The sequence below is a fragment of the Neomonachus schauinslandi genome, chromosome 3, assembly GCF_002201575.2.
Source record: "Neomonachus schauinslandi chromosome 3, ASM220157v2, whole genome shotgun sequence".
Lineage (NCBI taxonomy): Eukaryota > Metazoa > Chordata > Mammalia > Carnivora > Phocidae > Neomonachus > Neomonachus schauinslandi.
Window position 1 is genome coordinate 63,358,487 of NC_058405.1, and position 72,089 is coordinate 63,430,575.

At 38.5% G+C, this 72,089-nt stretch overlaps 2 protein-coding genes and 1 non-coding gene across 7 annotated transcripts; 2 read left to right on the forward strand and 1 right to left on the reverse strand.

The window, feature by feature from the left end:
• Positions 1-19,069: 19,069 nt before the first annotated feature.
• On the reverse strand, positions 19,070-28,720 carry NHLRC3 (NHL repeat containing 3). Of its 2 annotated transcripts, XM_021678310.1 has the most exons (7): positions 28,495-28,720; positions 27,899-28,051; positions 27,447-27,594; positions 24,840-25,040; positions 23,618-23,709; positions 20,423-20,535; positions 19,070-19,659 (listed from the first exon to the last, which is right to left on the reverse strand). In XM_021678310.1, exons 1-7 carry the CDS (start codon positions 28,576-28,578, stop codon positions 19,407-19,409), a joined length of 1,044 nt encoding a protein of 347 aa, XP_021533985.1. In that variant the 5' UTR covers positions 28,579-28,720; the 3' UTR covers positions 19,070-19,406. The 2 variants fall into 2 exon arrangements, with proteins under 2 accessions (XP_021533985.1, XP_044769126.1); XM_044913191.1 differs by lacking the exon at positions 24,840-25,040.
• Positions 28,721-29,566: 846 nt separating this feature from the next.
• PROSER1 (proline and serine rich 1) lies at positions 29,567-56,541 on the forward strand. Of its 4 annotated transcripts, none has more exons than XM_021678307.1 (13): positions 29,567-29,979; positions 32,670-32,735; positions 34,837-34,905; positions 36,877-36,971; positions 38,363-38,456; positions 40,440-40,550; positions 42,347-42,430; positions 43,587-43,665; positions 44,273-44,368; positions 48,524-48,568; positions 52,174-53,977; positions 54,433-54,583; positions 55,186-56,541. In XM_021678307.1, the coding sequence occupies exons 1-13, from the start codon at positions 29,935-29,937 to the stop codon at positions 55,306-55,308; spliced, it is 2,862 nt and encodes a 953-aa protein (XP_021533982.1). In that variant the 5' UTR covers positions 29,567-29,934; the 3' UTR covers positions 55,309-56,541. The 4 variants fall into 4 exon arrangements, with proteins under 4 accessions (XP_021533982.1, XP_021533983.1, XP_021533984.1 ...); XM_021678308.1 differs by having other exon boundaries at positions 52,177-53,977; XM_021678309.1 differs by lacking the exon at positions 32,670-32,735.
• Positions 56,542-57,808: 1,267 nt separating this feature from the next.
• On the forward strand, positions 57,809-57,929 carry LOC123324492. The gene has a single exon (XR_006539855.1). It is a non-coding gene; the product is annotated as a small nucleolar RNA SNORA1 (small nucleolar RNA).
• Positions 57,930-72,089: the final 14,160 nt, after the last annotated feature.

Here is a 72,089-nt window from a genome sequence, read left to right on the forward strand (position 1 = left end):
TGAGACAGTACTGTGTTATTGAGACCACCTGGGCTGTACACAGGACTGAACCCCATTTAAGGCCTCTATATACATTCTTTAAGATTAAGGGGCAGTTACAGAGATCTACTCATTTTGCGGCCACCCGAGACAAGCCTCATACGTCATTTCCCTTGCTTATTAAAACTGCTACGTACCAATTTGGAGTGGTCTCTTTCTTTGGTCTCTCCTTGCCTTCCATGTACAGGGACCAGTTTCAGATTATACTGGGGACTTCTAAGGTTGTGAACCAACTCCGATTGCCTTAGATTCTCTTCATATCTGACCTCTATTACTTCAACGACTTGGAGAATCCCTGCCATTGGTCAACTGTGCCCTTTATCTTCCTTCCCAAATATCCTCCCCAAGGTAACTACTGTGACCTTCCCAAAACAGTAAATTTTACCTTGATGATACTTCTGTTGCAATGTCTTCCCATGTCAATGGTCCCTACACAAGGGTTCAGAGATCACTGTTGTGCTGTATTCATTAAATTAATCTGAGGGATAGCATGAAAGAGAAGGAGAAACATGTTTTTAAAAAAGATTTTATTTATTTATTTATTTATTTATTTATTTATTTATTTATTTATTTGAGAGAGAGAGAGAGAACGTGAGCAGGGGGAGGGGCAGAGGGAGAGAGAGAATCTCAAGCAAACTCTGCACTGAGCACAGAGCCTGATGTGGGGCTTGACCTCAGGACCCTAAGATCATGACCTAAGCCGAAATCAAGAGCCAGATGCTCAACCAACTGAGCCACCCAGGTGGCCCGAGAACTATGTATTTTTTCAAAGCTACCACCAGAGTACTCTAATGCACAGCCAAGTTCGAAATTCTCAGAGGAAGAAGCCAACCCAAAATTGCATGGGCAAAAGGAGATCAATCATTTTGGATGAGCCACTCATACTAATGGGAACATGAGCCAAGTGGTACCCTGTATCTCTCAGGACTGTTGAGATAGAATCAAGTCAAAACTCACCTGGTACAGAGTGTTCCCTATAACCTGGCCCCTGAATTAATTCTCTGTGCAATCACCCACCCTCCCCAAGAATCCTTTGTTCCAATGACACCAAGCTATTTATAGCTTCCTGAGATTTTCATGCTATTTTGTATCTCTATATATTTGCAGATGCTTTCCCTGGTTCTGGAATGTCTTTCTCCTCCTCTTCTACCCAGAAAAGTCCTACTCATCTTTTAGACTATTTTTAAGCTTCATTGTTAAATATTTCTAGACTCAGAAAATTAGAGCAAATCACTTCCCATTTATGCCCATATTCTTTTTTGGACATACTTCCATCATTTCATTTACATTGCATTTAACTTTTTGCTTATATGCCCATGCTATCCATTAGCTGTGATATCCTTAAAGACAGAGACGTATCTTAGACATTTTTGAGTCATTGGTACCCAAAACAATACCTAATCTACATATATTTGTTGAATGAATGAATTCCTTCAAAGAAGGTCTTTCTAAAGTATCAAATGCCCAAATATTAGAAAATGAAGCTAACTGGCAAGAATTAGCCTTTGATCTAAATTAGTTCCAATAAGTGAAAAGCTTGACGATATCATTCACCAGGATCTTTTAGTCCCTAATCTTTACCTTTCCATCTGATGCTCTGATTCATGGGTCATTTGCTAAGGGGTATAGCAGACTCTGGAGAGCTTAGTGTTTAGAATATTTATTTATCCAAGGGTGAAACAAACAAAAAGTTTGTTTGTGATATCTATCAAGGATCAACTATTGTCTCTTGAGAACCCTATTACAAGGCAAGTATTGTACCTGCCATTGAGCATACAAAGATTAAACACAGTGGAGTTATGCCCAAAATCTAATGGGGCACAAAAAATGTATTTGATTAATTTCTGCCTGAAAGACTATGCTCAGTGTATGAATTCATAGAATATTAGTTTATGGAAGCCAAAAGGTGATTTTTTTAGATAATAAATGGTTATTGTTCAACAACAGAACTTGTACAAACAAGATGACAATAATGCATTTGTAATAGCTGTCTTTTTATGGACGAGAGGCCAAGCTGTGTTAGATGCCAAAAGTGGCTACAGCAGACGGAAATGATGAAGTAACCAATGGAGCCAGACCTATGTGTAGTTGTTTTCTAATAGGCTTAATTATTTTTTAGATCAAGGAGAGCCCTATGCTTTAATTATATTTGGCAATGGGTAAAAGTATTGACTGACCCTGGATTCCTGATGCGCAAGTAGAAATCACAATGTAGGTTCTTCATCACTGGGTCATGTCGACTTTAAGGAAGGCAGGATTTCGTATAATCTTATTTTCATGAAAAAAAAACTATTATTTTATACAAAAGGAAACTGAAACCCCAGAGAGATTTCAATAAATGATTCAAAGTAACATACTGGCAGTCGATTTCATTTCAGACTCCAAGCCCACTCTCTTTCTGCTTCACCCAAAATTGGATTACCATAAATAATGGGCTGGATTTACAACACAAGTGTAAATTGTCACTGAATTCACTTAACTGAATGTTTCTGTTCCAAATATGCTGTGGCCCAGAAAACGGTGCCCCAATATGAGAAGGGTGTGTTCCATCAACACTCTTCTGTCTGAAGCTTCTTATTAGATGTAATATATGAGTAACTCAGGAGGAACTGTAATTTTTTCAAGAGTACCAGGAGAGAAAAGTTATGGTTTAAGATTTCAGGCAGCTTCAAAAGGAGTCAAGTCAGTGAAATTTCTCATTATGATTTCTGTCTTCATGTGGTAGAGCTTGTGACCTAAAAGATGAAAAAAATGTCAAAAATTCTGCTTATTAAGCACATACTGGCCAGTAGTGGGAACAGCCAGGCTCTAGAGGCAGGTAGATCTTGAAACCTTTCTATCCTTATGACTTTGGCATTCAGCTTTGTTATATAAGTAATAATGCTAACAGCTGCCTTGAAAGGTAGCTGTCAGGAATAAAGAACGTAGGAAAAGGAACTTGGTATGGGATGTTCTTAGTGAGGCTTTGTGTCCTCTTTCTTTCATGTGTGACCCCAGGATTATTCCTCAGGCTCCAACTGGTTCCCTAGCCCCACTCTTCTTCCCAAAATCGGGATTAGGATGAGGTGAGTGAGGCACTCAGCTCAGGCATAAAATTTAAGGGGTTTCCAAAAGCACAGTAATCAACATAAAGAAATATATAAATGCAGTATTTCTAACACTCATCTTGCATGACTTGGCCTCAATTGCTTCACCTAATACCTTCTGTGTCAGATCCTGTCTTTATTTAAAAGTTTGATATTTTCTTCTTCATGGGCTTCTTTTTCTGCCTTTTTTAATTTTCAAAAATATTTTATTAAAATATTATTTATCTTAATTCCTGAGTATTTTGGTGAACCTTAAATTTTATATCCAAGCCAAGTGGCTCTCTTGCCTCGTCCTAATTCTAAACCCACCTCTTTTTTCTCTCCAGCCTCAGGTCTCAGCAGCCTTTCCAGTCCTCTCAAAAGCCAACATTCTAGCCTTAGGCTCCTTAATTCTAGACTGGCCGTGCAGTGGGAGGCAGGCTTTTCAATGCTCCCCTTTCCTTGCCTCCCAAAGGCAAGAAAAGAGACTTTTTATTTTATGACCCACTTTGAAGAAATGAGGGAGAAAACGCATGTAAAATGGAGAAGGCCATTTTATCTGTCAGGAGTCACCGCACAGAGCCTCAAACCAATTAAGCCTGACAGGTACTACAGTAGAAAGTATGAAGGGTGGTGCTAGACCACCTGCATTTTCCAGCCCTCACAGGCTATGTGACTGGGGAAGATACTTAATCCCTGTCCCTTAGTAGCTTTGCCATCTTGGGAAGTTACATGAGGTCTGCTAGCTACCAGTTTTCCATATTAGACAAGTTCCTTTAGCTCTACCCCTTCCTAAAGTTGTCCTCTTCATCAAGTAACTTGAGCTCTGTCCTTACTAGCTGTGCCATCTTGGGCAATCGCTCAAGTTCTACTCATCACTGGTCATGTCACGTTGGGATGTTACGTGAGCTCTGCTCCTTACTAGCTATGCCACCATGGGAAGCTGCTTAAGATCTCTGTGCCTTGGTTTTTCTCACCTGTAAAATGGAGGCCATAGAGGTACCTATCTTGTGGTTATTGTGACGATTAAATAAGTTAAGGCATGTAATGCTCTTAGGACAGTATCTGGTGGGTATTAAGCACTCAATACATAGCAGCAATTATTTGAAAAATGTTTCAGACCTAAAAAAAAAGTGTTCAAAATAAGAAAAGATGTCAATAGTAAGATTACACATATTTTCAAAAATGTTACAACAATTCCATTTATTTGAGAATATGACTACAATTTATTTTGCTTAAGATGATGTGTGTTGGGGTGCCTTGGTGGCTCAGTTGGTTAAGTGTCTACTTAGGCTCAGGTCATGATCTTAGGGTCCTGGGATCAAGCCCCCATTGGGCTCCCTGCTCAGCAGGGAGTCTGTTTCTCCCTCTACTTCTACCCCTCCCCCCAGCTTGTTCTCTCTCTCCCTCGCTCAAATAAATAAAATCTTTAAAAAAAAAAAAAGATGATGTGTGTTGGGGTCTTCCAAATAAGGGGCCTGTGGTTCTTTCAAGGTCCTACAACCGACTTGAATTCGAGGAAGTTACAAAGTTTGTGAGTCCTACAAAGTTCCTACTATCCTGATAGCTATATCTGTTGAATTTCTTTCAATAACAGTAATTATAGCTAGTATTTATTGGACTGTCTTTATGTGCCACACACTGTTCCAAGTTCTTCAAGTGCAGTATTTCAATGAATCCTTATGACAATCTTATGAAGCAGGCACCACTGTCATGATCACATTTTAGAGAAGGAGATGGGTCCGGAGAGCTTGAGTGACTTGCCTGAGATCACACTGCAACTAGACGCTTTTCCAAATTCTTTCCTTTTAAGGTGAAGGACTCTCTGAGACCATGTTGCTGATTCCTACCCAGAGGTAATTTGACTATTCTGTGAATGTGCATTGTTAAAATGAAAATGTTTACTTCAGTGTATCCCCAAATACGGAGGTATTCATTTCCAAAGGATTCTTCTATTTAGGAGAAGTGCCTTTGGGGCATTTCCTTTTCTTTCTTTCTTTTTTAAAAAGATTTATTTATTTATTTAAGAGATTGAGAGAGAGAGAGAGAGAGAGTCCCTGTGTGCGTGAGCAGGGGGAGAGGCAGAAGGAGAAGTGAGAGGGAATCTCCCGCAGACTCCCTGCTGAGTGTAGAGCCTGTTGCAGGGCTCAATCCCATGACCCTGAGACCATGACCTGAGCTGAAACCAAGAGTCAGACACTTAACCAACTGAACCACCCAGGTGCCCCCCTTTGGGGCATTTCTTGCTTTATATCTGTGTGTAGACTAGAAATTTATTCAACATGCATTGACATTATGAGATCCAAAGGTACAGAGGAGTGACTTGGAGGGAGGCAGATGACACACCCAGTAGGACAGTAGGTCTAGGAAGAATTTCCAATTCCGCACTTCACCACTGTATCCCATGAGTCACTGTATTAGATGGTGGCATTCCAGGTTCTGGAGGTCCACTAATGGAGGAGAGGAGAATACAGGTGAACAGCTCATGCTATTGTCAATTTTCAATTTTCTCATAATGAGAAAGGTTAAGGGTTTTTTTACCCTTGTATATTCACATAGGGGAAAAAATGTTAATCTGTTTAAGGCTTTGTTTCTGACTTGGCAACAGAGGGCTCCTTTGGGCCTAACAAGTGGCTCCTTAGGTTTTGGAGGAAGAATGCTTCCTCCTTCCTGTGTTTGCGCCAGCCACTGTGAGAGACTCTCCTCTGATATGCCATTGCTGTTCTTGACTCAGCTCTGATACTGGAAATCCTGCCCTACAGCTCTCCTATTCTCCACCACTGAGGGATCTTGGAATCCAGGTGTGATTGTATTAATTGAGCATTTATTATGCGCATAGCACTGGGCTAATATCAAAAATATCAAAATTTCAAAAGCTATTAAAAATTATACTCATGATTTTTATAGTTGATGTCATATCAAATGTCCCTTTTGACAACTCTTTTGTTTCAAACTTGCCTTTCCTATGTTCCTAGCCAGGAAAAGTAGTGGTTTTTATTATTATTATTATTATTAATTATAAGCTGTTGTTTCTACATAGATACTTACAGGTCTGACATATCCAATTGGTGCAGGTAATAATCTTTGTGTGCATTTTTCAAATTAATTTAAGATTGACTTTAAATTTAATCTCCAGCCATTTCTTGAGATGCTTTATTGATGAGCTGAAATCTCTTTGTCCTCTTTTTCTTTGGTAGAAATCATCCACCATCAGCCCTATTAAGGCCCTGGGAGGCTGAAGACATTTTAGTCCATTCACTGTCTACAGTGAACTTGTCTTCTGCCTTTAGGAGTTATAACTTAGAGCATACCTTGCATTAAAGACTGTAAGGCCCACAACACATTGAGAGACTGGGCATAGAGTAACTCTTGAAAAAATATGTCATTGAGAGCCATACATTAATTAAGGAGAATGTGAAATACTTTATTGTCAAAGCTACAAGTTGATAAGCTTGATGTCCACTGAGATTATTCCCTACAGAAAGAGGAGGGACTTTTTCTAAGTCTGCCTGATAGAAGTGTTTTATATTTTCAAAAGCCTTAGCTGCCTGCCATTATACTACTTTGGAAAGCTCATGTTGCATTATGTATCAACTAATCATAGAAAGTAATTTTTCTTAGTCCAAATCATTCTTACCTTTCACCTTTCCTATCTTTCATACATGCTCAACCTCTTCTTCACTAACCAAGGTTTACCACTCCTACCCCTTAAACTATGTAGCCCTATTTACATTGCTTTTCCTAACACTGTGCACTTACTAGCCAAATGTGCTCTATAATCCCTAATCCTTAGTAATGCCTACTCGCCTTCTCTAGGCTGCAAATCATGCCTAAAGAAACTAAAGGAAATGAGAACACCTGACATTCAATATTCTTGCTCTCTGGTTTCAGTTGGTAATGAATTCGCTCATTTTGTGTTTCCTGGCATCTGCTATCCAACAGCTGTTCACATTCTTTTTAACTTCCTCTTACACCTAATCACTTTCTCTCACTCACCAAATGTACTGGTGGGTCAAGGTTATCGAACAGGTATTCTCTCATGTACCATTTCTCCACCTGAAAGTCTGTTTTTTGTTGTTTTAATTCTCCATTTTCCCATCTTCTGTTTTGTTTGTTTGCATTCTCTAATCTTGTTTTGTTTTTTAAATCAAATCTATCAAGGTTTAATTTACATTCACTACAACACATCCATTCTAAGTGTGCAGTTTGAGGAATTTTGACAAATATATAATACCCATGAAACCACCACCAAAATGCAGATATAGAGTTTTTCCATTATTTGAAAAAAATTTCCTCATACCATTCATAGTTAATCACCAACACCCGTCGCAGCTTCAGACAAACACTGATCTGTTTTCTGTCACTATAGATTACTTTTGCCTTTTCTAGCATTTCAGATAAATGAAACCATACAGTATGTATTTTTATTTGCTTTTTGTGCTCAGCATGATCTTTTTCAGATTCATCCACATCCATGATTGTGTAATTTTTATAAAGTTTTGTTTAAACACATCAACAGCCATTCATTTACACATTGTCCATGTCTGTTTTCATGCTTCAGTGTTAGAGTTGAGTATTTGAAAAGACCGCATGGCCCATAAAGCCTAAAATATTTATTGTCTGGCCCTTCACAGGAGAAGTTTGCCAACTCTTGATCTAAGTGGTCAAATTTTATGGTATGAAGTTTTTTGTATTTCTTTATTACTCTTTTAATGTCTATAGGATCTGTGGTAATAAAACTATTTTCAGTCCTGATATTGGTAATTTGGGTTTTTTTCTTGATCAGTATAGCTAGAGGTTTATAAATTTCATTGATCATTTCTAAAATCTAGCTTTTTTTTCATTAATGTCTGTTTTCTGCTTGATTGATTTCCATTTATTTATTTTCTTCACTAATCTTTGGTTTGCTTTTCTATTTCTTTCTAAGATGGAATCACAGACCATTAATTTTAGATTTTCTTCTTTCCTCACATACATATTTAAAATTATAAGTATATTTCTAAGCACTGCCTTAAATACATTTCATATATTTTGACCTGTATTTTTACTTAGTATTTTCTTATTCCTTCTGTGATTTTTTTCTGTGACGTAAGTTATTTACAAATGTAGTATTTAATTTTCAAATATTTGATGATTTTTCAGATATATTATTTTTTATTTCTAATTTAATTCTAATAAGGAGAAAATATTATTCCAGAATGATTAAATTTATTGACTTGGTTTATGGCCTAGCATGTGGTCTATCTTAGTGTCTGTTCCTTGTGCACTTAAAAGGAATGTGTATCCTGCAGTTGTTGTACATAGTGTTCTATAAATATTCATTTGGTAAACTTGATAGTGTTATTCAGATCATCTAGATCTTTATTTTTTTGTGTGTCTAGTTGTTCTATCAGTTACTGAGAGATGGGTTTTAAAATTTTCAACTTTGATGGTGGATTTGTCTATTTCTGTTTTATTGTCAATCTATTTCCAAAATATTGCCATTAATCATATATACATTTTCACTTTTAGCTCATCCTGACAAAAACAGATCCTTTTATCATTATAAGCTTTCTTTATCTCTGGTAATATATCTTATTCTGAAGGCTACTTTGACAGTAATAGAGCTACTTCAGCTTTCTTATAATTACTGTTTATAATGGAATATCTTTTTTCATCCTTTCACTTTTAATTATCTTGTCTTTATATATAAAGTTTATCTCTTGTATATTTTTTATTCAGTCTGACAATCACTGAATATTAACTGGAGTATTTAAGCCATTTACATTTAATGTAGTATTTAATTATGACAGGGCTTAAATCTGCAATCATGCTGCTATTTGTCCCATTTGTTTTGTTCCATTTCTCTCTTCTTCAGGCTTCTTTTAGAATTGACTATTTTTATAGCATTTTACCTTTTTTTATTGGCTATTACATATACGTTTGTTTCATTTTTGGTTACACTAGAAGTTACAATACTGCTTTTTACATTGTCAGAATCTACTTTCAAATGATATTGTATCATTTCTCATATTCTTACATAGTATGTTTTCATTTCCTCATCTCATCCTTTATATTTTTATCACCTTTTTACTTCTACATGTTATATAAATTCATCAATGCATGTTATTAGTTTTGCTTTAAAGATTTTTCTTTAAAAGAAATTTTTCTAAAAGAAAAAAAAGTCCTTTATATTTAGCCACAAATTTCCCAATTCAGGCCCTTTTTATTCCTTTGTGTAGATCCAAGTTTTCAAATGGTATCATTTTCTTTCAGACTAACAATCTTCATTTAATATTTCTTACAGTATAGATTTGATGGCAAAGAATATTCCAGCTTTTGTTTGCTTGAAATATCTTTACTTTTCTTCAATTTTCAAAGAAACATTTGTTGGACATAGAATTCTAGATTGACCTTATTTTTTTTCAGCAATGTAAAGATATTCCATTGTTTTATGATTTGTAGCCATTCTTCTGCTTGTTCCCATATAATAAATATCCCCTCTTCTCCAGTTTCTAAAAACATGTGCCTCATTTCCTTCTGAGCCTTTACTAGCAACACCTTTAAAATTCAAATTTTTACTAACAATCTATTTTCTGTGTTTCCTGCAGATGCTGTAACAAATTATCACCAACTTAGTGGTTCTAAACAACAGAAATTCACATTCTTTCACAATATTGAAGGCCAAAATTAGTATCACTAGGCCAAAATCAAGACCCAGGCAGGGCCATGTCCCCTCTGGAAGTGCTAGAGAGGAATCCACTCCTTGCCTCTTCCAGCTTCTGGTGGCTGCTGGCATTCCATGGCTTGTGGCAGCATCACTCCAAGCTCTGCCTTCATGGTTACACTGACTTCCCTTCTGTATGTCAAATGTCCCTCTGCCTCCCTCTTACAAGGAAACATATGATTATATTAGGGCCCACCCATATAATCTAGGATAACCACATCTCAAAATCCTTAATATAGTCACAACTGCATTGTCTTTGTTTTTTGCATATAAGGTAACAGTCACAAGTTCTAGAGATCAGGACCTGGATATATTGGGGATGGTGAGGGGTGGGTGGCATGATTCAAAGCACCTATTTTTTCACATGAAATATCATCCCAGCTTCACTGAATGTCAGTTGGACATATAAAATTCAGCAGTTGTGAGAAAATAACTTTCAAAAGTAGATTTATGGGGAGAAACAATAGGAGAGCAGGTTGGAGATATCTGTGTAAAATGTAATATAGAATACAGAATATTTTTTAAGTTTCTTTGAAAATTCAAACAGTGTTAAAATACAGTATTTCAATACCTAGGAAAAGACCAAAGATTCTTGTATATAATTGGATGGGGAAGAAGTGGGAGATGGCGTAAAAGTCATATCTTTGCAGAGAAGAATAAGCAATAAAGATGACAATGCTTAAAGTCACCATATGAGTCGGGACATTCCAATGAAGCCCTTAATTCTGAAAAAGGAAACAAACGCAGAATTGGGGGCGGGGGAAGATGGTGAAACAGAGACAAATGAATAAAGCCAAGCGAAAGGAAATAGGAGAGGAAATAGGTCTCAAGAAAATAGATGAGGGCAAGTGCAGGCTCGTGGAAGAATCCTACATACATGCCTGAAATGAAATCCAAGTAGATAAACTAAAAGATCATTTCACTTGAGAAGCTTAAGTTAGTTAATGATATACTAAACTATTACTACAAGGTAACCAGAGCCATTCATTCAGTCAATACTTGACAAGTATTTGACCACCTACTATGTGCCAGGCACTTTAGTAATGAACAAAGCAAAATCATCCCAGCCTTGTATTAAAGCTTATATTCTAGTGAGGGAAACAGGCTGATACACAAGTGAAAAATTAAATGAGCAGTATCAGAGAATTACAAAAGCTATAAAGAAAATAAACAGTGTAAGGGAATAGAGAATGATAGTAGATGCTTATTTAGAACAAACATTCAGAATGCACCTTTTAAAGAGGTTGTATTTGAGCAGAATCTGAAAGAATATACAGATTGAGCCAAATAAAAATCTGGAGTAAGTGTATTCCAGGTTGATGGGAGAGTAGCTCAATAAATACATAGTGGTATCTCATTTGAGATTGGGAGAAAGGGAGCAAGTATCTATTTTGGATCTATTAAGTCTGAAATAACGGTTACATGTCCAAGTGGAAATGTCAAGGAAGCAATTGGCTATGCAAGTCCCTAGCACAGAACAGTAGTTTGAATCAGAGGTGTTAATCTGGGCATGACAAAGGTACATACCACCACCTAGGGAAGTCTTGCCAGCAAAATAACCAAATCCTAATCTGACAAAGCCTCTAGAACTAACTACCGATTTACAGGAACTACAGAAGACAGAGTAACATGTTGAACGAATCCACAAGGATGAAATCAACAAAATCCAGACTCTGGGAAACTGGAACTGATGACTGCTTTCTTCAACAAATACATTATAAAGGAAGAGAAAGCAAGACCCAGAGCTGAAGCCACAGAAAGCAAGAAAAAGAAGAGGAAGAGGAAGAAACTACAGATTAAATTTAAGAAACAAGTAAAAAAAAAAAATGGAATTTATTTCAACCCCAGAAATTTTAAAAATACACGAATACTGAGGTAAAATCAGAACAAGGACAATATTTAATGGTATTAAGGAACTACTAATGTTAAAGTAGGTAACATTATGTTAAAAAAAATTATCATTACATTACGGAAAACATGCTGAGTTAGTCAAAGAAATAATATGATGTGGGAGACGATACGAAATAATCAAAGGGCAGAGGGTAAGTATACAGGGATATCAATAAGATGACATTGTCTACAAGGTGATAATTGTTGAAATATTTCATTATATAAAGTTCAAAAAAATGGAAATAGAATTATTTAGAATTGTATTATCTAAGATTTAAAATACAAATAAAGATGGAAACTAATGCAGTCATTAGTAAAGATGTAATAATTCAACATTACCAGTAATGAAGTTGTGATTGCATTTTATTGCCTTCCAACCTGATTTTTAGGATGTCTGAAACAATACTGCGAATACCTCTGTGGGACGCATAAAAAATCTACATGAGACCAGTTTGCATTGAAACATGAGCTGCTGCATGTGAAAATGGTTTCTCTTAAGGAAAAAAAAAAGACAGAAAAGCAGAGATGTTCCTAGAGATGAACTGGTAAAATAAATAAGTACACACATACATAAATACTTAAAGCTTTGTAAGAATCATTTTCCTTCGTTCTTCACAGACTAACTTCACTTTCATTTGGAAAATATTTAACAAAAGATTCAACAATTTAGTATTTCGATGTGCATAATTTTTAATCTTCGAGTTAGGTGGAATTATTAGAAACACTGCCAAAAGGTCACACTACAAAGAAAGCAAATCATACAAATGAACAAGGAAATTGAGTAAAAACAAATTGTTGGTCATTATTATGAAAACCTAGTCACCTGCTATGTTGTCTAATACAGTATCCAATAGCCACATGTAACAATTTAAATTTAATTAATTAAAAATAAAGCTGAAAATTCAGTTCCTTAGACACACAACCTACATTTCAAGTGCTCAATGGCCCATGTTGGACAGCAGAAATTCAGAACTTTACCACCGTCATTGCTATCAAACCCTGACAAAGACTGTGCATCCAATCAGTGGTATATACACCAAATAAGAATACTTAATATTTATTGATCTACTGGCTTAAAGACCCTATCCCTTCCTCACACCTTCCTTGATTACATTTAAAAAAGTTTGTGTTTTTTTATTGTTGTTGAAGGTATATTGTTTCATTTCACCTATAAAGACCCATGCATCTATTTCATTTTTTTTTTTAAAGATTTTATTTATTTATTTGAGAGAGAGAGAATGAGACAGAGAGCATGAGAGGGAGGAGGGTCAGAGGGAGAAGCAGACTCCCTGCCGAGCAGGGAGCCCGATGCGGGACTCGATCCCGGGACTCCAGGATCATGACCTGAGCCGAAGGCAGTCGCTTAACCTACTGAGCCACCCAGGCGCCCCGCATCTATTTCATTTTATCAGATGAAAATTAACTATGCACATTTCCTTCTTTGCTATGGCTACAAGAAATCTCAGAAGTAAGTTAATGCTTAATTGCCATAACTATTAATCCAGGTTTTGGATAAATGTATTTTCACACTGCTCTATGCAATTTTTGACATTACTCTATTTTAATGTATTTTAGAAATTTTATTGTAAAGAGGCTCAAATTCCTTTTGGAAATGGGTGGAACATAATTAATTGATAAATTCTACATAATGACACTCTACTGCCCTCTTTCTTTCGAGAATAAAAGTTCCAAGCAAGAAATTATTACCAAGTAAATTTTTCCAACAATAACCATAAGAAAAAAACCTGTAATTAATCAACATATTGTACACACCAGTGCTAAAAGCCATTATAAAATTAAGTAGTGATTCTTAATAAAATTCTGAGATTTAAAAAAACTACTTAAATATGAAAATTACCAAAACTCAATAGCAAATATCGTATTAATTGGCAAAGTACCAATTATTTCCATTAAAATCAGAAATAAGATAAAGATACTTGATATGACTACAATCATTTAACATTGTTTTGAACAATGTAGCTAATGCATTAAAATTTTAAAAATCAAACGAGCAATAGATAATTGGAAGATGTACAGTTACCTTTATTTTCAGAGTGGTATACCTAGAAAATCTGAATATCTATAATAGATAATTAAAATCAGTAAGAGTTTATTAAGGTGAATAGAAATCACATACATAAAAAGAACTGATACCTTTTCTCTATGCCACCAAAAAGTAATTTGAAATGAGGGAAAAAGGGGCACCTGGGTGGCTCAGTCGGTTAAGCATCCGACTTGATTTCGGCTCAGGCCATGATTCCAGGGTCATGAGATTGAGCACCAAGTTAGGCTCTGCGCTGAATGCAGAGCGTCTCTCCCTCTTCCTACCCACCCCCTAACCCCTTCCGTGCTCTCTCTCTCAAAAAGGGGGCAGGGGAATCCTACCCTAATAGCTACAATTAATAAATGCAAAGGATAAATTTGACACAGGAACCTAAACGTGTCTCAAAAGACATGCACAGAATCTAAATTGAAAAAAAAAAACAATAAAATTTTATCAAAGGACATAAAATAAGACATAAAAGCAGAGTAACTTATTTTCCTGGATATAGACTCTTAAAATTATAAAAAATATCCATCCCAAACTAATGCAGATTAATTTAATATTGAATTTGTTAGGAATGTTTATCTGTAAGAAGACACCCAACAAAAACAGTGGCTTAAGTAACTAAAACATTCAACTATCTCGCATAAAATATCTGGAGAAAGGGATTACCAGGTCAGTAGCGTGGTTCCCCAATCATAAAAACCCAGCCTCCTTCTATCTTTCGGCCTTCTTTAAGAACGTTGGGTTTGTTGCTTTATAGTACCATGATGACTGCTGCAACTCCCGGCATCACACTCAAGTTCAAGTCTGGCAAGAAGGGAGAAGGCAGTGGTGCTAAGTATGCCTACCTTTTTTTTTTTTTTTAATAAAAAAAGCAAATGATTCTCCAGAAATCTCCCAGTAGACTTCCGTTTACATTGCATTGGCCAGAATCACATCATGTGACTACCCCTAGATGCTAGTTAAGCTGAGAAAGCAAGCACCTCATTCTTCCAGTCTTCGAGGTGGTATATAAAATAAGGAAAAAAGTTGAATGGGTGTTTATTTAGCCAACCAGGTGTTAAATTTACCACAAATTCTAGTCAGAATCTCACTTTTTTCATTCAAACTGTTCTGTTTTCCGAAGTAGAATGTGTATTTCAGAAAAGGAGTCTTTACCTTGCTCACCACCATATTCCTGGTATCTAACATGTAGTCATCTGTTGGATGACTAAATAGCTTTAGTGTGAACTGAAAATATCTCTGCTTTTTAAAAGTGGCCATTTCTAAATGATAGATGACTTAGTGTATGACAACTATACCTTTAGTTCTCAATAGTGGGACTAAACTGAATCATATAATGGGGAAGGTCATCTGGTCTCACCATCTTCCCAGAGTAAGAATTTCAGCCCAAAGGTGACACGGCTGCCCATCTCTGGCTTACATACCACAAAAAAGGCGTGGTGAGTGCTTACTGTGTGTCAGGGCCTAGGTGTAATGTTCTACATGCACGATTTCATTTCTATTCACAATGATCCCATGAGGAAAATACTATCATTTCCATTTCACAAAAGAGAAAAATGAGGCAGTCTCAAAACAACACGCAAGTAAGCGGCAGGGCCTGGATCAGAACCTCAGTCAACCTAACTCTAGATTTCAAGTTCTGACTCACTGAACCTTACCACTTTGAATATGAACACAGTATGTTCCACTGCTACACAGCTCTTTGCTAGAATGTTCTTTCATTAAGCTGGACAAACTGGCCACACTGTTATTTCTACTCATTATCTTCATTCTGGAGGAAAGCTCAATAAGTCTGTTCATGCTACTATATGATCACCCTTTGAAGGTCTCAGAATTATGTCCAAACACCATGTTATTTGGTCAACTGTTTTTGGATTAGAGTCTATTTGTAGGATTCTCTCTTTAAAGGTAGCAAATCTATTTACCAGGGTCATAGACTATTGTAGGGGTTAAAAACAGGCTGCCCCAAGATGGGCCACTTTGGCATAAATTACATACAAGCAGAATTAAATCATAACAATATCCTTCCATTGTTTACAATGGAAGAACCTAAAGTTTCAGAAGTGCTATTTTTCATTACTCAAATTCCACTCAGTTCTTACATACAAAGGTACTATCTACATGTCATTAAATGTCTAAAGGATTAACTTACCCTATAAACTCATGGATTCTATGGCTAAGTGTCTGATGGAAAAATTACTTGGCCTCTTCATAAATAATCAATTTTTTTATTTATAAGAGAGTCAGCAACCACAAGGCAAAATTGTTTAAAACAAACAAAAAAAATCTAGTAAGGAAAAAAGGAATAATTCTCTGTTAATATGAACGCATTTTCTATTGTACTAAACTCATATTCAAGTTATAGGTTAAAACGAATTATTCACTTCCGGCTGTTAGTTTGGCTTTTATTGAAAAGTTGTTTTTTTTAAACATGGAAATGTCCAATTAAACAGTAACAATTTCCAATAACCCTTGGAAAATATGTCACCTATAAGCTAATTTCCTCAAGATATGTAAGCTAAAGAAAAAGAAGAAAAATTAAAAGTATGGTTAACTTCAATTTTTTAAAAAAATCAAAGTATAAAGAAGGCCCACAGCTGGGTTCAAGAAATGCTCATAAGCAAGACTCTACTGCCCTCTTTTGTATCAAGAATGTAACACAACGCAAGTGCCAAATAGGGCAACTCCCCCAGGGTGAAGTGAAAGGAAATGGGTTTTCTGGGCTTCTTTTCCCAGATGGATGGGCAGCTACCAAGGCAGAGGACACTTGCCTAAGTGCCTTCACATGTTTGTTGTTTCATTTTTGTTGAATAAATGAATCTTACTCTGACTTTTCTAAAAAGTTTTTTTATTTGATTATTGCTGAAATTTTAGAGTCAAGAGTAAAATAAAGTCATACATTCAAGTTTGTTTTTTTTTTTAATGATTCTAATGGATTTGGTGAGTCAAAGGAGCAAAAATCTGACAGTTTCCAGTTGTCCCGTGGGCTCTCCAATCTATCCTGCTTTCAAATCCAGTGTTTAAAACCAACAAAGGCGAACAAAAGTTGGGACTTGAGTGCCTTTATTTAGCCTGACAGCCACATCGCTTGAAGCAGTCTTTTAATCTGTTAAGTGATCTAAGCACAAATTATATGGGTCTTCTTAGTTTACCATCAGAATGCGCACAGGTTTTCTCTGAGGACACAAACATTCCATTGCAGAGACCCGATGTCACAGTGGAGGTTAGCGAAGATACCTCCAGCCTTCCTTTGGTTTTCTAATTTAGAAGCCACCCCACCCCCACCCCACCACACACACCTCCTAATAGATCTAGAAAGTAGGGGCATAAAGAGGTTCCATTTCCAATGCAAAAATATATGGAGTTAGCTAGTATCACTATTATTTGTACCCACCCCCCCATCTCAGCCAGGCTGTTTTCGTTTGGACTTCTGAGCGACCTCTAACAAAATGCACTTCAGCTTACACTTCACATGCGAATGAAGGAGGATATTCTCACAGAGCAAACCTGTGATTTCAGGATTGCTGAAATTCTTCAGTGGAGTAAGAAGTTATAAACTGCTTTTGTAACAATAAACTCAAACATTAAAATCGAGAGCCAGATAATATTGTCTTTTCTTTCCAAAAATTTAATTTGTATCTTTTAAATGACAATAAGACATTTTCTCAAATCATTTAATCAATTAATCCAAAGGAAAAAAGTGAAATACTATGATTACAGCGATGCTAATAGACACTTCTAGCAAGACATATGGCAACAAAATTCTCAACAAGTTTTATAAGAATCTGGTATAAAATAAAGTTAAATATAACATTTTTAAAAGAACAAGATCAGTTTACCTAACCTGCATTCCTAAGAGACATTTGCACTTCTTGTCCTGGCTTAAAAACAAAACAAAACAAAACCCTCAAATCACTCTTTTTATACAAATAAATTTACTATATTGGCTAAGCTGCATAAAGTTCATTAGGATAAGTTCTGAAAAAAGCAATAAACGCAAAATTAAGGCAAACTTGATGGTTGATATCAGGTAAATAGCACATTTAGAAGGATTTTTGTTAAGAATTTCTACCTTTAAAGTACTCGAAACTATTTATTTCAGAAGGTACATTTGTATCTGTCATACATCTGATCCTAACAGCATTCCTGGAGGAGGAATTTTTACTAAAGAGAAAAAACTAAGAAAAACTCATTTAAGATCATACAGCTTGATCAGTGGCATGAACACACTTATCAAGGGCCTTGGAACACGGAAGTTTCCTGTTGGTCGATTTACCTTCCTAACTGCATCAAGATATGATCCAAGCATCAAAATAGTTTGAATTCCCTGAGGTCTACAAAACAGACTGCAGCCATAATGGGTGATGAGAAGTCAGCTCAGGATTTCTCACAAGCTACATGATTTGCAGGGCAAGACTAGAATAAAGAAGGAGATGGATACAAGAAAAGGGGAGGAATGACCTGAAAGATCATCATATGGCCAGGTTCAACCAAAACCCAGAATAAACTAGAACTGAAAAGAAGGGGAAGCAAATATTAAAACCAAAGGGGTAGAGAGGCCTAGAAAGGTAAGAAATTATTCACCTTAATAGTGCAAAGTGTTGAGTACACATCCCCATATAAATAATTCTAAAACTTCTTTGAGGTAGACAGATGTTAGGAACGAACGGAGTACATGTTTAACAAAAAGAAAAAAGAAAGAAAAGAAAGGAAAGAGGCCCTGAAGAGAGGCCCCAACTTTTAATGTTACCTTTAATTAAAAAAAAAAAAAAAATTGCAGTTAGTACTTGTAAAGATCCCTTTCAGTAAAGTGCTTAAATGCCTGTTGTTTTATTCCTACACTGAGAGGTTGAGATTAAGTATTTTACAGCTAAAGGACCCAAACCAAGATGGGCTTTTAAAAGAAAGCCTACCAAAGCTCCCAGCAAGTTTGTAACTTTTTACCACTTGTCCACTTGGACCACCTTGTTTTCCCCTTTCAGTTTCTCAAGTTGGAGCTCAAGCTGACTTTCCTGGCAAAACCTCCCGGATTCCCTCAGTCAGAAGTAATGCTCCGACTTCCAAAAGTCCTGCTACACTTAAGCCTTGCTGTCACTGTGTTGTATCAGTTTGCACACTTGTCTCCCCAGTGGACTACAAGCTCCTGAAAAGGCACACAAAGATAAACCTGCTTCTTCATCTCTGAATCTTTAAGAGCTGGCATCCTATGGGTACTCATTAATCAAGAGTCCATCTGACTTGATCTCTCAAAATGTACATTTTATATAAGGTGAACAAATTAGAGCTTTGTAGTTCTTCTCATGAAATTCAATATGTCCTGCAAAACTCATTTTTATTCCTTTCCCTCTTTCTCCCAGGGAAAATTAGTCTACCAGAGCAAATACCCAGGTTACAACCTTAGTCCCTCTTTCCAACCCCATTTTTTAAATATTACATTTCCTTCATTAAAATATTCTAATGCACTTACAAGTAAAACTAAGTCACAAGAAGAGCAACAAAACATATGGTTCTTCATGATATAAAAACAATTTTTTCTCATCACCAGGTCACAGAAAAATAAAGAAACACATTCTTATGCTTGAACATTATTTGTAAGGGCTTAACAATGAATTTGAGAATCTGAACTTCCACTTGAAAGATCTCCGCAAAGGAAACATTACGAACCGAATGAAGGAAAATAGCTATTCATAGGGACATATTTTTGTACTTGCTTTGCTCCAATTTCTGCTACATAGATTGCTCCAGTCTTCCCACTGACATCCAAGAGATGAGGTAAAACTTGATCTGCTAGCTGGATCGTGCCAATTACAGAACAGTTACCGATGCTTCCCACTGGGGGCGCTGCCACCAGTAAGAGCCTGCTAAGGTTCAGCTGGGCTACAATCACGTACTTTCCGTCGGGAGTAAATCTAAGGAGAAAGACATTTTACAGAATAAATGTATGCAAAATTAGTATAAATGTTGACTTTCTCAACGTTTTTATCTCCTATGACGCTAAACAACAGACACCTCTACTTGCTGAAGGATGCCCTCAAGGAGAATTTAAAATTTGTCTAACTCTGTTGATGAGGGAATAGATTTGCGATGGTAGACATAGCCAAAGATGAGTTTCAACAAACAAAAATAATATGCGAGTACCACGCAAAATGAAACTAATGGAAAGTCGGTGCTAGGCTGACACTATAGACTCAAGACTGCTATTTTCGTTCTGCGTTTAAAAATTCATCACATGTATCCCGAGGGTGATGGCTGTAGGAGGTCCAGCATATGTTATCTCTGAGACCCGGATCCCACAGTGCACGGGGAGTTTAACTGCTTTCGCTCTGCTTGGGATTTAAAATACCATTATGTGTTCTCTGCATACTTGGTTCTGTCCCCTTTTCACCTGTTGAAAATTAATAATATTTTAAACTCTCAGCTAGCTCTTCAGAGAAACGAACATAAACCAAATAAAACAAGCATTTTTTTTTCTTTCAAGATTTTATTTAAATTGTATTTAGTTAACACATAGTGTAGTATTAGTTTCTGGGGGAGAATTCAGTGATCTATCACTTGCATATAACACCCAATGCTCATCACAGCAAGTGCCCTCCTTAATGCCCATCACCCACTTAGCCCATCCCCCACCCACCTAATAAAACGAGCATTTTAAAAGAAAAAGAAAAAAATCACCTGACTGAAGAAGGTCCCTCTTCTGTGAAACAATTATTCCATGCTCCTAACCACTCCCCGGTGTCTTTATCAAATACTTGAATTCTTTTATTTCCTCGGTCAGCAACCCACACCTGAGAAACCAAAAAAATGTTTCTAGGAAAAGATCTACATCATAATGAGAAAGAAAACAGAAGGGGAAGAGGGGAGGTATGAATGTTTATTTCCATTAGTTTCACATGCATCACCTCATTTAGTACTTAGAGGACCCCAAAGAAGAAGTTATTAAAAGCCCTATCTTCAGACACGAAATTAAAGTTCGAAGTGAGCTTACAGTGGGAGAGCCACTTACGGCCATCTGTCTTAACCCAAAGCCCATACATAACACTCTGTTCTATTAAACATTTGAATAACTAAAAAAACTGGAGTCTTCTGTTGTGATGCAGAGAACTAGCACAGTACTGAGAAGCAAGAGAATTCATTCATTCCTCCAACAGGCACTGTCTGTCCTGCTGAGTTCTGCCAACCTGTCAGTCCCTGGGTTAGGTTAGAAGACAAAGACAAAGAAATGCAGCCTAGTTCCTCAGGAGCTCAGGCTAGGGGGTAGCCACGTATTTATTCCTATTGCAGTATCACTAAACATCTACCTGCTAGTTACCAAAGAATGTCCAAAGTGCCAAACCACTGAAAGAGGATGCTTAAAAGATTTTAGTAGCATCTCAAGAATGACAGTAGACTAACAACAGGTTTAATTTAATTTTGCTATAGGCTGGAATGAGTTATTAAGGAAAACTGTTGTTATAAAACAGGAAAATAGATTCACTCCAAATGACATTTCATGTACTATATTTAATATATGCAACCTATGGCATACATACAGTGAAATGATTTTATGACATGAGGCTAGGATTGTAGAGGGGTATGTAAGAATGGACTGGAAGTGTGGGCCAGCCCTGCTGACCTCTACCTCCTCCTTTCAGGATCATTGGATTTCTTGAGTTTGTGGTTTCCCGCACTATTTCTTCAGGGTAACCCTGACAATGTATCCGTCAATGCCTGTGAGTTTTAGTAGCCACTAAATTCATCTATAATAAGAAACAAATACAGACTCATTGTATCATTTTAGAAAGGTTGTTGATCCCTAAGTAAGGTAATTTCTCAAGACCCTCTCCTGATTCATGATTCTTTAGTAAGGATGAAGAATTTGGGACTACTGCCTTAGATGAGTGACCAAGGAAAAAATATAGTTTAGACTCTAGGATTGAATATTTTAGATTGTTAGCATTATCCTCCCTACTGAACAAATCTTGATTATGAGAAACCTTGTTTAAGAAACAATAGCAGGGGCGCCTGGGTGGCCCATTTGGTTAAGCCCCCGACTTGAGATTTCAGCTCAGGTCATGATCCACAGGGTTGTGAGATTGAACCCCAGGTCAGGCTCTGCACTCAGCAGGGAGTCTGCTTGAGATTCTCTCTCTCCCTCTCCCTCTGTCCCTACCCCAACCTACACATGTGCACGTGCATGCACTTTCTCTCTCAATCTCTCTCTCTCTCAAATAAATAAATCTTAAAAACGAAAAAACAAAAAACAAAACAGCAGCAAGTTCAGCTCTGGAGCTAATTAACTTTTCCTATAGGGTTGGGGTGATGACTAAATGAGTTAATCATGTAAAATGCTCTGAATGGCATTGACTGTTGTTAAAACACAAGTGTGCGGAAATGAATACCCTCATTTTTCATCATTCTGTAATGCCAGAGTATCCCCATCAAATGTTCTCCAAGCTTTCTCAAAAGGGCACTTATCACTACAGAGAATTCACCTAGACCCTGGAGTCTAGGTCTTGCCTGCTCAGAAACTTGATCTTATTCATTGAAGGAAGTAGTTAACCGGGCTCAGAAGGGTAATGTGTTTAAAACCAGAATTCCAACTTTCAAGCTCCCCATTTACAGACAAAACTCACAGGTTCAGTTATCTTCCTATCTACAATGCGAAATACTTGCAGATTTTATGATCAAAACATTCTCACTTTGTCTATATAGGAAGCCAAATCACAATCAAAAGGTTGTCTGCTGAACATAGAATCAGAAGTAGAAATGGATTAAATTTCTAACAGTATGAAGCCAAGATAGTCTGATGCATCCATCCTGCAAGACATTTAGTCATTTAACAGTTACTCATACAACGATTACTACGTGCCAGGCACTGAGATACAAAGCCAAAGAGATTCAGTATATGCCCTCATACAGCCTACACTCTGTTAAGGGAGACAACTGATCATATTATAGTGTGATAATTACTATAACGGGAAAGTATAGGCTACTATATAGGAAAACAGAAGGGGAAACTAATATAAAACATTTTGGGTGGGGGTTTGGTCATAGGAAAGTAACCCCAAAGAAGTGATATATATGCTTAAAGGTGGATAAAAGCAAAAGAGGTAGCAGTGGATAGGGTGGGGAAAAAGAAATGGGTTGAAAAGCATCAGTTAAGGGTGCCTGGGTGGCTCAGTTGGTTGGGCAACTGCCTTTGGCTCAGGTCGTGATCCTGGAGTCCCGGAATCAAGCCCCGCATCGGGCTCCTGGCTCAGCCGGGAGCCTGCTTCTCCCTCTGAGACTCTCCCCTCTCATGCTCTCTCTCTCAAATAAATAAATAAAATCTTAAAAAAAAAAAAAAGAAAGAAAGAAATGCTTCAGTTAAAGTTTTCCATTCCCCAGAGTGGAGCTAGTGAGAACAAAGTTGCCTGAGTGGCTCTTATTTTCAAGCCTCCAAGATTAATCTCTCCCATCTCCCTTTTGATCAACATATTCTAGAATTAATTTAATTCTAAAATTAAAAATATATTAAAACACTCTTAGTAGTTTTCTTAGTAGGAGGGCAACTCTTTCCTTTTTCAGGTAACTTAAGTTCTATTCCATTATTTGTTCCTTCTACCTTTAAGTGACACAGGAAATCTATTTTGTTCATTTCTAAATATTTGGGGAACTCTCTTCATTATAGGACCTAAACATTTATAATATGTGGGTATACCCAGCCCCAGAGGAATTGCCCAGACACACCCAGATACACATAACCACAAACATTCATACATATTCAGATATCCAGACACACATGTGCACCAAGATCCATATACATAGAGGTCCATACGCCTACACACACACACACACACACACACACTCAGACACACAGTTCCATACACAATGACAGTGTATTTTTACCCGACCAGATGAATCAACGGTAACACTGTGAGGTATGTTGAACTTAGCAGGCCCCGTTCCACGTTCTCCATGCAGCCAAAGCATCATGAAATCTGACAACGGCAAACATAGTTGGCTTCAAAATTCTTAGATAAGCCTTCAAGAACATCTCAAATCTTATTTTTTAACTCTTCCAAAATTACATCCTAAGCTCCCTTCCTAGAAGACTTGCTAATTACCTGTAGACCTTGTGTGATAGAGTCTTGTGAATGTTCCTCCCATCCATCTTCTCCTCCCACCAAAACCAGTTTAGTTCAAGAACCACTTGCTTTATGAATGCTTGCCCTACTTACCCAGTCAACAGTAATTTCTCCTTCTCCAAATCTTATTTAACAATCAATACCATAGAGTAGCATTTAGCAGTTTCATCTGAAATAGACCTGCACCTAGAATACTACTGAGGACATACAGCAATAAATACAATGAAACTTTAGCTGATCAATCAAACTGAAGGGTATCTCAGCTCTGGAATGCCAGGTTCCTAACCTTCTTTCTTAATTGGATAGGATAAACACTTATTTCTTCAGCCCACTATAAATTCCCAAACTGCCTCCAATTTAATTCAAAGGAATAAGCAAGCATATTATCAGAATCATTTATTACTGACCATCCCACACATCTCACTCAAGCCCTTTACACACAGCTTCATATATAATACAATATACAATAGTTGTAGGGGTGCCTGGGTGGCTCAGTCAAGTCAGTTAAGCATCCAACTACATTTCAGCTCAGGTCATGATCTCAAGGGTCGTGAGATGGAGCCCTATGTCAGGCTTCTTGCTGGGTGTGGAGTCTGCTGAAGATTGTCTCTCTCCCTCTCCCCCTGGCCCCCACCCCCGGAACGTATTCTCTCTCTCTTAAAAAAAACACACACACGCACACTAGTTATAATATTACACCAAGTATTGAACAAATTAAACACATCCAACTTATTATTTTTTTTTTTAAGATTTTATTTATTTGACAGAGAGAGACAGCGAGAGCAAGAACACAAGCAGGGAGAGTGGGAAAGGGAGAAGCAGGCCTCCTGCCGAGCAGGGAGTCCGATGTGGGACTCGATCCCGGGACCCCAGGATCATGACCTGAGCTGAAGGCAGACGCTTAACGACTGAGCCACCCAGGCGCCCCTAAACACATCCAACTTATTAAAAAGCATTCTTATGATACCATGCAAGCCATGTACCTTGGGACAATTTGATCAATCTGTTATTCAATCCTCCATCTCCATCCACAATGTAAATATCTCCTGTGTCATCTACATATAATTCTGCGGGATTATCAAATTGCAGGGGATTCAAACCAGTGCCTTTTTTGCCTGGGGTACCCAAGACTTGAACAAGATCACCAAAGGAATTGTATTTTTTAATAGTATGACCATAGGATCCTATAAAGAAAAACATGCACACGTCACAAATATAACCACTGTCCAAACATTCACGTTTTTCAAGTAAGCAGAGAGCAAGAATTTAATAGAATTTGACTGTAATAAAAAGTTAACAGGCTCAGATAATTAAATGCTGTATTTCACAAGCCATAAAGCTTCTTCATTAGTTACAACCAAATCTGTCATGAATTAAAGCTCAGGTACTCCAAAATAAGTAGATTCTAAATTCAAATAAGTAAAACCAACAAAACTGGCTCCTTATACAGAAGGCTCATGATGTTAAATTATAGGTACATCATTTTCTTTTGTAATCATAAGCATGACAGTACAACCTTGAATAAACATTCCTTGCAAAAAGAAATCCAGAAGTAACTGGAAAAGGAACTTATGTTTGAAAATCATTATTTCAGTCAATCATGTGCAGATCTCAAATTTTAGTAGGTCAACAAAAAAGTTCACTATAATACATATTTTTTTATTTTTTATTTTTTTTAAGATTTTATTTATTTGACAGAGAGAGTGAGAGAGCACAAGCAGGGGGAACAGCAGAGGGAGAGGGAGAAGCAGGTTCCCTGCCGAGCAAGGAGCCCGATGCGGGGCTCGATCCCAGGACCCTGGAATCATGACCTGAGCCGAAGGCAGACGCTCAACCATCTGAGCCACCCAGGCGCCCCTAATACATATTTTTTTTAAACTACACTTTCTCATAGTAGAAACAAGTGCAAAACTCAACCCATTAACTTTTTTTCCTAAGAGAATAAATCTTTCCAAATCACTAGTATATTTTCTCACTTATATCAAGACTTCTTTGAATTAAAATTATCTTACAAGCAAAAATATAAAGTACGGTACTAATAATTAGGAAAAAAACATAATGCGGTTAACAGAAATCAACTTGAAGACATACCAAGACCAAACTAACTGGTAGGCATGCCAAAGATAAATTGGATACACTGAACTCACTGGAAATAAAGTGAATCAACTTGCATTACAATTCTATCTTAAAAAACGTATTTATTGTTATACCTGATTTGAATGCTTGAGGTAATTTGTAGCAACAAGAGAACAAAATATTATTAAAGAAAGCAACCTTCAAAGTTTCTAAAGAGTTGGCAAAAGACATAGAACACCAGTATATAACATCGTTTTGTTTTGTTTTTAAGGCTCATTTACAGCCACATTTTTATTAAAGGGAATGTATTTCTTCAAAAAATGGGAAGGAATATAAAAAGTGTCTTCAGATCTGTGCATGAAAAAAACCCTTTAATGGAAAGAAGAGGTCATGTGTGTTTTGTTTTATTTCTGGGAATCAACGAAGTATTTTATAAAAAACGATCACATGAATGGAATAAATTAAAAAGTAAAGGCCTTTAACAGTGAGTCCTGGGGGAAAAAAAAGAAGTCAAAATAGTCATAGTTCATTATAGCATTACAAGGAACTCAGAGGTATTCTCGATTTTTTGTTTAACCAAAATTTTATCATCCAAAATACATCTTGAAAGAAATGAAATCAGCTGCGGCTCAGAAATCTTTTGGGTTCTGAGAACAAACAGTAATGGCACTTCTAACAAAAACTGAGAGTTCATTAATTCCAAAATGGTATCTGAATTTGCCAGAAATGAAGAAACAGGATGTCCTTCAAGCCATGAATGTAACTGGGCCAAAGACTGTCTTTATGATCCCATTCATTCCTGAGATCCTGCGATAATAATGCCAGGTTATCTCTGGTACTGTCTTAAGCCACAAGAACATGCAAACAGCTATCTCTGAAAACATCCAGAGCTATAAATCCAACTGTGCCTACTTTGATTTGCAACACATTCTACTAAAAGTATTTGGTGGAAAGAAGATTTCAGACATGTTGCAGTAGGCAGGACTTCAGAAACATTAACACCAGGCGTCTCTGCAAATCTTGCATTTTGGGCAACAAAGCAGTTCTAGTTTCTTAGCACAATTTCTTTTGAAAGTGAGCTGGTAAAGGAAAATAAGACGAGGACTCCGTTCATTAACTCACAGAGATTGCTATTTTGGGGGCCATTAACTTACAGAGATTGCTATTTTGGGGGCTTCACAGAAGAGGTTTAAAATTTTAGCCTGGGAAGAGCAACTGATGCGTTAACAAACCATAGAAATGATCCCTGAAAGTATGGTCTCACAACCGATGCTTTAAAGAGGAAAAGTCCCTTGACAAGTTAAAGGAAAAACCATAATAATTATAGCCTCCTTGCTAAATATCTTGACTCTACAGAAGTACAGTATAGAGGTTTTTAGAAACAAGTGATTTCAAAAATAATTAAAGAAATTACAACTAGATTTAGCAACTCTTGATTTTAAAGCGTACAAGCAAGAACATGGGCAACAATATGATTTCTAGCAAGACAAGTGAATAGATATTACTACACATACCACTTCCTACATCCGTGATCCAGACAGACTGTTCATGTAGTGTACTGGCTGCAAATATACCATGAGGTGTGTCAACTGTGTAATTCCAGGATCGTAGGAAATATCCATCCTCTGTGAACACTAATACCTTTGGGATGTTATCCCCTCTCTGAAGGTATATAAAAATAACTGCTTAGATAGGATCAGTTTTTAGAAAGTAATCTTTATTTTGGTAGAGAGAAACAAAAATTAAAGATTAATCGAGAAATTTAATGTTTAAAAAACGAGCTTCAAAACCTAACAATATTAATATCTACTACGTTCAAAACCGAAGTATTTACTTAAAACCAACTCAAAAAAAACTTCACAAATAGCATAATATAAACATACATGGTTACTTAGTACAGCAAAACAAGAAGAAATTGTTTCCTTTGTGTTCATAATTTTTTTTTTTTAATCCCAATTTTACTAACCTGGGCTATGTAAACCAATCCGCTGAGGGAGTCAATTGCAACACAAAATGTTGCTCCAGTAAAGTATTCTGAGTGCTTAGGCCAACCCACATCCAGCCGGTAAGGAATTTCCTTGGTTCTCCAGGAAATTTGAAAAGCAAATTTCCTTAAAACCTTTAAAAAAAATAATCAGAAGATTAAGAATCCGTTTACCCTCTACGTTAAGAAAAAAAAAAAAAAAAAAAAAGGCTTATTTTTTAAGCATGCCCTGACAGCTGACACAGAGGTGCTGAGACTGCTGGACAGAAATGATTCGGAAGAAATGGGTTTGTAAGTCTAGAGACCAAAGTGATCACAATACAAATCTGCAAATTATTTTAAGATGCAGTGGGATCTGGGGAAAGAAAGAAAACAGGAAAATGGCGATGTACCATATACAAACTTTTTAACACCAAGAGACAAAACAAGACGTCGGCAGTTCCGCTCCCGGTGCAGCTTTTGAAAAGACAAGCTAAGTGCGGGCGCCAGGGCCCGCTACCTCCATCCCACGACAGCGGGTCGCCTCTCAACAGTGCTATCCACATACCCAACAGACATTTCTTCCCTGCTCAACTCACCGGGGAGCCACAAAAACGCGAATGCAAAACCAGTAATGCAAGAAAGAAGCCAGCGCCGGCCAGGCAGACCCAAAATCTTGCCATGACGAAACGGTAGAGCCCGCAGGCGCTGGGGGCCACCAGACAGCCTCAGCTCCACGCGGTTCGTCGCTGTACACGGCGTCGGCCCCACCTCGGAGCCCAAGTTCCTATCTCCAGTTCCGTCTCCCTGGACGTGCGGGGTTTGAGAACCGGACTCGGGTGATAGAAAATCAGAGTTCGGGGAGCGGTTTCCTGGATCATTCCCGGGTCCACGCCCCCAGGTCACGTGGCTCGGGCTGACCGACTGACCACCCCTTTTCGCCCCTTGGGGCGGTCCACGCGGCGGACTTCTCCCGTCCGCCAAAAATAAGGGCATCCATAGATATGCCTTAACCACTTGACGTTCATTTTTTTAAAAATTCAGATTGAAAAATCAGAGTCAAGCACACTCAAACCCAAAACATAGAGATGTGATCCTTAAAAGATGACTTTCAAGCTCTGAGAAAGATTTCAGCTGCATCCGATTCCGAGGCATCCAGGCATTCGCTATGAACACCTACGTTCCCACACCAGGACCCCTCCATTGGCTTTCGGGAAAGAGGGGCCTAAGCTGTTGGCGCAGAGTTGAGTTTACTGGGGCGCGACGGGTTTCGTTAAAGGGCCCCAGGAGCCGGTGGGAGCTGTAGGGGTAACCAGGAAGGGCTCTAGACGCTGTGGGCGCCGCGGTCTTCGGGAGTCCCCCTACCGGGGAGCGTGCCCCCCTTTGCCGGGCTCCTGGTGCTCTCCGGCCGCCTGCCCGCTCCCGGAAGCCGTGGCAGCTGATAACAAAGAGCCTGCCAGGCCGCCGCTGCCCGGGCTGCGGAACCCAGAAGCCAGCGCAACTGCTGAGGTTGAGCGCAAGTCGGGCCATGAGTCCAGGTTCGCGGCGGTGAGGGGCGGCGGCCGGCGGCTGAGGCTCTGGTGTGGGCCGAGAGGCTAGTGCCTCCTTCCTCGCCGCCCGCGGGAGCCGGGGTGCAGGTGCCTCTCCTCTCCCACACGGGAGAGCGGCTTCACGACCTTTCCCCGGCGGCGCCTGGCCTTCAGCTGCAGGAGATCGAAGCTCAGCCCCGGCTGCCAAACCCTGGATTTCTCTGCAGGACTCAGAGAGCACCGGGCTCTTCCCCCTAGGTGTCCCAAGCTTTGTGTGAAGAAGCTGAGGAAACCCGACGGTTTTTGCTTTTAACAAAAAGTTTTTATAAGTGTGCATTTTTTGAAGTTTTTGCAGATTTTGAAGTACTCTCTACCTCTTCGCATCCTTTTTCTTGGCCCTGGAGTCTTTCCTTCTCAGCTATAAACATTTCTACTATTGAAGCAGACCAGGGATGAACGTTTTGTAACTGAAAGTGTAACTGTTAAAACCACGTTGAGACAGTAGTCAAGATGGACAAAAAGTCCTTTGAAACGGTGTTGGATGAAATTAGAAAGGTAATTGCACTTAATTTCTTAAACCAATCTGTGAGCTACGAATTCTCGTAGTTAATTCTCTTTGAGGGACTGCGTGCAGACTGCAAAATGCGGGTTTTAGGATTGCGAAATTGATTGGAATTTTAACGTACACAGTATGGGAGCTTGTAGTTTGATAACGCTTCACTATACAGATAGAGATTAAGTTATGTTAATGCTAAACTTGACTATCAATGCAGTATTGTGGAAATTATATTCAAAGAGTTCTCATTCCCAAGCCGGCTGTACAAATCTTTAAAAGCTCTGTACTAGTGGAGAAGTGATTTGATATTTCTGAACTGATCACCTCATCTTTCAGTAACCTAAAGACTGAAAACTGGAGGTAATACGTATAAAATTTCTTTAATGGTAGTTATTATGGCAAGTTTCAAATCTGAAGATAGGCACACTGTGTGTTGCCTGGACGGACAAAATTAATGTCCAAAAGGCCTCATGTTTTTAGGAGTGGGCTTCAATAACTTGAATTTCAAAACTTTTTCTTCCTGCTTTCCAAATTTTTGCTTTGTTTCGAGGCCATTGTATGTAACCTACCTTCCAGAATGAACCAGACAGCAAAAAAATTTGGCATGTAGCCTTGAGCCTAATAAATACCTAAATCACAAAAGTAAGAAGTTTACCGAATTAGAACTGGAAGGACTTTCTGTACCATTCTTATGCTAATACAGGGTGCTTTGCTTAGAATTTCAGGGTGATTATCTTGCCATTTCCAAACCTTTAAGACCCTTGACTGACAGGGAAGGATTTGTTACTTTAGGCTTCAGCTTATGAAATTATTAATAAAATTGCCTGTGGGGGCCCCTAGGTGGCTCAGTTGGTTAAGCATCTGTCTTCAGCTCAGGTCGTGATCCCAGGGTCCTGGGATTGGGTCCTGCATCTGGCTCCCTGCTCAGCGGGGAGTCTGCTTCTCCCTCTGTGCTTCCCCCCTGCTTGTGATCTCTCTCTCTCACTCACTTTCTCTCAAATAAATAAAATCTTAAAAAAAAAAAGAACTTCAAAAAAATTGCCTGTGTACATGCCGTTTTCTGCATTGTCTATAAAGCAAAATGTTTTTCTTCATCCTTCATGAGACTTTTTTTTCAAATTCATGTTAGTTATATTTAGATATTTGATGATATTGGATGTTCTTTTTGAACAAAACTTCTGCTTTTGCAAATCCAATTTGTGCAATTAAGATTTGCAATAAAATGTCAGCTTGCCAACTATATGTTTAAAATTTGTAACAATTTGTTCATGAGCTGATATTTAACTACTGTTTATGAGGAAATAATTTGTGTGTCCAAACAGACCAGTAGATTTCTACTTTTGGAAGCTATAGGATGCAATTTGTATATGCTCTCCCTTCTTGTTATGAAAAGATCACATAGTAAATACTAGTGAGGGATGTAGGATATTTTCCAGAGATGAAAATCATACATGAGATAGCAACTTACGTTCTTATTTAAGTCCTTATTTCTGGTCTGCAGGCAAAATATGTCTTTTGCTGTCTGTGCTAAATAATTAGATACATCAGTATTGTCTTAGTCTACTAAAATGGGATTAAAATGTAGGCGTATCTAAGTGAGAATTATTGGTTTTTTTTTAAAAATTGCTCTCAGACTTTGTAAATGTAAGTTGGTTTAAACCAGGTAATCACCCCCTGAGGTTACATCTCAACAGTACATTCTCTAAAGTACATTATGCAAAATGCCATTCTCTCCCCCTCACCTCCCTTTTCAGTGAAAATTAAACTATTAAAATAACGGGCAACTTGGATGTTTCTTTCAGTTAACCGGTCATACTTTCTCCTAGCAAAGTGATGTATATGCCAAGTACAAATAATTGTTTTGTAGTAAAAGCAGAGGGATTAGTTGATTTTTAATGATTAGTAGTTACCAAATTAATGATTGTTTCCATCTCTGAGCTCTGCAAACAGTTGTAAGGAGAGCATATGTGATTTCGTCTGGCTCCAGATAGTGCTGGGTCAAGGCCGCCGCTGTACTTCTCTCTGAACTTCCCATTGATAGGGGCCATGTAAGGAAAGAAACCGTAATTTACTGAGTAGTACTATTGTTATGTCTACTATTGACTATTTTAATCTTAAGGTGGGTAGTGAATGGTGTTCACCTTTTGTGGGTAAAAAGCTTCTCAGGGTAGTTAAAATGCCTTTCAAAGACCACACTGCAGGCACACATATTGAATCGAGGGCCCTCTTTGGCTCCTTGGGTTCTTCTATCCCAGTGGAAATACTTACCATTCACGTTTCTCTATTAGCACATAACAGCTGCTCAGTAATTGATGGATGAGTCATGCCTGATATAATTAGTCTTCTTAAAAATGACAATTTGGTTGAAATTGGGGTGTTCTGAAACTAATTACATTTACAGGAATTCTATTTGTGACTTCTAGTAACATCAAATCTTGTCTATTACAGTTCTGTTCCTTTTCTTGTAGGAGTGAGTAGGGAGGCCCGGAGGTTTTCCTGCTGTCTCAGTGTATCCCTTACAGCATGGAACCTGGAAAGGTAGAATGTCATGTCACCATAGTGACTTTAGCTGCCTCTGTGTGCTGCGGCTGAGGAAGGTCTGCCATGTTTGAGTTGCTTAGGTAGTTTTGATAATATGCATATTACTGTTGCTTACATATATTAATGCTCTTTTTCTGTGTTTTTTTAGGCTGTTCTGACAGAGTACAAATTAAAAGCAATTGAGTATGTGCATGGATATTTCTCTAGTGAACAGGTATTTGTTCTATTTAAGCAAAACCTTTTTTTTACTCTGATGTTCTAGTTAAAGTCTATTTACCTGCTGGTCAGGTTCAGAATTGCTTTTACTTTGTTGCTATATTTATTCAGAAGCGTTAGGAGCTTTTGATATTGATAGAAAACTTTGCAGAATTTATAGTTCGAGTATTTTATAAACATAGCTACTTTCACTGCAATATCATATGTTAATATGATTTTAAAATGCAGTGTCCAAGAAAAGCATATTTATCATTCTGGGCACAATATCATAAATTTATAAACTTTTAATGGTAAACATACCCAAATTTGTACAGAATTTATAAATCAGTAATAACAAAATTCACTACACGTTAAAAAGAAAACTTGAACAAATGGTGCATTATGGTTCTTATATGAAGCCGCTATGTAAAAATTTTAGCCATGAGAAAAAATATAGTGTCTAATAAGTAGTTTCTGTCACTGCCAGAAGAGTAATGTTTTAAAGCTTAGTGAAAACTCACCCAGCTTCAGGGAGAGTTTGCTAATTAAAAACAATATGTATGCATAAGCATGCATACATACAATATACAGATCAGATTTCTGAGGAATGCTTAGAAAATACTCGATAGAGAAATAGGGCGGAAAGAGAAATGTATATCTGGAGAAGAGTTCTGGGAAAGGGTAGGAATGTGGAGAGGGTAGACAGTGTCGATGAATCTGTAGGTAGAGTTAGTAAATGCTCCAACTTTTTCTCAAGACTTTTCAAACTTGAACTTTGAATAACTTTAAGCCTGTAGAAAGTTCTGACTGCTAAATCCTTAAAAGCTACTTCATGATTTGCATGTCTTGCTGCCTATTTAATCAGTGTTTTTCAGTTGTCCCATTACTTTTCAAAATCACCTTATACTTAATTTAAATGTTTTGAAAAGATTTATAATGTCTCATAGATAACAACTTCCCTTTCCTTCTTTTGTGTGTGTGTGTGTGTGTATGTGTGAAATTTTGTAGAAAACTTCCCTTAGTGGTTATTCCACTTGCTAAACTCAAAGCTTCTTTCTAAGTATGACCTGCTAAGCCTACTTACTGTATTGAAGGTTTTTCTTCCTGTATCAGACATATAGTTGGTAACTTTTTTTGGTTGGTAAAGTGGCAGGTAGCATTTACTATAAAGAAAACCATTATTCCCATGAAAATGAGGAAAGTACACATAATACCCATTTGTAATTTATGCATCACTTTATAAGGAGTAAAAAGTATTTTTACTCTTCTTCATATACTATTCCAGTCTCTAGCATTAATTTTGCTTTGTAGAATAATTGAAACCTTAACACATTTTCAGGAAGTTACAGTAAAAGAATTCATTAACCCAGATTTCATTACCCTCTCTTCTTTGAGTCATTCTTTTTTTTCCTTTTGGAGTTCCTTTGGACGCAGTGAACAGGGTGGTGGTGACTACGCAGGGACTTCACTGCTATGACCTTGATGCGCTCCTCACCTCTCACTAGCGATTTCACAGGATCTCCCTCATTCATTTGAAGTTCGCTGGTGGTGGTGGGAGAGCCTGGCTAACTGTGCTCTCAAAATGACCTACTTACTGTTTAGAAGCTGCTGGAGTAAGTCATGGTGATTCTTACATTTTTAGGGAGGAGATCTGTAGTGTAAATACGAGTACTGTGCCCTTCAGACTCAAGGAAAAGAGTAGGAGATAGTGGACCTACACTAAACCACACCACTGAATACCCTTTTGTGATTGATTACAAATGTCATTCTCTGCTAAATTTTTAAAGTTTTCCATTTGTAATATAGCTTTATATTTCTAAACTGACATTTTATCTCCATCTAATACTTTTTCGATCTTCCTTTTCTTTAGGTACTTTGTTTTTCCTGTACTTTATACCTTCCGTTTATTTCTATACCAGCACTGCCCCAGACTCTGATGATGGAAATGTTCTCTTTCTGCACTATCCATTGTGGTAGCTACCTACTTCTTATAGCTATTGAGCATTTAAACTGGTTTGTGCCAATAAGGAGCTGAGTAGTATTTCAAAGTCCTGAAACAAATCTTGTGGAAATGTTTGCAAACACATTTCATTAGAGCTAAAGTAATTCTTTGCTTTCAGGTGGTTGATTTACTGAGATACTTCTCCTGGGCTGAGCCTCAGTTAAAGGCAATGAAAGCATTACAGCATGTAAGTAACTTACTTTTCTTTGTAGTGTAGAATTTAAGTATTTTGAATTCTTCCCTTGTTTTCTATAATTGATCTCAAGTTGTAATTTGTTTGCATTAGAAAAACTGATCCTAAATTTTATTATACTTTGATTAATCAAATAATTACTAAAAAATTAGGAGTTCCCAAACTGATTTAAATTGTATGTACTGTACTACTAAATTGTACACCATAGGATCCTAATTGACAAATTGGAAGAGAAAATATTTATAGGCAAGCAAAGCATAGAATTTGAATTCTTAAGTGTTTTTATGTACTTCTATTTTTTTATATCTTTATCCTCATGTGTTTAGTCTTAGAACAATAGTCAAATGAGTTTATATTTACATTTTTTAGACCAGCACTGTCCAAATGAACTTTTAGCAATGATAGGAATGTTTTATATCTCTGCTATCCAATATGGTAACCACTAGCTACACATAGCTTTTGAGCATTTAAATGTGTCTAGTCTGCCTGTGGAACTGTATTTTTTATTTTATTTAATTTTAATTTAAGCAGGCACATGTGCCTAGTGGCTACTATTAGCACAGCCTAAATTAACAGAGGCATTTAAGTCAAACAGTATCTGTCTACGTAGGAAGATTTTCCTTGGATTATCAGGGATGGATAGCTTTAAGGGAATCTACAGATCCTTAGCTTCCTAAACTAATTTGCTGAAGAAAGTGGCTGGATCTGTTAGTGCTTTGCCTCTTTAGCAATTCGTTTTTTTCGACTCTACAAAAAAAAGGTTATCTTACCCATCCACCATCACTCTTTTCCCAAGGACCAAAGAGACCATGTAATCTCCTGAGAGGGAGGGCAAAGCAGAGAACTTCTGTAAGAAATACTGATGGGGACCTCTCTTTATTTTATCAAGACAACAAACTCATGACAAAGCTCTGAGGCCTCTGCTTGCTTGTTCACCTACTTTAGAATTAAAATTCAGAGGTGAAAAGGTTAGCATGAGCACAACTTATAAGTCAACCTTTGCTGACAAACTAAGTCTGATTTGGTTGTTTTCACACTGAAGACTAACCTCGACAATTAGGTTATGCAGTAGACATTTTCATAAATGAGATAAATGAGTAGTTCCAAAGTTTTTACAAATATATAATAAACTGAATATAAATCAATTTTTTGTAAGTATTTAAACTTGTGGTATAGTTTTTAGATGTCAATTTAAAAACTTGCAAAGGGGTATGTATTTTACCAGTTCTTTTGGTGCTACCTGAATAAAATTGTCTGAACAGCATTGCTCTAAGTTTTAGGAGTCTATTGGGTATTGATTCTAAATGATCTTCTTGCATTGACTTTGCTTTTGAATTTCCTCCACTATTAACATAAATCTGTAAATTGGTGGAACCTTATCTTCAAAACCCAAAAGTACCCTAGTCAAATTATAGAACATTGCACACAATCTTCCAGTGTCACAGTTCATGTTAATGTAAGACTTTTAAGAAAATTCTACAGTAAAGAATGCTATTTAACCCATCTTTTCCCTACCTGAGGTGACTGTAGTACCCTTTTTTAGTAACACTATTCGGCACCACAGACCTCACTTCAGGAAGCCCTGACTACAGAACGCTTAGCACTCTAAGGAATGTAATTTTTTCTAACTTCTTGAGCAATGTATCTCCCATATTTATAAATATCCCCTTTTTTAGAACCTTTCTGAGGAAAGTAGTACATGTAAATACTTTTCTTCTATAAATAAATACATTGAGAGACATTGATAAAAAAAGCACATAGGGGGAACTTAGATCTTCAACTGAAATAGTTACATTGAAAAAGTCTAAGGTTAATTCACATGGTTGTTAGGCCTTGTTTTTGAGTAAGCAGTTTCACTTCAAATACTTAAATATTAAGAACATTTAACTATGTTTCTCCCAAAATAGCAATCTCTGGCATGAAAATTTCTCATGTTGAAAATAAAATTATTTTTTATATTAATAGAAAATGGTGGCTGTTCACCCAGCAGAAGTGGTCAATATACTCAATTGTTTCACCTTCAGTAAAGACAAGCTAGTTGCTCTTGAACTGTTAGCTTCGTGAGTATTTCTTTTTACTTTATTGGAGAAAATTTGGAAGACTTTTTAAATGTTTTTTAACACATTAGTGTGTATTAATGTCTCAGAATTATATTAGTAAGTGGAACTCTAATAAAATCTGTGAAAGGGTAGACTGAATTTTTATATCTAAATATCTAGGGGCACCTGGTCGGCTTAGTTGGTTGGGCATCCAGCTCTTGATTTCGGCTCAGGTCATGATCTCAGGGTCATGAGATTGAGCCCTGCCTGGGGCTCCACTCTGGGTGTAGAGCCTGCTTAAAGATTTTCTCTCTCCCTCTCCCCCTCCCTACGCCCACCCCCCCACTTGCACATGCTCTCTCTAAGGGAAAAATAAATAAATAGATATCTAGTGTACTTATTACAAATGGTTACAACTTAAAAATAACCAGGCATAATGAGATTATTTATTTGATTTGTCTTCATTTCAGTGACTTCCATTGCTTTCCAACTCTGAGTAGTTTGAAAGGCTCATTGAGAAAGCCATAGGTTTTATAGTTAGGTTCTGATACGTGTACTTACTCTTTCTGGACCTTATTTTCCTCGGTTATAAAGTTAAGGATCTCACCTACTTAATGGCTTATGTGAGCTTTATTTATTTATTTATTTTTTTAAGATTTTATTTGTTTGACAGAGAGAGACACAGCGAGAAAGGGAACACAAGCAGGGGGAATGGGAGAGGGAGAAGCAGGCTTCCCGCGGAGCAGGGAGCCTGATGCGGGGCTTCATCCCAGGACCCTGGGATCACAACCTGAGCCGAAGGCAGACGCTTAACGACTGAGCCACCCAGGCGCCCCACATATGTGAACTTTAAATCCTAGAAGATCTGTGAAAACACTAAGCATAGCATTTAATAAATGATCATAATGAATGTAAGCTCAAAGAGAAAAAGAGCCTGCTCTTCTGCATTATGGAAGAATCTGTAGATTGCTGTTTATTGAGAGCACATGCATTTTTAAGTCCTTTATATGTTTATAGATGTCTACAAAAATACAAAGTTAAAATAAAGCATAAGGTAAAACTTCATTTTTAGATCAACCATTATTTTTATGCGTTTGGCACGTGGCTTTTTTTCTGTTGCCATAGATCTCCTACTACTCATTGAGAGGGTATATTTTCAGGAATCTCAAAATAGTGATTTTTATTCATAGAACTACTTCATTACTTTTAGGTAACCAGATGAACCTCAGTTCAGTTATATTTATCATTTTTATAAAAATATGGTTTACATTCACCAATTAAAACTAAATCACTTTTCTCCATATGTCATTGGGGGAAAGGTTACTCATGTATGGTTGTTTGGTAAAGGTTGTTGGTGTTTGTATATATGTCCAGGTTCTTAAATCAAAAGCTATATTGCATTTCCTTGGTAGAAACATTGTTGATGCACAGAATTCTCGTCCCATCGAAGATTTATTCAGGATAAATATGTCTGAGAAGAAACGGTGCAAGAGAGTACTTGAACAGGTAATTTTCTCAAGATTGCTATATAAATAGAACATTGGATTTTTCTGAATGTTGATGAAGGAAGCAAAGTACCGGTCTTACTTCTGTGTTAACTGTGATGAATAACCTGACAGCTCTTGTGCGATGGGTCAAGATGGCATCCCTGCAGTCCATGGAGGACAGGAGCTGGGCAAGGGGGGTTCTGGGGGATAAGGAAATGGCTTGAGAGTGAGACGCCAGTTGGCTTCTCAGCTTCAGCCTCAGCGGGTGTTTATTCTCGGTCCCTTGGTAGCTTTGCCGTGGCTCCAAGTTTTTGCCTTTAATCCTATGTATTTAGGAACGAGGAACGTGACGGAAAAAAAAATTTTCTTTTAATTTGTTTTGTCATCAGTCTTACTACGTTAATCAAATTTATAAGAGATGGATAATAAAGCAAAATTCCAGTTTACTAATTTAAAATCTCTAAGAATGGGAGGAGTAGTATTTACCTAAACCTACTTGACTTGAGTTGTCATTTAAGGTAGTTATTTCTTAGGATTGTGATGGCTGGAAACGGAATTAATGATTAGAAACCTGCTTGAGGAAGATGCATACTGCTCTTCTGGGGCCTTGCAGCCCAAGCGCATTTAATCCTTACACTGTCTGCTAAGCTCAGGGGTAGCAGAGAACTTGGCTTACTCATGAGTTCTTTTGTAGCAGAAGCAAGATCTGAGCCCACATTTCTTTACTTTAATAAGTTCTCCATTGGTTTTCTTGACTAAATTCTTTAAGGCACCATGCATTTACTGCTGTTGTTTTCTTCCTTATAAAGCATTCTGATCATGTCAGAAATAATTTGGTCCTGAGTATTTTCCTTCTCAGAAATAATGTGGCCCTGAGTATTCTGTGGAATAGGCTCTCTGGTCAGTGTAACTTAGTACAACTTTTCTGGAAGGTAAACTTGAAGAGCCTTAAACTGTTCATGTCTTTTGATGCAGAAAATTCTATTTCTAGGAATTTATTCTAAGGAAAGAAATAGAAATATACTAATTTGTATGTAAGGGTATTTACTCTGGTACTATTTATAATAACCAAAAATTGAGATAATTTTTAGGTTTGGGTGTTTAGTAGGTGACTGGATTATATAGCTAATTATGTGTGTTTGAATGAATTTATAAAACCAATATATCTCTATAACAAATGTGAATGAATTTATAAAACCAATATATCTCTACAATAAAATAGATGACATCCTGCATACTTGTAAAATATAGCTATATATAGCTTCATATCCCTATAGCATAATATAGATCTATTGGAATATACATCACCTAATGTAGTGTTTTTCATTCAATATTTATTGAGTATGAACTCAATATTTGTTAGTGTACCATTGTAGAAGCTGAGAATGCAATAATAAATAAGCTAGAACATCCCTCAACATGTCTCATAATCATGTAATGCTATGTTGAATACAGTATACCTAAATAACTCTTGCTTTTTCAGCAGTACAGCTCTTTGGATACCCAGTGTCCCATGTTATTTGTTTGTGTTTCTCCACTAAGTTCTAAACTTCTTCAGAGCAGAGTCCATGTATCTTTCATCTGTTGCTCTCCTTGTCTTGCCTGTAACATGAGTTTGGTGTTTATACAGTTGGACGACATTATTTCTTGGTTTGGAGAAACGGGACATACCAAATAGTAAATGAACTTGTTTGCACACAATTTACAAAATCTGCTGTGGAGATATCTTTGTATGGGAGTCTATTAGTTGTGGCTAATAGAAAACTAATTAAAAACATTATGTTACCACTTTAATAATTCCATTTAAATAAAGTGATTTTACTTATGAATTTTGGTCATGTTCACTACTGTAAGTGCTGATGAATTCATGAACAGATTAATGTGATGCTGTTCTTGATTCATATTTTTAACAGGGCCTCCAAATATCCAGAATACTTAACCTATGAGTTTTTTAATTTTTTTGTATATTTATTTATTACCACCCTCTTGTTTTTTGTTATAGGCTTTCAAGGGGGGCTGCAAAGCTCCTCATGCTATGATATCTTCTTGTGGAACGATCCCAGGAAATCCGTATCCCAAAGGAAAACCTAGTCGCATAAATGGAATTTTCCCAGTAAGCATATGTTTGTGGCTATGAGAAACTTCTTATGGCTTACTATGAAATTTAGCTTAGTTATGATATTTAAAGAAAATGCCAGCTGATGATACTTCTACCAAGGATAGGAATTTTCTTAGGTCAGCAGCTTAATTCATGGGTTCAACACTGATCAAAAGTTCATGTATAAACTACATTAAAGTATTTGTGTAAGATGTACAGAAGAGCAAGACAAATAGAAAAGAGGATGATTTTGTTTTGTTTTTCCAAGTATTTTAGAAGCACTGCTTTGCACTTAGTAAAGGAGCATTTCTCAAATTCTCCGTGTTCCTCAGACAGTTTCACAGTTGAGTATGTTTGAGAAATGGTGTGCAGTGTTTCCTTCTTGGACAGTCAGATTGCATGAGAAAGGCTCTGAGAAGTCCTGAAGGAAAGAAACCTGTTTCTATACCATCCACAAACGTCTTTGTAAAATTATCTTTGCAAAGAGTGCCGTATTTTTATTGCAGTGTAACAAGTAACCCTAAAACTCAGTGGATTAAAACTAAACATTATCTCACACAGTTTCTATGAATCTGGAACCTGGGAGTGGCTTAGGTTGGATTTGGCTCAGCGTTTCTTATGAGACTGCAGTCATCTGGGGGCTTGAGTAGAGCTTGAGACTGTACTCCCAAGGGGGCTCAGGTACATGCCAGGCAAGTTAGTGTTGGTGGTTGGCAGGGGGTCTTTGTTCCTCACATTAAGGCCCTGCCCGTAGTGCTGCTTGAATACCTCACGACATGGCAGCTGACTTCCACCAGAGCAAATAGTCCAGGAGAAGGCAAGTGCAAGTTGTGTTGCCTCTTGTGACTTATTTTTGGAAGTCAGATGCCATCATTTCTGGAATATCCTATTTATTATGCAGTCTAGCACTGTTCATTCTGGAAGGGGACTTCACAAGGGTATGTAGGAGGTAGGATGTCTGGGGGCCATCTTGGAAGTTGGCTTCCGTACTAGTATGTACTATTTAGGCACACATTCTTAGGAGGACACATTGTAGTAGTCTGTCCGCTTATTCTGATCTGTTAATAGTAGTCTTGAATGAGGTCTCATTTATTCTTATATAATATGAACTACCTCATTTCTTTTATTTATTTATTTATTTATTTATTTATTTTTTATTTTTTTTTTTTAAGATTTTATTTATTTATTTGAGAGAGAGAGAATGAGAGACAGAGAGCACAAGAGGGAAGAGGGCAGAGGGAGAAGCAGACCCCCTGCTGAGCAGGGAGCCCGATGCGGGACTCGATCCCGGGACTCCAGGATCATGACCCGAGCCGAAGGCAGTCGCTTAACCAACTGAGCCACCCAGGCGCCCATGAACTACCTCATTTAATGCTTATAGAAAACATCATTTTTTTTGTCATCTATTTTTAACTGTAATATAGGTACTCTTTTTGATTCTTTGACCATTGTACATACTGGAGCATTGGAAGTCTGTTTCTGGGCGCTCCTATGGTGCAGGGGAAAAAGTTAAAACCTACTATTATCCTGCTCTTCTGTCATCCCCATGTGTGTGGTGTACTTGTTTCTGAGTTCCTCTGTACATGTTGTGAGGGTTCTCTGGCAGAGGAAGGTTGAGGACCTTAGCAGGGTCTTACAGCCAAGACAGGTCTGGATCTGGAATCCAGATCCTTTAACTCTTACCAAGTTAAGTCCTTTTCTTCATTGTAATACAGTGAGGGTTTTGTTTAGTTTTGTTTCTCCTTTGGGTTTGTTCTTTTTTAAGTCTCAATTATCTTTCTTTCTTTTTATTTTTTTATTTATTTAAATAGGGAACCCCCTTGAAAAAAGATGGTGAAGAATGTACTAATGAAGGCAAAGGAATAGCTGCACGGATTCTTGGACCATCCAAACCGGTATGTTTAGAGAATAAATGATGACACGGGCCTTAACTCATACATGTAGTTTTCTGTCTGTTCACAGCACACAGCATCAGTTCTGTTTTCGTGTTGTGAAATTTGAAGTATACTAAAAACTCGAGGAAAGTGAATAGGGAACTATAGCATAATTAGTTAACAGTGTCTAAGGCCCTTCTGAGGTTTCATGTTTCATTTTAAAGTGAGACCAGTCCAATTGTTTTGTTTTGTTTTGTTTTTCCCAACCCTATTCAGCTGTTCCCTTGAAGGTATGGAGAATGGAGAGTTCGCTTTAAGGTTGTGGTTTGGCCAAATTAGTATTAATAGTGAATCAAGAGTGGGCCCGGAGGTTGAGAGTATTTTGAAGGGAGTGATCATGATTGGTTAGGATATCAACTGAACCCAAAGACAGCCCTGTAGGTTGAAACATTGTTCGAGCTGAAGTGGGAGAGGCCTGTCACAGCTGTCTTGCAGCCCCTTAGAAGTACAGCATCTGGCTTAGCTTCAGAGACCTCTGGTTCTCTAGAGACCAATTCTTGGGATGCTTTTGTTACTTATATAGTTCTATCAACTACAAAATAAAAGATTTGTGGATTTCAAAGGCAAAAAGACTAAAATACTGAATTCATAATCCCAGTCTGCATTCTACTCGAGTTGTCAGAGTGCTGAATGCTAAAGAATATAGGACTTTGTTCTTCCAAGGAGAAAAGAGAGTAAGAATGGTAAGATGAATCTCTGATGAATTTTGGAGGCTATTGGAAGTTCTTGGGTAGTCAAGGTTCCTAAACCTAGAGGATTTCTTGTGTTACAGAGGAGGAGACAAAAATTCTTAGATTAACTTCGGCTCAGTCAGAGAGGAGTTTGCTATTTAGGATAAGGTCTGACCCTTCATTGGAGATGATTTAATACTGAAATTAAAAATAAACCCCTCCACAGCAGTCTTTGGCAGGATCTGCCTTTGGAATTTATAGGAACCACATTTATTAAAGCAAAGACATTTCCCTCACTTGTGCCATGTATTAGGCCAGTAGCATTTGATATGCTGGAGCACTTTCAGCCTTTTACGACTAAATATTTCAAAAGACAAGTTGTATTTTGTTTGCAGGGAGATTGCTGACTTAGTTTTCTTTAACTGCTCCACTTCCCCCTCATCTAGCCTCCTTCAACGTACAATCCACATAAGCCTGTTCCTTACCCAATACCTCCATGCCGGCCACACGCAACCATTGCACCAAGTAAGCAGTTCATTCGTGTTCTATTTTTTTTCTTTTTGCTCTTTATTAAGTTGAAGGTAAATGTTGGTATATCTACTTGGGAAAATTGGAGCACTTGTGAAATACGCTCTCCTGAGTTTAATTCTGCCCACGGTGGGCTACACAGTCTCTTGGTCTACAGCAGTGCAGGAGACAGAGTTTAGTTTAGGGTATTTGCCTTTTGGCAAATTCATTATAGATTCTTTTTAATCATTATTACGGATTTTCGCTTTGGTAAATCATCATGAATCCCATTTCAGTAGTTGGGGTTCAAAGGTATCCTCAGTACATCTCACTTAAAAAGGTCAACTGTATGTGATTGACAGAAAAGGCAGATAATTGAAGTATGGCAGGATCTCCCTTCCCTGCCACTCAGTGAGCTGACGTCTGGAATGAGCATGCAGTGGGAAGTCAGAATCTCCAACTGTCTCACTTGATCTCAGCTTTGTCCTTACACTAGACCCAAACCTCTGTGTAAAATGCAACTCTATCATTAGCAGTTTTAAAAATTAGATAGCTCTGTTAATATGGTTTGAACTCTTGGCCATAGAATGATACTGAATTTTTTTTCCCTATAATTTTATTTTAGGTGCTTATAACAATGCAGGTCTCGTACCATTAGCCAACGTCATAGCTCCGGGTGTACCCCCTCCACCTCCATATACTCCTAATCCAGTAGGAACAGGTAAAATCATGTTGTTATGGGATGCTAAAAGTAAAAACTTAACAGACGTACACTTGGAGGGGACAGTTGTTTGATACGGTGTGTCCTAGTGGGGAAAGGAACTCACGAGCCTCACGATGGATCTGAGTGTGATTGATATACAGGCCCCACTAGAGCGGCCTTGGCCCGCCTGTGTGAACATGAGCAGCTTGCAGACAGAGGAACCATTTCTCATGAGCAGGAAACTCGGACAGGCTATGGAAAAGTACAGCTGACTTGATGAGTATTACCATTAGGGCAGATTACTCCTACTGTCGGAGGAAGGGCCTATGCTCACAGGGGCTTAAGCTTTCCCCTGCACGCTTCAGTTCAGCATTTTCCTTTGGGTCTGTTGGGAACATGGGATTTAGCTTACATTTTCATTTGTGTGTCTTTTACAAAAATTTAATTTTTATTTGTTAGGTATTGTTTATTTGACTCTTCTGAGTTTTAGGTCTTGCCTAGGAAACCCTTCCCCATCCCGGCAGGATGAAAATGTCATCTGTATCCTCTAATTACTTTGATAGGGAATTTTTTTTTTTTTTAATGTATAGCTTTTAATCCACTCACCATCTGTTTCTAGATATGTGTAGGTTAGGGATAGAACTTAATTTTTTTTCTGCCCTTCCCAGAGACTCAGTTACTTGATAGCCATTTTTAACAAATCCTTACTAGCCAGAGGGGTTCTGTTGTTTGCAGCTGGGTACTCCGATGAGATTTGCTAAACAGTTTTCCCCAAAATTACTGTTTTATTTCTTAACCCTTGTTTATGGTACCTTTAGCCCTTTTGAGTTTTACGTTTTTGCATAGAGAAAGAGAGGCTATGAAAGAAAAGCTGGAACTGTTTTATCTTGTTTCAGATCTTAACCCTTAACCCTAGGGAGTCCTGGTAACCCGGGTCTTTTAAGGCCCTTACTGCATCTGGAATTTATTTTCATATAGGGGTGAATAGAGGTTCATCTTAATTTTTTTCCAGATGGTAGCCTGTAAGGCCAGCACCATTTATTAACTCATCTGTTTTCCCCACTGACCTAAAAGGCCGCATTTGTCTTAAGTTTTCATATACACACATGGTTCTAATTCTGGGTTCTTTATTCTGTTCCAATCTAGTTATTTCATGTTATGATGATATATTGATTTGACTAGCAGATTTATAGTGTGTTCTGATATCTAGTAAGGCTAGCTTTTTCTCTTGCTGTAGTTTCTATTTTTCTTACTATATTTGGAAATTTTTTTTTCCATCTGAACTTTTAAGATTATTTTATGTAGGTAAGAACAGTTGAATTTATGTATGCATATATATATATATATAGTTACATATTATATATTAGTTACATTATTACACTAATATATAATTATAATGTGTAACAATTATGTGTAGTTATATATATTAATTTGGGGAGATGAGACATTCTTATGATATTAAGTCTTACTCTTCAATCGTATGTCTGCTTTATATTATGTCAGGTAGTAGTGATTTCTCACCAGGACTTGTTTTATCTCTTTCAAGAAGATTTTATGGTTTTCTTTATGTAGGTTCTTTGCCATGGGATTATCTCTAGGGACTTTAGAGGTATTTTTCGTCAAAATTACAAATGGAATATTTCATTTCTAGGTGCTTGTTACTAATTACTTATTCTACTTTTTTTTCTTGATAGTCTCTTAAGTTTTCTAGGTATAAAAAAAAAGTGAGCTGATTTGTACTTTACTATATTTCTTTTTTGCCTGGCCTTAATTGGGTGTTAATATTGTCCTAACCTTTTTGTTTTCATTTTATATAAGTATTTTGCTTTTATCTTTCAGTTTTTATTTTAGGGTTTTATTTATTTGATGGGTTAGTTGGTTTATAGATTATATAGCTGGATCCTGAGTTTTAAACCAGTGGGCCGGGGTGGGGAGAGACTTAATAGGAATTTTCAGTCATCATACGAATAGCATATTTGTTCTTAGTCCTTCCATTTTATTTTTGTATTCATTATTATTCTCTTATCCCAGTTTTTCATTTTCCTTACTTTTTTTTACTTGTATTAGTCACATTGCTGTTTTATTTTTAACAACTCTTCCTCCTTGCCCCACCCCAACTTAGAAATGTTATTTTTAATATTGCTAAGGATTGCCTTCATATATATATATATATATATATGAATTTTTTTTTTTTTACCATCGTATTCTTAATGGTTGTTGGTACACAAAAACTAAAAAAAGCTGCTCCATACTCCACTGACTTCCATTCTCACTCTTCTTTTTTGTCAATTTGAGTGTTTTGTCGGAATACCATACGTGTTTTCTTCTGCACCTCTGAACTTCTGGCTTCTTACTCTTTCCTCTGTTCTTTGATACCCTGTCCTGATATGCTCATTCTGCTCATTCTGCTTTTCTTTTAGTAAAAAAAATCTTCTAAGCAGTTTTTTCAAAAGGGCACATATACAGAGTTGTAGATGAGAAACCCAATTCCAGTTAATTTTCTTTATTAGAACCTTGGTCTCTTCCTATAAGCTTACAAAGAAAATACTATTTATCTTTAGAGTTCAGAAATGTCTTTAATCCTGGAGTTTGGCTATTTCACCAGGATGTCCAGATGTGGATGTTAGCATTAATCTTTCACGAAACTCTGTAAGCTCTTTGGATATGAAAATTCAAGTCTTTAAAGCTTAGGAAAATTTTGTTTTTATTTTTCAGTCAGTTACTGCTTTTTATCTGGTCTTTTTTCTATCTCTGGTACTCTTATTTTGCACTATATTTGCCTTCTAAGTCTCTTACCTATTCGTGTATGGAATCCTCTTTTTTTTTTTTGTATTTTTGCCATTTTAAATGTGATTTTATTGTTGTTTTTGTTTCTTATTTCCAGCTCAGTAATTTAGCTTTCATAGTATTCTCTCTACTCTTTACCATTCTTTGCATTTATTAATTTGGAGTCACTTGATACCCTTTGAACGCCACTGAATAGCTGCATGATCTTCTAACAAGTTGCTTTAAACACATAAAGTGTTCATCTTCTCTGCTTGTATTTTTTTGCATATTATGTGTGTATGTGTTCTTAATTTGCATTACAAGGTTTTACACTTCTTTTTCTTTCATTGAATCTTTGTTGATAGACACCATATGTTTTGGTTGTTTATTTGCCCCAAGTTCCTTACACAAGCTATGATCTTTTTTTGCTCACTATGTCAGGGCTTGTAGATTCTTTCTGCACCTCATACCTGTCCCATTGTTGGTTTCTTGGGCAGTTATTGTCAAGCCATGAGAGGTAATTTTTTTCCCTTTGTATCTTTGCCTGATGGTCTAGTTAGGTCCTTCCATGGAGGGTAGGGAGGAGTGTGCTTTTGGTGTTGGAGTCACAGGCTTCAAGTCAGCCTCCACTGGGGTGGTTCTCAGCAGCTCCTAGCATAGGGTCTTTTCCAGAAATGACTGCAACAGGAAGGCAGGGCCCCTCTCCTTCTGTTTGCTTGGGTCATCGCATGGCCTGCGAGATTGGTCCCTCAGGTGGCAGTGGATTCTGCGCTCAACATCCACCTCCCACCTCCAAGTCTCCCTGCTGTTAAAGTGACTGTCGGTTTAGCCAGTAACGGTGCTCCTTCTCTGCATTCCAGCTGTAGGCTACACTTTGTCCTCAGTGGCACACTCAGGCCATCCTTTCCAGAAAGCGTTCCTAAATATATCTGTAAAATAGCAATGCTTATTTAAAACCTCCTAAGTTGTGGCTTAGTTGGTTGAGCATCCGACTCTTGGTTTTGGCTCAGGTCATAATCTCATGACTCGTGGGATCGAGCCCCATCCCATCGAGGGCTAGCATCTGCTTCCTTCTTCTCCCTCTTCCTCTTCCCCTTCCCTGCCTTGCAGTCTCTCTCTAAAATACATAAATAAAATGTTCAAAAAAATAAAATAAAATAAAACCTGGTAAGTTAAAGAAAAGGGGGTGTGGGAATCAGTGGTTTGTAATGCTGTCAATCTTCATATAGTAACTACGGTTATCTTTATTTCCTTTCTGTTTCCATTGGCATACACTGTTTTTCCTAACATAGCATGCATACATTTCCTGAGTTTTTCTTTTTTTTGATGCCAGTCTTTGGTTATTATGGTGATGATTAATTTGAATAAAACTTGAAATCAAACTTTTATTTATTTATTTTCATACAGAAAATGAAGACCTTTCCAATCAGTCAAAACCTATACAGAATCAAAGTAAGTATCAACTTTGCTCCAGATATAGCTGAAGTCTGTCCTGGTTGTCTGCTCTGTTAGTCACTGAGAACAGTTTGAATTGAATGTATTTGGAATCTGTGCTTTGGGGAAAGTTCCTAGTTAAAGAATTTAATCAGTACTTGCTAAAAGTGGCTTGATAGTGGTACATTATGTGTACACAGAATGAAATGCACGTATTAACTGGATTTAAAATTAACCATTTGCCTTTGTGTCTTTTTTTTTTTAAAGATTTTTTTTATTTATTTATTTGAGAGAGAGAATGAGATAGAGAGAGAGAGCATGAGAGGGAGGAGGGTCAGAGGGAGAAGCAGACTCCCCGCCGAGCAGAGAGCCCGATGCGGGACTCGATCCCGGGACTCCAGGATCATGACCTGAGCCGAAGGCAGTCGCTTAACCAACTGAGCCACCCAGGCGCCCCGCCTTTGTGTCTTTTATGAAAAACTTGCAATATAATCCAAGTGCTATGTGGGCATTACATGCACATTCACTTTACATTATGTGATATTAGAAGCCTCATTTTTGTTTTGATATGAACACATAAGATCCTTTTTCCTAAATGCTATTTCAAGTACTAGTTTTAATTATTTTCATAAGCATTGGGAGTAGCATAGCTTAATGTAGAAAAAAAAAAATAAGGGGTGCCTAAGCAGAAAGTGGAATTGAAAAAGGCAGGTGAGGGGCGCCTGGGTGGCTCAGTCAGTTAAGCGTCTGACTCTCAGTTTCACCTCAGGGCTTGATCTTAGGGGCTTGAGTTCAAGCCTGGTGCTGGGCTCCATGCTGGGCTCCATGCTGGGCATGGAGCCTACTTTGAAAACAAAAAAGGGAGGGAGGGAGGGAGGATGGGGGGAATGAAAGGTGACATGCCTGCAGATGGCAGCAGTGCTGCAACATTTTATTTTTCTTCTAGTTGAGGATCTTCGTGGTCAGGAAGGAGATGTGTGCTGATAGGAGACAAAGCCTGAGCTCAGTTCTTGCGTAGCAAAGTAGCACATCATTATAGTGCATAGTTAGGAGTCTCAGTGGGAATTCTATTCCCTGAGCAGGGTGCCTAACAGTGATTTTTTGCTGGTGGTTTCTAAAGGAGGTAGTATAATGGGCTGGAAAAAAACACTGAGATGTCAGGACATCATTTTCTTACCCTGCCTAGCTTTGTGACCATGTCATTTAACTTCTATGAAAAGGAGGTTGAGGAAGCTTGAGCCTTTATGCTCAGCTTCATTAATCTGTTTCTGAAGGGAGTAACAGGTTAAGTGTCCTAAGAACCATCATTAGGAATAGCATACTTTGTTTTCCTATGCTGTGTTATGTTAGCATGATTAAGATTTTATTTTCCTTTTGAACCAGATCAAGAAACAAAAAGATAAACTAGTATAGTGGTTAAGAATATGGGTCTGTCAGACCAGGGTTCAATTTTGGTTGACCTTTTTAAAAATTATTACTGTGACAAGACCGCACTTAATGAGTTCTACCCTCTTTAATTTTTAAGCACACAATATAGAATTGTTAACTATAGATACAGTGTCATACAGCAGATCTCTGGAACTTATTTACCTTGCATAACTGAAACTTGATACCCTTTGAACGCCACTGAATAGCTGCATGATCTTCTAACAAGTTGCTTTAAACACATAAGATCCTTTTTCCTAAATGCTATTTCAAATACTAGTTTTAGATTTAATTATTTTTAAGTTTTAGATTTAATATTTATGGAGTTGTTCGTACCTATCCCAGAGGGTTACCTGGGGACAAATGAAATGATAGGCATAAAGTACTTAGCACAGCATCTGACAGATAATGTTTTATGGTTATCAACCAAACTACATGGCAGGAAAGTCATATTTATCATGGTATCTTTTGGGGTTTTTCTCTATTTGTTCTTGTTTTATTGCATCTTAACTGCAGCCCTGTGTATGGTTAACAGTGCATGGCTTTTGCTTTATATAAGAAGATCTTCAACAGAGGCTGCTTATAAAGAATGCTATGGGACGGTCTGGTCTGACCTTGTGATTTGTCATTCACTACGTGGTCTTCAGCATGTAGTTACATAAGATAGCGAATTCTCAAATATTTCCCAACCAGTGTGGACCCTAATAAATTTTTAGTACATTATTTATGAACACAAAACTAGGTATATATTACTTGTGCTTCTAGTTCTTGTTAAACAAACGCAAACAAAAGTACAAATCCATTTTCATATGTTCTCTAAATTTAAAATATCTAGTTTTACTTTCTTTATTACTGCTAATGACATGAATATTATCAGACTTCAGGCCTTTTGAGTTTGAAGTTCATGTATTTCTATGTTACGGTTTGTCAATTCTGCCATCTTTCTTTTCTAAACTACCATAAAATTTGTTCAGCCCAGTATAGCACCTTTTGAGCATCTCTTAGTACAAATAGATGATGTATATGCTGTTTTCTTCCATTCTTTTCCTGTGGTCCCTTCCCCACCATGATTAACATTGTGCATTACTTCATTGATCGTGTCAGCTTCCTTATGCAAAGTCTTTATTATGCATAAGTTTAGAAACTTAAGTCTTAGCCCATGAAAATAACTTCCACATGATTATCACTGCAAAAGGAACATTCTCTGTTTACAAGTGAAATACACTTTGATATGAATATGGCAGCAGATGATAGTTGTCATTATGACTTTAGGTACCTAAGTCATGCTTTCCATTTGACACCAACAAGATTTTCATCAAAGGCTAACATTGGCACTAAATTGATTCAGAGGAAACACAAATCATCCCCCCAAATACTTACAGTAATTATTCATAGTTTATGAGAATAAAAATACTGTAGCAAACTCTAGTGGAATTCTTGAGAATAAGTCCTTGGATGGGTTTGGTAACTATAGTTGAGGTCATGGTGATATATCCAGTGGGGCAAACACTCATTAAATACACAGGTGCCATGTACAGTGCTAGGTGCTAAGGCTCTAAAGAGGAATTAGACATGGCTTTTGCCCCTAAGGGAACTCCTCGGACAAGGCAAATAGCATTTGGGGTTGAGATTGTGTAGAGGAGGCAGTATGAGAAAATGGGGAAAAAAAGCTCTATAGATTATAAACTGGAATATCGAGTTCAACTCACAGAGTGGTCATAATACTGGAGAAATAGGCATGAATCCTGGGAGGCCCATTGTGACCTAAGAGGAAAGTGATGTCCTGAAAGCTCTTAAGAGGGGGAAACAACTTGTTTTACTATTCTAGAGAAGTGGTTTGAGAGAATGAAAGCTAAAGTCGGTACACCAACACTAATCACAATTAAATTTTTAATTTTTAAAAATTAGGAAATTACAAAAGGAAAGTTTGTTTGCTAACTTCTCAAGGCTTCCTCACTGTGCATTGGAGGGCTCTTCTAATCAGAGTCTAGAAGACAACTGGCTCTACCTGAGGCTCCATAGGGAAAATCAGGGTCATGGAATCTAGCAACGTGTACACTGCAGTAGCCTATTATACCTGTTGCTGATTTTCTTCATGTTTGTCAAATGTTACAGAAATGTTGACTCATTTCTTTTGGATTAAACTTTGACATTTCAGCGTGGTGATATTCTTGCCTTTCTCCCCCCTCCCCCCGCAGTAGCATTTTCTACCCCAGCAAGTCAGCTCTTCTCTCCTCATGGTTCCAATCCTTCAACACCTGCTGTGACGCCCGTCCCTACCGCATCCCCGGTCAAGGCAGTAAACCATCCATCGGCATCAGTAACTGCTACCGTATCCGGGCTGAACATGGCGAATACTGTCCTGCCGGTGTTCCCAGGGCAGGTCTCCTCGGCCATTCATACGCCTCAGCCATCAACGCCGAATCCAACGGTTATCAGAACCCCTTCCTTGCCTGCCCCGCCTGTTACTTCTGCCCACAGTACATCATCAGCTCCTGTCCCGTCGGTTTTTTCTGGCCTGGTTCCCCTGCCAGGTCCTTCCGCTCCTCCTGTCCCAGCCCCTCAGGTGACATCCACACCTCGGGCCGCTCCTGCTTCCAATGAAACATTTGCTTCGACTTCCGCCGCTTTCACTGGCCTCCCCTTTTCTGCCACCTCTACTGCTGCTTCTGCCAACAATGTCAATTCTGCTTCACTGTCGTCAGTGTTTGCAGGTCTGCCCTTGCCCCTAACGCCGTCATCCCAAGGTGTGACCAACCTGGCGCCCTCTGTCATTGCCGGGGGCTCTGCTCCCAGTGTGGCCTGCCCACTCGGTGTAAATAATCCTCTTCTGTCTGCTTTAAAAGGCTTTCTGACATCAAATGATACCAGCTTAATCAGCTCATCTGCTCTGTCCTCTGCTGTTACAAGCGGGCTGGCTTCACTGTCTTCTCTCACTAATCAGAGCTCTGATTCGCCGGCCTCGGGCTCTAACAAGTGCTATGCCCCGCCGGCCATGCCCGGCCCGCCGAGGGCCTCCACCCCCGGGCTGGCCATGTTCCCGAGCCTGCCCGCCTCCGTGGCGAACTCCGCTTCCACGCCGTCGACTTTGCCCACGCCTTCTCCGCTGGTGACGCCTACGTCGTGTGCTGCTGCAGGGCCGGTCAGCTGTGGCTCCTCCGCGGTCCTCTTGCAGGGCCCCCACGCGACTAACTCGGAGCTGCACATTGCGTCTGCGCCCGCGCCCGCTGTCACCACCGGCCCTGTGCTGATCAAAACTGAACCCACAAGCCCCACCCCCTCCGCTTTCAAAGGCCCCGCTCCTTCCGTGAATCCCTCTCCTGGCGCTTTAGGTCTGTCAGGGACGTTGGGCCGCACGTACACGTCAGCTTCGGTGCCCATCACTTTGTCGACTTGCCTTAATCCTGCACTGTCCGGCCTCTCCAGCCTGACGACTCCCCTGAATGTGTCCAACCCCCTTTCCTCCATCGCCCTGCCGCCGCACGCTTCCTCCGCCCCCATCACTCCGGTGTTCACTGCTCTGCCTCCTTTTACTTCTTTGACCAATAATTTCCCTTTAAGCGGCAACCCGCCTCTTAACCCGTCAGCGGCTCTGCCAGGGTCGTTAATAGCAGCCACCTCGTCTGCCACGGTCACGTCCGCACCCGTCCCTCCTCCGAGTTCCACCGCGGCCGTGCTCTCGGGGCTCTCGGCCTCGGCACCGGTCTCCGGCTCGGCGGCGCCTTTCCCCCTCAACCTGTCCACCGCCGTCCCCTCCCTCTTCTCCGTCACGCAGGGACCCCTGCCCTCTTCAAACCCCTCCTACCCCGGCTTTTCCGTCTCCAACACGCCCAGCGTCGCCCCCGCCCTGCCCTCGTTCCCGGGGCTGCAGCCGCCGGCCACAGTGGCGGCGGTCCCAGCGCTGCCCGTCGCAGCCACGACCCCATCGCCAGCTCCCGTCCTCCCGGGATTCGCTTCCGCCTTCAGCTCCAATTTCAACTCTGCTCTCGTTGCACAAGCCGGGTATGTGGATACTTTGGAGATAGGATATGGTCAGTCCTGACCTACCTTGTAGTTCATAGTCTTCTTAAGTTATTCCAGTGAGTCTAACCTGATTGTTGGGTGGTGCTAAATTATGTATTTCTGGGCTGAAACTTCAATACTCAGAAAACATGTGTAGCCCTTCAGCCATGTTAAGTGTATATCATATATCTGCTCAGATTATTTTAGTATTTGGTAATTTATCCTTATTATAAAGCAGCAGAAAGTATTACAGGTAAAACATAGACTTATTACATTCAGGATAATGTACTTTATAGTAGAAAGTAAGTTTTATGTTAGTGAGTGGCTGACTTTTCTGGTTCCTTCCAGTGGGGAAGTTTAAAGTTTGTTTTACATCTCAGGGTAGTTTTTGACAAATACAGAGGCGATAGGTTTTGTCTTATTTGCATTTTGACCTGTTCTGTCTATTGTTTTAGCTTATCATCTGGCCTTCAAGCTGCAGGCAGTTCTGTTTTTCCAGGCCTTCTGTCCCTCCCGGGTATCCCAGGGTTCTCCCAGAACCCTTCACAGTCCTCCTTGCAAGAATTACAGCATAATGCCGCTGCGCAGTCGGCCTTGTTACAGCAGGTAAGCAGGCAAGGTCGGGCAGAAATTAAATGGAAACATACATGCGTGCCTCTGGCCTGATAACGGTGTAAGGCCAATGATGATATCCCAACACTGGCAAAAATCTTCTCTGAGAAGCGTGTCCGGAGAGTTTAGGATTAATCTCCCCAAATTTGCAAATTATTCTTATCTTCCTTCAGAAGGCTAACAAAGGTGGTGGAGTATATTCGTCTATATGAATTGTTTTTCCTGCTTACAGACTTTCAAATCTTAGCTTGGAGATTTTACAAATGGAATCTTTACACATAGCAGCTATATTTGAGCTGGGTTTTTTTTATAATTTAAGCTAACATAATGGACTTTAAATCATGTTTTCTCTAGAAAACCTATTAACCTTTTTTGAAAGAATATTAAGTATTTTAATGGCATTTCTCTTGGCCTCCACCATCTGAAGAATTTTGAATGTTTCTTAAAAATTTTAGGAGACTATGCAGACTTATCTTGCCCCAGCATTTTCTCTTTCTTTCCTATTCTAAATATCTATAGTGTGGTACAGGCAAAAGCAAGTACCAACTTGATTGAATTTGGCCCTCTGCTAACCTGCATGTTCTTCTTTCTATCAGGTCCACTCAGCTTCAGCTTTGGAAAGCTATTCAGCTCAGCCAGATGGGTTTCCTAGTTACCCTTCAACACCAGGAACGCCATTTTCGTTGCAACCAGGCTTGTCCCAAAGTGGGTGGCAGTGAATAGATTTTAATTTGTATTCTCCTTTGGAGCAACATCAAAAATGCCTAAGGACTGCAGTGAACAATCTGACTAATGTGAAGTTGGCTAAAAGTCAGAAAATGAGAATGAGGATAATCCTGGGGGAATTAGGATAAGAGTTTAAAACATGGTGATTGTATTTTTAATGGTTTTAAGTATGAACACTCTCCCATGTAAATAAGCTGATAATGAATTGTACGGAGAATAATATTAAAAAGGTGTTTGGGGACTTTTCACCTCCCACCCTATGAAATTTTGAGTCGTGTATGTAATCTCTAGGAAGAATACTAAAGAGGAGGTTGAACTCTTTATAGCCGAATACAGCCTTAAATCTGCTTGTATAGCATCCACTGACAGAAGTAATAGTTATGCCTCAGACTTCTGGGTTGCATTTGGCCCTGGGGGCATGACTGCCCTTGGTGTGCACGAGTGGTTCCTATTAGCATCCTTGGAACTCAGTACTCTGTATGTATCCACAGAAGGGAGGCTGAGACCCACGGTTATTTCTAATTTCTGACATTTATGCTCATACATATACTGCTGAATTTAACTTAATATAGTTCAGGTAAGTGAAAATGGTGCTTAATATAGTCTTTAGGATGACTTTCAGGTGTTTTCGACTAAAAATATATCCAAAACAACTTTCTTACAGAAATGCAAGTAAGGCTTGTGATAATTTGCCTTCAAAACTCATTTCTTAATCTCAGCAGTATCCAAATGAGTGAGGAACATTTGACTGACTCTTGGGCCACCTCTGTTACTCATTGTACTCTGGAAGCTCTTGGTGAATGTTTACAATCATGGGATGTAGTGTTTCTATTTGTACTTAAAGTCCAACACTTATCTGAAAGAATGACGTGACAACAAATAGAGAAGACTTGCTCCGTTAGTAACCATGCAGTGTGTACTCTATCTAAGGATCTGTGGTAGTATATAACATGATTGAATGTCATTAATTAAGTCTAAGAACTGCCACATTCGGGGGGACAGGGAGTAGGGAGAATGATTTTCAATCCTGTGATTAAAAGTGTAAACTATAGAATCTACTGTAGTACATTTCAGCATCTAGAAGTTTTACTTTTATAAAGATGGTGTCTGGAAGATGTTGCTAATGTATTTTCCTTCAACACGGGGAACAAACTTTTTAAGTATATTAATAAATATTCCTGTACGGTTAGTTTTTAACAATTTTTTAAAATAAACTTTATGGATACGACAAATATCTTATAAGTGTTTTATTAAGTGCTTCGAGAGGCTTTTTAATTTTTCGTATATGCTAATACATAGAACATTTTTGTCCAAATTCATTTGAAACTCAGTTGCTCATTCCTTTATATATTATCTTACGTGAAACTTACAACCAACACTTCAAACAGACTATTTATGCCTTTAATTATCTGCAAACACAGAATGTAACTGCATAGTTAATCCAATGCCAGTTGCTGGAAGTTGTCATTTGTTCTTTTTTAAGTCCACACTTATAAAACCTTTTAAAGATTGTCTTATATATATATGTTGACCATTCACTCAAGACAAATTAATGAGTAATCTTTCTCTAGTGATACTGCTACAAGGTTTAGTTTTACTGTCCCATGAGCCCCTGTCATCATAGCAAAGGAACTATGTCCTGTTCATCTTTTAGATGTATTCCTGGCATCTTGTGTGTATCGGGCACATAAAGGTTTATATAAAAATGAAGAGAACATTTTTGGAGCGCTTGCAATAATTACCGCAGACGGGTTTTATGTATCTCATAACCCTATGAGATAAGTACTAGCAACGTAATTAACCAGATAGATAAGTCAAGATGTAAGTCCCACAACATAGTAAGTGGTAAATTTAAACCAAGCATTTAATACCAATACCAAGCTACTTTTACTACCAAGGGCTTTGAAAATAGGCAAGAGAGAACGTGACTACCTTTCTGCCTGAGGGAGTCCAGAAAGCCTTGTCAGTGACATTAAAGTTTTAGGATGAGTAAGAAATAACATCCTTCATAGAGGCACCAAGTGTGACAGACCAGCACAGCAATATAATCCCATAACTGGCTGGGGTTTGAATGAAGTTTGTAGTTTGGGGAACTCTAAAATCAAGGGACCTGATTGTAAAAGACCTCGTAAGCTATGTGGAGGACTCGGGTGTTTGTTTCCGGTCAGCAGTTTGAAATAGAAAGCACTTTGCAAAAGTCACGTAAGCTATAGCATGGAGGTTGAATTAGAGGTAGTACACTGGATGGTTTTTCCAGAAATCTAAAAATGAAGATGGTGAGGATCTGCATTATGGAAAGGGATTAGAAATGCACCTCTGCATTCTCTTCACATAAAGCCCTATAGTTATATAGGATTTGCAAACACTGTTAATTCATGTAATTGATGAACCTTAATTTTAAGCCTTACCAATTGATTTGCTAGGTGAGTTTAGTCTGCACTTATTAAATATAGTTAGTGTCACAGAATTTTAGAAAGGACTTCATTTACTCCAAGCCTCATTCTAGATGAAAATGGGCATGGTTGTCTGTGGTGTCCATGGATGGTTAATGTGACACTGAGACACAGGTTATGCTTTCGTTATTGCAGGGGCGACAATGAGACCTGTAACATTTCTTGTTAAAAGTGGATGGAACAAGACTTTTCAGTATTAGAAACAATTAAGGAATAATATATTTTTAAATCACTTGACAAAATAGCCATCAGTGAACTTTCTACAGTTTTAACTTCTAGGGCCCTAAAATCAATTGTTTGAAGAAATTGGATTCCAAAGATTTTAGGTGGGGAAGTTTTGAAGTATGTCCATATCCAGGTGAAGATCAAAGAAGTTCAACTGAGGGGAACCTGGGTGCCTCAGTAGGTTAAGCTTCAGACTCTTGATTTGAGCTAAGGTCCCAAGATCGAGCCACGCGTCGGGCTCTGCACCAGGCGTGGATCCTGCTTAAGATTCCCTCTGCCCCCGACTCAAAAAAAAAAAAAAAAAAGAAGCCCAACTGAAAGAATTGTGGACTGACTGACAATGACAACTGTGGATTGAGCAAAAGTTCTTTTTAAAAAGGGCTACCTTGGGGCGCCTGGGTAGCTCAGTCGTTAAGTGTCTGCCTTTGGCTCAGGTCATGATCCCGAGGTCCTGGGATCGAGCCCCACATCGGGCTCCCTGCTCTGCGGGCAGCCTGCTTCTCCCCTCCCACTCCCCCTGCTTGTGTTCCCTCTTTCACTGTGTCTCCCTCTCTCTGTGTCAAATAAATAAATAAAATCTTTAAAAAAATAAAAAATAAATAAAAAGGGCTACCTGGAAGATTATGACAGACTTTGAGGGAACTAAGGTGATTGGTAGTAGGAGAAATCACATGTGAAATTCCTTAAATATAAATTTATTGACTTAAAAAAGACACTTCACTCCAAATCAAATTTAGTGAGCCTTTGTTGTTTCTAAAGGTGACACAACACTAGTAAACAATGTCTCATTTGGGTCAGTTAAGTGACAAAATATTGGGCAACACTGGCAAGTCTGTTGGGAAGGGCGATCAAAATTAAAGTATCCCCAGGTCCTTGTATTCAGGAGGGGCATTTTGATACTGACTAAATTTCAAAATTCCTAATTTACTTCTGGTAAAAGTTTTACAGTAAGAGTTCAAAGTCTTCGGTGTTTGGGGCTCCTGGGTGGCTCCATCGGTTAAGCGTCCAACTCTTGATTTCCACTCAGGTCATGATCTCGGCTCAGGTCAGATCTCAGGGTCATGAGATTGAGCCCTGTCTCTTGATCCACGCTCAACGGGGCATCTGCTTGAGGATTCTCTCCCTCTTCCTCTGCCCCTCCCCCTGCTCCCACAAGCACTCTCTCTCTTTCTCTCTCTCAAATAAATAAATCTTCAAAGTCATTAGTGTTTTTAATTCCTAATTGGTGGAGAGGGCAAATGGAATAAGAAAAAAACATGGAGAAGGCACAGAAAAGTGGAAGAAATAAGCACACAGTAAGAAGTCTTACTTGCCAGCATGTTGGTATGTTGGAAGCCTCGGAAGTCTTTTCGGGCTCATTCTACTGCACACACTCTTCCAAGAGAATAGAAGGGGGAAACACTCATCAACTCATTCTTATAGACCAGTTTAACTCTGATACCACAACTCAGACAAGCGTAGTAGGAGAAAAAATGCAAGTCAACCTTACCCAAGAAAAATAGTGAAACATAAAATATTAGCAAGACTAAAAAATAGTACACCATAACCAAGTTGGGTTTCTGTCGGGAGTAAAGGATAGATTTATTAATAGCAAAGCAAGGATAAAATTAAATCTAAAAGGGCAATCATCACATGGAGAAAAACCATTTTTTCAGTCTATAAAAAATGGTTGATAAAAATCACCATAATGGTTAAAAAACACACGTTTAGCAAACTATGAAAAGAATGAAGCTTTATTAGGTAAAGTTAATCTATAAAAGTATAGCACACATTATTCTTAACTATGGAATTTTAGAAGCAGCCCTTTAAAATCAGACTGGTCAAGTAAAATGTAGTTCAGCATTGTACTACACAGTCTGGCTAATACTGGCAGGGTATAAAACAGTAAAAGGTATAATTAAAAAGTAAGATATAAAGCTTAGTGATATTTACGAATATATTCAAAAGTCAGTTGCATTTTCAAATATGAGCAACAGCAAAAAACTTCATTCAACAAAAGGAAACACCAGGCAATGGAATACTATTCGGCACTAAAAAAAGGAGCTACCAAGCTATGAAAAGACATGGTGTAACCCTAAATGCAGATTGCTAGGTGAAAGAAGCCAATCTGGAAAAGTTTCCATATGATTCCAACTAAATGACATTCTGGAAAAGGTAAAACCATGGACATAGAAGATCAGTGGTTGCTAGGGGCTTGGGGGAGGGGCAGAGAAGGATGAATAGGTGGAGCACAGAGGGTTTCCAGAGCAGTGAAAATATTCTATGGTATTATAGTGATGGCTGACATCATCATAACATTATCATGACATTATACATTTGTGCAAGCCCATAGAATGTACGACACCAAGAGTGAATCCTAATCCAAACTATGGACTCTGGGTGATAATGATGTGTTAATGTAAGTTCGTCAATTGCAACAAATGTACCACTCTAGTGGAGGATTTTGATAATGCGGGAGCCTAGGCATGTGTGGGAGCAAGAGGTATATGGGAAGTCTTTGTACCTTCCTCTCAATTTTGCTGTGAACATATAACTGCTCTAAAAAATTTTAAGTCTTTAGAAAGAAAACAGTGACATATGACTTAGGAGTTATGGGGAATTTTTTTTTTTAACTTCATGACAATCATTAAAGAAAACCTATTTAAATGGAGGTTACACAACTATCATGGTTACAAATAATAGATACTCTTCTAAAGACAATGAGGAACCTGCTCTACCAAATACCAAGACTAATAAAACCATAGAAACTAAGACAATGAAGTATTCATTGGAGATAACCAAATTGATAGCGGAGTATAATAAGGAAACCATGAGCGCTCACTCTGACGAGACCAATTTATAACAGCTGGCATGGCAGATGAGTTAAGATATTGGACGATTTGTTATAAAGTGCTCTGAGAATTGGGTATTTATATAAAAGAAAATTACAATGGATCCCTACACTACACCATGCACAAAAAGCAACTCTGGGTGGATTCAAGACCTAAAGTCAAAAGAGCAAATAACTCTAAAAGCTTTCAAAGAAAATATAGGAGACTATCCTCTCTTAAGGATATCCTGTGTTCCATAGAAAAGGAAGGATTTTTAAACAAGACATACCAGACACTAAGTGTATTGAAGCTTCCTATATTTGATATCAAAGGCATCATTAAAAAGGTGAAAAGATAAGCCACAATGGAGAGAATTATATTTGCCCCTCATGTAGCTGTCAAGCATCTATCTATCTATCTATCTATCTATCTATATAAGTATATAGAAAGTATATATGCATATTAAAAACATATGGAAATGTATATATAAAGACTATATATAAATCAGTAAGAAAATGGAAAAAATGAAAAAGAGCAAAAGACATAAGTACAATACAGGGAAAAGAGAACATGCATTGTAAATAGCCCTGTGAAAATTGTTCAGCTTTATTGAAATTCAGGGAAATCTAAATTCAGATTATAATGAAATACTATTTTACACCCACTAAGTTGTCAAATAGTAACTAAGTTCCAACAATATCAAGTGGCTTCAATGATGTGGAACAAAAGGAATTCTTGAGAGCAGTACACTGCTAGTAGAAGATCCAGTTGATAACAAACCACTTGAAAACAATCAAAATCTTGTTTACAACAATCTTGTAAAGTTGAACATAAATTCTAGCAATTCCATTTCTGGATGTGCACACCTTGATTTTCGGTACTGGAACAACTCTTGCATATATATGCACCAGGAGACATGTACAAAAATATTCATGGTAGCATTATTTGTAATAGCAAAGACTTTTAAATATTCTAAATAAGTCAGTGACTGGGGGCCTGTTTGTCAATAGTGAGGTGCACTGAAAATGAGCAAACAGTAGCTGCAAGCAACAACGTGGATGAACCTTAAAAACAATATGGAACCACAAAAGCAATCACAGGAGACTACATGTGTATTTTCACCCAGGTCAAAAGCAAATAAAGCTAAGTAATACATTGTTTCAAGATGTATACATACGTGATAGGGGCACCTGGGTGGCTCAGTCAGTTGAGCGGCTGGCTCTTCATTTTAGATCAGGTCATGATCTCAGGGTCCTGGGATTGAGCCCCAAGTCAGGCTCTGTGCTCAGTAAGGAGTCCATTTGAGGATTCTCCACCTCTGTCCCCCCACCACTTGCATGGTCTGTCTCTCTCTCAAATAAATAAATAAATCTTAAAAAAAAAAAAAAAAAAAAGATACAGGGGCAACTAGGTGGCTCAGTCGGTTAAGCGTCTGCCTTTGGCTCAGATCATGATCCCAGGGTCCTGGGATGGAGCCCCGCGGGTCGGGCTCCTTGTTCAGTGAAGAGTCTGCTTCTCCCTCTTCCTCTGCCTCCTCCCCCCTATTCATGCTCTGTCTCTGTCTCTCTCTCTCTCAAATAAATATGTAAAATCTTTAAAAATAAATAAATAAAATAATTTTTAAAAGATATAGATATATACAATAAAAAACTGTTTAAAAAGCAAGAGAATACTCAGCATACTCAAATAGCTTTAATGGTGTTGGTTATATTCTAGTTCTGAGGTTGGGCAGTATATTCATTGTTCATTTTATTCAATAAACGCATATTATATACATCTATGCATTGTATATATTATTTCACATGCATCATCAACATTTCCATAATAAAAGTGTCTATTTAATAGAATGTTTTCTAATGGACAGATTATTTCATTGGTGGGGGGGTACATTTAGGTAGAGATATTTCATCAGCTGACAGTTGAAAATATTTATTATTCTGGAGTGAAGTCTAGGTCAGATTGGCAGTTTGGGGAGTTATCACTATAAATATCCATGCAGATCTGTGGACTTAATTTGTTATTTAAGGAGGTGGAAATTCAAGAATTGGATAAATGAGAATGAAAAAAATAGAATGGATGATATGCATTGGTGAAAATTTAATGAAATCAGAGAACTTCATCATTAAAAGAAAAGGGAACACTTTCCTAAAGGAGTAGCAAATGTCCTGGGACGTATGTGTGCATCTTAGCAAGAAATGAAATGATGGTGGATGACAGGTGGTGGGAGAGGGTTCCTGAAACCAGAAGCTTAGAAAAGGAGAAAGGTCTGAGGCTAGAACGAATTGTTTCACGATGCCATTTTTGCTCTAAGATGAACACTCAGGGAAAATCAAATATGCATATTTAGGGACAACATCCTGTATGTCAGGAGCGGGAATGGAATTAGGGCTTCTAAAATCATAGTTGTCCTAAAACAAACAAACAAAAACAAAAATGCTGTCCTCATTTCAGGACTTTGCCCTAGTTCAGTCACTGATAAAATGAAAATGTAGAAACCTTCATTGGGAGCACATTCCAGCAATTGGTGATCTGCTTCATTTCCCCATCCTCGCTCCCCCATGACAGAGGGGAGAATATTCCATTAACGTGGCCCACAATGATTTCTCTTTTAGACAAAGGAGGAGGAAACATTGAGAATGATCTTGTGTTTCATTCATCTCCTGAAGCCCCTGGCTGTTCCAGGCATTCCTTCCTTGTTGAAATCATTCTTGCTTTCTAGGCAGAGATGCTTGGGACATTTTGCAGGAAGAAGAAAAACAGTTGCTTAGTCATCTTCCGTAGGGAGGTATTTGCTGCAAGTGCCCCAGAGGCTCTTGCCAGCCACCACCAGGGAACAATTATGGTTCCTGTTGTTTTGAATATTTTGAACCTTATGCTGTGACTGGCATAAGTGGTATTCGGGTAATATTAAGGGGAATTATATTTAGAAATGAGCTAAAGCAGTACTTCCAAAACATTTTGCTGCATGACCATAGAGGGTCATCCGATTCGGAGGGAAAGGGGGGCTTCCTGTTCCAGGCAAGGATTGTTTATGACCTAGCCGCCAGAAATGATGGACATAGGAAGTTTTCTTGTTGCTCTTTTCCATGTGAGGTTAGTCCCAAAGTTAGGATGACATGGTGATCAAGTAAAGATGGTGCAGGAAGAAACAGAACAGAATCGATGGACTAACAGGGCAGAACCAGGAATGGCCCTCAAGTTTGCAAATTTGCAGGAAACTGGAGAGGTGTTAGACAAAGCAGAGGTGATGAATGTTTTGACGTACTGGACCAATCACTGATCCATCTTACACGTGCTTGACACAAGGATGAAAAGAGACATAGCGTGAAAATTAACCCAACATTCTCATGTTAGAAAGAAGATCACTGAGTGCTGAGAAACACAGCCCAGCTCTCATTCACAGTAATCATAGTTACAATTTATCAATGCCAGTCACGCTTCTGAGTACTTTACATGTAATTTTTCATCTACTGCTCACACAGACAACTCTGGTAGAGACTGTTATCGTGCCCATTTCACAGATGAAAAAACAGAACATGAAGAAGAATTAAATAAGTTACACGATGTCCCATAGGAGGTTCATAGTAGAGCCGGGACTTCTGTATACACAGGCAGCATGAGCCCAGGACCTGCTTTCTTGCCCACTATGCCTCTGGCACTGTTTCCACATCGAGCCATAACCAAGGATGTATGAGGACAATGTGGAGGAAAGTATTCTAAAGCAGACAAGTCCCTGACTCTGTGCATGCACATACATCCGTTTTATTTTATTTTTTATTATTTTTTTTAAAGATTTTATTTATTTATGAGAGAGAGAGAATGAGAGAGAGAGAGCACATGAGAGGGGGGAGGGTCAGAGGACGAAGCAGACTCCCCGCCGAGCAGGGAGCCCGATGCGGGACTCGATCCCGGGACTCCAGGATCATGACCCGAGCCGAAGGCAGTCGCTTAACCAACTGAGCCACCCAGGCACCCCTCCCTTCAAGTCTTTTTTTTTTTTTTAAGATTTTATTTATTTATTTGACAGAGAGAGACACAGCGAGAGAGGGAACACAAGCAGGGGGAGTAGGAGAGGGAGAAGCGGGCTCCCCGCCGAGCAGGGAGCCCGACGCGGGGCTCGATCCCGGGACTCCAGGATCATGACCTGAGCCGAAGGCAGTCGCTCAGCCAACTGAGCCACCCAGGCGCCCATACATCCGTTTTAATCTGAGTTTCTGGTCCCCAGCCTCCTTTCCTGAAGTTCTAATATTCCATATTAATTCTTAGAATTACAAACTGTGGATGACAGCCTTGGTTATTACTGTAATTTGAGTTTGTCGAGAATGCAATTAAGAATATCCAGTAGTTGGCAAGAGTAACCCACAATCTGAGCGGTTTTTAAGGATGAAGTTGCTGAGAAGAAAGTGACTAGACGGTCGGGGGAAGAAAGACTGGCAAAGACCGGACGACCAAGGAAAGATCCGAGTTGGCTTTGTGTTGTGTTGCTTTCACACAAAGTAAAACAAAACACTATTTGGAGTAATGATAGGAGAAAGATGGCCATCATTCAAGTAGACTATTGGTTCCTTCCGTAGTGGAGTAAGAGCGAAATTATCCTTGACTGGAAGTCGTCTGATGAAAGGAGGACTCCTGGGACGGGAGCCTGGGGATAGATAAAAAATATTTTAGGCAGGCTGCATGGTTTCTATAGCAAATATTCAACTATGCAGGTGTGGTACAGAAGTGACCACAGAGAACACGGGAACAATGGATGTGGCCGGGTTCCAGTGACACTTTTTTACAAAGATAGGTGGCAGACCAAGTTTGGCTAACAGGCGGCAGTTAGCCAACCCCTTTTCTAGAGGAAGAAACAAACATTAACCAAATAATTATGCCTATGGTAACATGTGCAAAGGCCCGGTGGCATGGAGGACGCAGTGGTATTCATAAAAGGCTAGTAGGCCAATTGCTAAGTGAGTGAGGAGATTACCATGTGAGTGAGACTGGAAAGGCAGAGAGGGACAGACTAGCAGGGTCTTTGGGGACACTTAAGATTTTAGTCTTTGCCATGCTAAGGATTGCCAGTCATGGGATTATTTTAAGCAGGATGGCGACACGATCAGATTCAAGTTTTAAAAGATCACGCACTGCAGTGTGTACATTGAATTGAATGAAATCTTGTCATCTGCAACATAAGGATAGATATACTTGCCCTGTATATCAACAGTTCATTGTGGTGAACAAATCACACAAGGTGCATAAAAGTGGGTTATAAAATATAAATGATGTAGGGAATTGCCTAGAGATATTTTACAGGAAGCAATGCCATCAGAAGGTCATGTTCTTTTGAATTTTCCCTAGGAACAAAGGTAGTCTGAACTCATGAAAGAAATCCTTTTGTTTATGTTAACAGGCTTCCTTCACCAGGGAAACTGCTCCTTAGGGTGCTCACGAAAGGCGAGGAACTTCTCTCACTTGCTCATTCCGTCTCTCCTTTTCCCCTCTCCTAAGCACCTGGAGCCCAGGCCTGGCTCCAAACCCATGAAAATTGGCCAAGTGTAAAACTTCTCAAGAATGAGATGGATCCTGGGGCGAGTTCCCCTGAGAAGCAGGATAAAGAGAATTTAGTGGGTAAGTTCCTCTTTTCTGCCCTAAGTATGTTTTATGTATATTAAGGGAAGTGAGAGTTGTGGCATTTCTGAGAGTTACAAAGTAGCCACGAGGGGGATTAATACATATTGGGATTGGCTTCAATTCAGTTAGAGCCCAGGATTTTGATTTCATTGCTCTTTGTGTTTTATTTCCTTCTTGAACAGTGATCTATAACTTGCTCTTTTCTTCAGTGTTAGATAGAATTTGTATTTACCTTTACATTCTTTTTTTGCATTACATAGCAAAGATACGTTGAACAGGCGGAAATGTATCCATTTTCAAGTATCATCTGATGATGTTATGATTGAAAAGTTGATTTGACCTGCATTATGTTTGATACCTGGAGAAAAGTTGAGGCAAATAAAACTTAGCCCATAAGTACTAACTACTACCTTGAATGGCATGTCTAGATTATGAAGCATTTTGCTTGCATTATGTTTTTAAATCCTACAATAATTCTGAGGAAGATTCTCACATAATCTCATTTTATGAAGGAGAAAACTGAGTCTTGGAGAGTTTAAAAACTTGTTGAAGTTCCAGAAAGTGATGATGATGATGATGATACTTGTGTATATGTGTGTGGGGGGAGGGGGAGGGGTGTTTTAACCCATGCTCGCTATAGTTTATGTTGCCAAAGAAGTCATAGAAATAGAAAACACACTTGGCTATCAGTTTGTAAAAGAAAAAGTATACATTTAGAAATATTTGCTTAAATTGATTTGTGGGAAGCAGCAAATATCCCTTAGAAGTCTAAGTGGAAGGTATCTCCAAAGTACTTTCCATTATCTTTTTTTTTTTTTTTTTTTTTTTAAAGATTTTATTTATTTATTTGACAGAGAGAGACACAGCGAGAGAGGGAACACAAGCAGGGGGAGTGGGAGAGGGAGAAGCAGGCTACCCGCAGAGCAGGGAGCCCGACGCGGGACTCGATCCCAGGACCCCGGGATCATGACCTGAGCCGAAGGCAGTCGCTCAACCGACTGAGCCACCCAGGCGCCCCTTTCCATTATCTTTTTAAAAAAGAAGTTTCATGAGACATTTTAGCTTCCATTTAACAAGTGAAGACATCAGCTGGGTAAATGGCTTGACTGGAGCTTTATCAGTGAGATAAACTGTCCATAGGGTTACTTGGTTTTGACTTTTTAATATAATGAGAAAAACCCGCACTACTACAGTACAAACAGAAATGGAACTTATACGTTACAACTTCTGATTTCATGTGGTTTTAGCAATTTCTGAGAGATATAGGATTAGTCATTCTCTAGAGATTTGTGGGATGATTTGCCCTTGCCTTCCTCCATCTTGGATACATTATTTGTTTGTTTGTTTGTTTGTTTTTGTTAATTTTCTATTGTTATGTTAATCACCATACATTACATCATTAGTTTTAGATGTAGTGTTCCATGATTCATTGTTTGCGTATAACACCCAGTGCTCCATGCAGAACGTGCCCTCTTTAATACCCATCACCAGGCTAACCCATCCCCCACCCCCCTCCCCTCTAGAACCCTCAGTTTGTTTCTCAGAGTCCATCGTCTCTCATGGTTCGTCTCATCTTGGATACATTATTAACAAGACAATATTACCTAGTGCTGCAAGCTATGCAGAAATTTCCACTTACAAATGTTGAGAGAATTAAATGAATAACTGAGTCTTTGTTATCAGCTCCAGCAGGAGTCTTCAGCAGTACTGTGCGGCTGGCTTCTTGTACAAGCTTTTGGAAACCACTAGTGTGCCTCTCTTCCCAAGTCCAAGTTCAGTGACATCACAAGGGTAGATCCGATCTATAGAGTGCTATAAATTAGGGTTCCCCCTCCAGTTGTTACACATTTACTCATGTAAATGAGTAGGACAACACTACTCATTAGCCTTTGACTTCTCTTGCACTTTTTTTTTCCTCTTTTTTCTCTAAGAGTTAAAGTGAAGTTAATTGGAATCTTAATCATCCAAATCTTAGAATTTCTTCTCAATGTTAATATGCAAAAAACATCCAGGGAGTTTTTTAAAACACAGATTTTGGGTTCTCATCCCTGGAAGGCCTGGTACTCTCGTTCTGGGATGGACTCAAGATTTTGCATCCAAGTAAGTTGCAAGCTGGTGATGTTGCCAGGCTGAGGACACACTTTGAGTAGCACAGTATTTCTTTTTAACAATTCTGCGTTTTCCCTGAAAAATGTTCCTCGGTGCAAGCTGTGTGCACATTTCAGAGAACTAGGCAGGAGGGAAGATGATTTTCAGGTGATGAAAAGATAGTATTTACCGGGAGGGTTTCTCTTTAGATTTTATGTTTGACACTTAAAATCCTTGATTCTGTGGAGAAAGAACCAGGAAGTTGCTGAGACTGTACTTTACTGGCTCCTCCACAGGATTGGAAGTGAATAGAAAGAGGGAAGAACTTTTAACACTACATCCCCAGGCCCAGGCAAGGTGATTGTTCTCATTCCACACACCTTTTATTTTTCCCTTGGGAAGCCTCCAGTCTTTCCTGCTCTGGAAATACAAAGGACTTTTTTCTTTTTTTACTTGGTGTGATTAATTTTTTTATTTTAAAACTCCCTCTAATATTATAAAGGTATCAAAAATTAAGAAAACTTAGAACAGTATTGTTGGGGAGGGAAAATTTCCCTTTACCCTTCAAAGATTCTTCTGGTTGGCCTCAGAATTAAATTGACATGAGACTGATTAACAGGAGATAATCAAATTTAACTTTGTACAAACAGGAACCCCACATACATAAGAGGTTCTAAAGACAGAAAGGTAAAATAAGGTATATATGCCATCCTGAGCTAAGGAATGGGTTGGGGGCCGGAGGCTCAAAGGGGAGGAGGGCGATTCACAGAGCAATAAGAAGACAGGTGTTGGGTAATTAGAAGTTTGCTCTGCCATATAGATGGATGGGTCAATTAGATAAAATTCATCTCTGGTAAGAACTCTCATTCTGGGAAAAACCTCCAGTTTAAGTTCTTCTAGGTAGATAAAGGGGGAGCAAAAATTTCTCGTGAGCCCACTGGGTCTTGATTTCAGCTCCAAATAGTCACCTGCCAAAATGACACACTTTTGAGGACACTTGTTCTGACCCCTTCAGTATAAATCATACTTCCACCACTCAGAATTAACCACAGATAATATTTTGGTCAATTTCTTCGAATATTTTTGTCTTTGCATGTGTTTTGTGCTAATTGGGATCATAGTGTCCATAAGATTTTGCATTCTCCTGCTTTTTTCTCTTAACATCATACCATCATAATTTCTGGGTTTTCGTCAATTAAAAAACACATAATCATGATATGATATTGTGTAGGTATGGTTTGCTTAATTATCTCCCCATTGTATTTTCAGAGTGTTTTTTATTTACCACTGTCATAAATAACACTACCATGAGACTGTTTGGACACACATCTTAAGGACAAGTGTTTGTTGTTGCTACTGGTAATGCTGTTATTTCATACAGAAAAGAGAGGTGGAGGAGGGACAAGCATGATGCAGGCATGGGGGAGAAAAATCTTTTCTCTACCCTTTTAGATTCTTTAGCTGATCTACTAATTACATGGACATAAGGAAGATTAACAAGGGAAAAATGAATTTAATTTTGTGCGTACGTGAAACTAAACGGACATGAGAGGCTCTAAGACAGTCAGGCAATTGAGGCTTATGTGCCATCCTGAGCTAAGACTAATGGAACAGTGGTCTGGGGCTTCAAAAAAGAGGAAGACAATTCACAGAAAGATGAGAAGAGTGAATGTTTGGTAAACAAATGTTTGTCATACCAGGCAGAAATAGTGGGACCCACAGAGGAATTTAAAGAAACCATTCCTGCTCATCTCCCCCTGGCTTACCTTACTCTTGGTAATTATCTCTGGTGACAGCTCTCTTCCTGCACCAAGCCCTGTATCTAAATTCTTAGAGGCAGTTAAGGGGGAAGTAAAAGGCTCTTCTCGAGTCTTTTGGGTCTTGTAGGTCTTCAGTTCAGAATAATTCACGTGCCAACGTGGAACATTTGGGGGAGGCTTGTTCCGGACTCCTTCACAAGGAAAACATTTTCTCTATTTTCTTCTCATAATCCCCAGTGAAGCAGTAGCATGAAGGAGAAAATGTGAGGACATATGATTCCCAGTTTAATTGACTCTCTTGAGAGCAAACAGAATCTCTTCTGCTGAATCATTATTTCCAGACAAGAAACTTCAAACAGATCAATAACTGTATTATGTGGCTGAGCATCATTTTTGACAACTCAGTGCATTTGGTGTGCCGTTCGCTGCATTCAGTCAATGAATGAGTTTAGGATCTACTGTGTGTCAGGAGATGGAGACATAAATATAAAACGCCTGCTCTCAAAGCACTACCGATCTACAGGGAAGACACCCACATTAACTGAAAATTACAGCGTCCTGTGAAAAGCCAGGATAGAGGGTTTATTAGAAACTTAGAAAAGGAGCACCCAAAGGTAGGGGTGAGAGAGAAGAATCTTCCTAGAAAAGAAGGGGAAGTGTGAGCTGAGCTGTGTGGCTAGATGAGGGAGAGAAGAATGTGGGATATGAATGGGGGCTGGGGGACATGAAGGCCCATGCAAAGGCACAAAGATGTGTGAGGACAGGGTGCTTTCTCTACCGCGGGCAGTGTTTATGTGTTAGCATGTGGCTTAGGCAGCTAGACCCGGAGGTGAGAGACCAAAGCCCTGCCGCCTGAAAAACTGAATTACAGACTTGCCCAGGTGTCAAGCCTGGTCTCCCAAGGCATGCTTGGGAGTTGCTGGGCAGTTAGTTGACTGATGGGATGAAGCCTCGTTGGAATTCCTCCTGAGGCAGCTGCAGGGCGAGCTGTGTCTGCGGGGAGGTCGTGACGTGGGACTTTAATTGGATTGGTAGTGCTTAAATTCTTAAGCTGAAGGGGGAGCATAAGGTATTACAAACATTTACTTTTATACTTTTTTGAACATTTGAACATTCTATTTCAAAATTTATTTTCAATATTTCTATAAAAGATCAAATGGTAAAAAGGAACTCTGTACACATGTGTCCTAAAGTTCATGTAACTCTCAAGCACAGATCATCCTTCTGTAGGTGAGATGTAATTATGACATTGAGAGAACTCTTATGATTATGAAATTTTGTAGTCACAGGAGGAGCAATGGTGAGATCAGCATCTGGCTCTGATTTAGTAGTTTTGCACTAAAGATCTGGTCTCTCTCTCTCTCTTTCTCTGTCTGTCGTTAAGGTTCTAAAAGTTATCCGCAAGAACTTCCAGTCAGGGGCTATGTTACTTTAAGGAGGCAGACACGTTCAAGGGCAGGGCTTTATTCTCCTTGAAAATGTAGTTCTTGCCCATATAGAGGAGCCATCATCTGGATGGACCAGAATATCCACCATGGATACTTAGAATCCTCTCTGGTAAAAGAAAGCAAATTAAAAAAAAAAGAAAAAATATTATGTAAATGGTCAAAGTAAAAACTGCACTGAAGTTGAAGACTTTAGTGAAGACTATTGCAATAGAGGAGGGAGGCCAGAACTCAATCTGAATGAACAGTGCTGAAACAAAGGGGTAGAGGGTTTTTAAGGCTTGGAGTGAGTTCCTCGGAAAGTACTGGATGGCCTTAGGCAGTGGTCAGAGGCCATCTGTGTTTACTAATACCCTTCTCATATCTTTCTGACAGGTGGT

Bases quoted from the DNA above. Each gene is read 5' to 3' on its own strand.
- PROSER1 (XM_021678307.1), top strand. From the start codon at position 29,935: ATGGACAAAAAGTCCTTTGAAACGGTGTTGGATGAAATTAGAAAG. The intron at 40,551-42,346 runs GTAAGCATATGT...TTATTTAAATAG, and splicing joins GCATAAATGGAATTTTCCCA to GGAACCCCCTTGAAAAAAGA. The intron at 44,369-48,523 runs GTAAAATCATGT...ATTTTCATACAG, and splicing joins TCCTAATCCAGTAGGAACAG to AAAATGAAGACCTTTCCAAT.
- NHLRC3 (XM_021678310.1), bottom strand. From the start codon at position 28,578: ATGGCAAGATTTTGGGTCTGCCTGGCCGGCGCTGGCTTCTTTCTTGCA. The intron at 25,041-27,446 runs GTATGTGTAGTA...TTTTCTTTATAG, and splicing joins GATCACGGATGTAGGAAGTG to GATCCTATGGTCATACTATT. The intron at 20,536-23,617 runs GTAAAAATACAC...TTGGTTTCTCAG, and splicing joins CCGTTGATTCATCTGGTCGG to GTGTGGGTTGCTGACCGAGG.